Source organism: Musca autumnalis, unplaced genomic scaffold, assembly GCF_047663935.1.
Source record: "Musca autumnalis isolate F117 unplaced genomic scaffold, ASM4766393v1 scaffold_2, whole genome shotgun sequence".
NCBI classification, from domain to species: Eukaryota; Metazoa; Arthropoda; class Insecta; order Diptera; family Muscidae; genus Musca; species Musca autumnalis.
Window position 1 is genome coordinate 200,083,747 of NW_027411755.1, and position 72,089 is coordinate 200,155,835.

Genomic DNA, 72,089 nt, shown 5'->3' on the forward strand with positions numbered 1-72,089 from the left:
CATTTGATACACATATTGATGGGATTGATAAAACCTACGTTGTCCGCCATTTTGTAGCGGCGGCCATCTTGAATTTATAATGATAATGAATAAACATAATTGTATTGTCACCAAAATCCAAAGTGTATACAAAATTTCAGATTAATCGGTTGACAGGAAGAGGGTGAAATTTGAATTACTAAATTTGACCCAAGAATAATAAATAAAACAAACAGGGTGAGCTAAATAAAACCATTTAAAAACCGCAAGAATTATGGATTATTGTTATGGATGGGTGCTGTCTGCCACTAAGCAATAGGACCAGATGAGTGGACTATGCCGTGTGTATTGTAATCGCAGCTTACCGATGTCCAACTTCCGTACCTTTGCTGTAACTAGGCGATAACCGTACATCGACGCTAGATGAATGCCAGGTGCCCTTATAAAAGTCACCTGCCCAACCTTCTAATAATTGAACAATGGGTGTTCTCTAGACAACAAAGGACCTCTTGAGGTCTTCTATAGAGAACAGAAGACCACTTATTATTAACAGAAGGCCCATGGTTCAATTATTGATTGTACCATGTGTTCCAGAACTACAAGAATCTACTAATTTTTACTATTTTCTTCGATAACATAAAGGGAAAATTGTTATCGTAGTAAAAATTAGTAGATTCTTGCAGGTTCTGGAACAGAGCATTTGATTTTCAATTAATTTATTTTGTCAACTTTGTCAAAACTGTTTTGACACAATAGGAGGACCTCAGGCAAAAATTGTAATCATATGTTTGCTGTGTCCTACCTTGTAATGATTGTACCATGGAGAACACCTTTGCTCTGTTCCAGAACCTGCAACAAGCTACTATTTTTTACTACGATAGCATTTTTTCCTTTATGTTATCGGAAAAAATAGTAAAAATTAGTAGATTCTTGCAGTTCTGGAACAGACAACTTAAGTGTATTTTGCTGTCCAAACAAGGCATGCAGATGTTTTCTGTTGCCCATAGAACCCTTAACGGGTCTTCCATTGTCCATAGAAGGCTTCAAGATGTCCAGATGTTGTCTATAGAACACCTCAATAGGTCTTCTTGATCTATGGAAAACCCTAAGATGTATAGATGACGCCACATGGTCTTTTGTTGTCTATAGAAGACCAGCAGTGCGATTCTCTAATTCATTTTCTGCGTTACCGACAAAAATAGGTAAAATTAAAATCTTTATAATATCGGTTATTAACGATATTATTCGGTATGTTAGCGACCAATAAAAATTTGCCTTAAAGTTCAACTGTTGGGCGTTCGTGCCGAAAAGTTCAATTATTTAAGCGCTCGGCCATGGTGGAATAAGAAGGTGTTACATCAAATCATGTCAAACGTCAAATTTGCTCACAATAATCCATTACTGTGAATTGCTTGTTTACATTTTGTATGGGATTTTATTCACAATAACGCATTTTGACAACTGCATGGTACAATTAGAAAGGTAGATGCCTCAGCCCAGCTGATCGAATCTAAAACGTCAAAAAACTAGGAATTCGCCGTGAAAAATCAAAACACAAAACCATATGATTCGGTAAGTGATAGCATGTCTACACTTTATAGGCAAACACATGCGATAAAAAGAGACAACAAGAGACCATTTGGCGAAAATGTTGACAGTTTACATTACAAAAAAAGTTGCTTTGTTGTAGCAATTCGCCGATGCATCTACCTTTCTTATTGTACCATGGACAACTGGTATGAAGATCAGCTGTTTTTGGCGTTACACCTTTTTATTCCACCTCGCTATGTTGTGTCAACATTTTCTTTATATTATTGGGGAAATTACAACAAAAATAACTTAATTATATTTTCGAAAAGCCTTGACCTCGACCGCGAAAATTCAATGTCGTTTGAAATATATGCCGGCAAACCGATCAACACTGAACTTTGGTATCGGCGTTGAACTGTTGTTGTTGTTTTTCAATTATCAATTCAATTAGTAAGTACACTTCATATTCATACTTACACACTACTATTACAAATTAAAGAATAATTAAAGAAATAATTAGTGAAATATGGCTTAATGTTCGGGGTGGGAAATAATAAGAACCCAGCAAAATGTTTGCCTCCAAAGATGCAGTTAAATCATATGTACAAGTGATCTGGAAGTGCATCAAATTATGCATTTTCACTCATGATTTTTACAAGAGTGTGACTACTGAAAGATGCACTGCATTTTTGACTAACCCTTCGGCACTGCATTTTAACTATCCCTTTGGAATTGCATTTTAACTACGTGTTTTGATGCAGTGCTTTGGATCGAATTTAAAGGCACTCTTCGCAAAGTGTTTTTATGCAGTTCAAAGATGCAATAAAAATGCAAGCCATTACATAATAAAAAGAATTTATTGTTTGTGTAAAACAATAATATGTAATAAGAACATAGATTATGAAATTTGTTCTTTAAATTAGTTTGTTTCGTCCGCTCTTCATTTAATCCAAGCTGAAATGTTATTGCTTCATCTGCTAAAGGGGTTCTTATATTGTCTTTCCATCACCAGTTGAGATTTCGACAAGTACTCCAACAGCACTTCATTAGGAAATTTTCTTTTCGTGAGTTACCGTAAAAATGTTCCCAACATTTGTTGTATTTTTTTATTTTATATACAAATTTTAAAAATTGATGTACACTTTTTCTACCCAGCAAAAAGTTTGCATCCACGGAAGCAGTTAAATCACTGGTGCAAGTGTCACGAAGTGCTTCTTTTTCTATGAATTCCTCAGTGAATTTTACAAGGGAGCGCGCAGAAAGGAAGCACTCCATTTTGCTTCCGCAGCACGCAGTTAGGAAGCACTCCATTTTGCTTCCGCAGCACGCAGCTAGGAAGCACTCCATTTTTACAATTTTTACCACTTTTACAAGTTTTGCGTTCCCGTACACAAAATTTGTATGAAAATTGTTTACGACTTTTACCACTTTGTAAAGTACGGGAACAGGCCATTAATAAGACATTTTAATTTTATTCTTATAGGCCGTTTATATATAACAAGGTTAACCCAGTGGGTCTGGGTTTCAAATGTCATTTCCATTGCATATACTTCAAACAAATCCTCATAAAGAAGGTTAACCCTGCAAAAAACTATAATATAAACGCCGTATTACTTTAATTTCATTTGTTGAATGAAAATTGAATTTTTTATCGTTTATACATAAAAGTGCTTGTTGGATGTAATCCAAATGTGAGGAAAAGGATTGCCTTTTTCATTAGTCCACTGGAAGCGCATCCATGCATGTAATGAAATCCTCACTCCAACTTGCACCACTTCCATTTTTTTTGCTGGGTATCTTTGAAAAAATTCTGTAATTCTAGGTAACTACAAATTGGCTTACTTGCTAGGGATCACTAAGCAAGTGCTTGAAAAATGTATCGAACGAAATGCCTTTTTTACGACTCCCTTGAACTGCATCCGGATGCAATTTAAATGTGAGAAATGGATGTCAATCGTTGGATCGCATCCAAATGCTGTTAAAATGTAAGGAATTGGAGTGCCTTTTTCACGACGCCGATTGAACTGCATCCAGATGCTGTTAAAATGTTAGGAAAGTATGTCACGACTCCGTTTGAACTGCATCAAAACATGCCGTGAAAGAACTAGTCTACATTGGACTACTTGCAATTTATTTTGCTGGGAAATATTATGACCATAACTTACTGGCAATGTATTTACAACAAAAAATATACAATCATGTAAACACCGTACCTACTAGGCTTTGGAACCTATTATCAGAGTAGCTGAAATTTCTTACTGATATTGGTAGTCGATTCCATAATCTCGCAACGGTAACAACATACGATCTTTCAAAAAGAGAACAGCAAATAGTAGGTATAACAATTTGTGGATTCCTTACCCCGTTTGCACTTAACCGGATTTAATAAACTTACCGGGGTTTCAAATGTCAATTTAATAGCGAAAACGTCAAAAAATTTCTCTTAGAGAAGGTTAACCCGCAAAAAGCTCTAATGCAAACACCGTTTAATATCACAAGTACAAATTATTTGAGACGTTCAATTCATAGCTCTGTTCCAGAACTAAAAAGTTTTTACAATTTTTACCACTTTTACACATTTTGCGTTCCCGTACACAAATGGCCTGTTCCAGAACCTGCAAGAAGCTACTACTTTTTACTACGATAACATTTTTTCCTTTATGTTATCGGAAAAAATAGTAAAAATTAGTAGATTCTTGCAGTTCTGGAACAGACCAAAAATTTATATGAAAATCGTTTACGACTTTTACAACTTTTACGACTTTTACCACTTTATAAAGTACGGGAACAGGCCATATGTGAGACGTTTGAGTTTACTTCGGCGTAAAAAAGTCAAACGCTGCATTTAGTCCACCATACATCGTATAACTATCGATATTTCTAACGATAAGTAAAAAATCGATTTTAGATCCCTGACTTTGCTTTGACATAGAATTTTTTTGCTAAGTTACTTATTTTGTGGTGTTTCGTGGTCGTACTTGTTCCTCGCTCGCAAATCAAATTTTAATCAAAAGTAAGTAAAAAAGAAAGTTGAGATAAATTGTTAATAAACCACACCAACAAATATAAACTGCTTTCAATAAAACAATAAATGAAAAGTGTCAACAATTGATATGAAAAAAACATTACTTAAATGAAAAATTAAACAAGAAAAGAAAATTATAAAAGAAGTGATTTCATAACCTAAAATTATTTCAATTGACAAGAAAAAGAAGAGAAAAATGTGACGACGGTGATGTATATAACATGGTAGTGGTGGTGACAAATATGTATATAAGCCAGCCGAGTGTGTATATGGGAGAAGAAAATTGGTAAATGGAGGAAAACTGGGCAATAATAATGATGATGATGATGATGTTGTTGGGGAGAGGTATTTCTTCATGTATTTGTTAGTGGCAAAAATAAAATTTTCTTTTTCTTTAATATAGGATAGAGTCTGTCTGCACAGTCATCTTGAATGGGGAAATATTGGTGGTGTGTGTTATTAGAGTATCTGGTGTTTATTGTAGACCGGTCTATTTGTCTAAGCCATACGAATTTAGGTTTTATCTTTTAATGGAAACATAGCAGATAACCAACAGTCAGCCAGTCAGCCCCCCACCAATATCTTTATCTAGTGAGTGAGTTGACGGAACACTGTTAAACATGCGTTTGCCGGTCAATCACATTGTTCAACTAGCTCGTTTGCTTGCTTTTTTGCAGTAACAGCAGGCAGAGTATTTAACCGGTGCTGCGCTGCCATAGCAATTGAAAATGTATCGTCTGTGTATGGTGTTTGCGCCAATTACGTAACATACCTTTTTCACTTTTCATCAGAAAATTACAAAAAAAGGAAAATTGCAATATCTTTCTGATTAATTACCAAAGAATTTGTTTAGCTGTAAATTAGAGCAATTGTTAAGATGTTGGTATTAGAAGTTATGACATTAAGGCAAACAACTTCCAGAACGTTCCTTTCTTACCACCCCATTTTCCAGAGTCTGCAGCAAAATCATGTGAATTTGGTAGAATATCACACCTTGTACAGCATTTAAATTGTTTTTTTGCCGTTTCCCTCTCTTATTGTTACCTACCTATCTTTAGTGTTGTATAAATAATAGATTTAAATTTGTTTGTTTTCCTTTTTATCACTCTTTTATCAGGCCCATTATTAATATTAACATACACTTCAAAGTGTTATTATTGTGTGGCATAGCTGGAAATTTGTGTCAGTCATATATCTAGTTTGCCCTAGAAGAACATTGTTCACTGCCATGTAATGGTGGATAATAGGCTAGCGTTCAATTTAAAACATTTGGGTCTATTAATTGCAATTTATTTCCAGATGTGTGTGAAATATTTTTCGGTGCTTTCAGACACCACAGATACCCATCTAGCGTGCGTACACATATATGACACTTTGCATTATGTAATTTCAATTTTATCTTTGAGATACCTTCTTCACTAACCATGACTAATATGCGAAATGGAGAATGTTCTTTTGCTTCATAAATGCATATTTGTTTATGACAAATATTGTTACATAATAATGAAATTGTTTATATTTTACCTAATTAGTAGTCTCCCTTTATTTGAGGTAATTAATTGTTTTTGTTTGATTTTTGATAGATTTTGTGTTGCTGAAAGACGGCATGGAACTTACATTTACTTTAGTGACTCCACTCGTAGTGTTGTATATAGTTACCCTAGTTATTACTTGATGTGCTGCTCACAAAATTTTTTTCGGTGGCAAAATCCAGGTCCTCAACTGACCAGTTTAGGCCAGACAAGAGCAAAACATATGCTCTGTTCCAGAACCTGCAAGAGTCTACTATTTTTTACTACGATAACATTTTTTCCTTTATGTTATCTCGACAAATATTAAAAATTAGTAGATTCTTGCAGTTCTGGAACAGACCAATGGATAGGAATATTACATGTTTTTCATGGAATTTATTTTTGATTCAAAATTGATTATCCTCTTTCAATCTAATAATATCCTCATGTTTATTTTCTTGCCAAAAACCTTCATAAGTTTACCACCAACTGTATTGCTATGGATTTTTTGAGCCTTGCTGTTGTAGCAGTGTGTTGTTTCATCGTCATTGCTCTGTTTCAAAGAATTTTTCCAAAGGCTTATATTTCCTTTACCGACCCACCGCAGAAAATTACTAAAATTTTACTACAGGTAGTGCTTTTCATACCGATTCCAACAATGCATTACATTTGTTGCGGAAATGTATACTTCTCGAGATATAGGCCTCCAAATTTCCGAAAATTTCATTGTTTACTTGGAAAAAATTTATGATTTAAAAGAAAATTTTGTTCGCGTTCCTGTCCATAGGAAAAAGTCTTAAATCCCTGGCCGAAGGCCTGCTACTTAAGAAAACTTAGATTTAAAGGATTTTTTTGTATTTTTTCCTGCGATGGGTCGGTATAGGAAATTTGTTCCTTTTCAAGAAGTTCCTATAAACTATTTTTTTAAAACGAAAACATTTTTCTAAATATTTAAATATCAAATCCATGTGGGGTACCTGAACTGAACTTGCCCCCCTTGGTTGCATCTGAAACTATCTTAAGGCCTTTTTATATCCTCAGCCCTTAGGCTAAATAGAGTATATACACTTCCATACGACTAAAATGTCCGTTATCGAAATAATGGTTTTAGACTGCATGTATGTTTGGAATGCGTTTCAGACAATTTAGAGTCAATTTAGCAATGTCCGTTTGTCTGGAGCGCACGATGACTATCGAACGGTTCAACCGATTTGTCTCAAAATTTTGTTCTCGTATTATTTTGTACAAACTTAGATCAAGCTCGAAGATGGCAATATCGGTCCAAACCCTCGTGTACCTCCCCAATAAAAGTTCACAAATTTTCGTTAAAATCGAATTGTTCCATATTTTGTACATCGTAATATTTCTACCTTGGGGGGCCACCGTGGTGCAATGGTTAGCACGTCCGCCTTGCACTCAGAAGGTCTGCGGTTCGAATCCCAGGCCAAGCAACATCAAATTTTCAACGGTGGCAAAATTCCCCCTCAGTAATGCTGGCGACATTTCCTGAGTATTTAAGCCATGAAAAACTTCTCTACAAGTGGTGTCGTAAGATACGCCGTTCGGACTCGGCAATAAAAAGTAGGTCCCATATCATTGAGCCAATATGAATCGGCGTGCACTCATTGATATGAGAGAAGTCTCCCTTGTCCCATCAGGGATGTTTGTGGAACAATTATTATTATATTATATAATATTTCTACCAGATTCAAATATGGACAATATCGGTTCACCCCTTTGGGTTCCTTCCACACAAAATTTCGGAAAAGTGCAGTTTAGTGCAGTGTTGTTCCAGATTTTGCATCGTAATATTTCTACGAATCTTAGATAATGTTCGAATATGGTGCTTATCGGTCAATTCCTTCCGGTACCTCCACAAAAACTAAAAAATTTCTAACCGAGCAACCGATTTGATCCAATCTTTAGATTTCGTAAAATTATGTCCAAATTTGGTTTAAGTTCGAAAACGGCTTGTTGTTGTAGCAGCATGAAACCTACGAAGAAGCATAGGTTTGATGCTGGGTTGGCAGCCGCTGATCGAAACACTTTAGTTTAGGGTCAATCCGGTACGTAAGAACCCGATGTCGAGGGATTGTCGAAAATGTGTCATATCGGTCCACACATTAGAGTAGCGCCCTCACAAAAGTTCAACTTTTTTGTTTATGTTCAGTTTAAGGTCGGTTTGGGGTCCTTCCAAAAATTAACTATATCATTCCAATCCTTAGGGTACCACCTCCGCAATATTTTGAGCTTTAATCTAAATCCACATTTTTGTAGGCAAGTTCATGCGTCCAAAAAGAACTACAAAATGCTGTAGTTAGACCAATGATAGTGACGACCCACGCTTGGTAGAACGTGTGTTGCCCCTTAACTAAACTTGCTCCCATGGTTACATTTGAGCTTAAGGTTGTTTTGGACCCGGTCAAGGACAAATCTAAGTCCCTATTGGCCTCTTTGAGGACACTGCTAAGATCTTAAAAACCCCACCCCTATTGGCCTCTTTGAGGACACAGCAAATATCTTTGGCATAATTCGAATGTATGGACTGGATTCGGATCGATCATAAAAAAATTTCGATTTAAACGAAAATTTTGTTCGCGTTAGCCAAGATTTGTTCCTGTCTATAGGAGAAAGTTTTAAAGCCTTGGCCGAAGGCCGTCTATATATGAAACAATTTCGATTTGAATTAAACTTATCCAAGGGATTTTTTGAAATTTCGGAGCCTATATATCGGGAAGTATGGACTTCCTGCCCATGATACATTTATTGGCGTGATCAGCACTGCAAGCCCTACCTGTGTCCAATCCAGTCCAAACATTCAACCTGCTACATATCTTTAAAAACCACGCCTTTTGGCTTCTTTGAGGACACTGCTAAGTCCTTGAAAAAACCACGCCTATGGGCTTCTTTGAGGACACTGCTATGTCCTTGAAAAAACCACGCCTATTGGCTTCTTTGAGGACACTGCTAAGTCCTTGAAAAAATCACGCCTATTGGTTTCTTTGAGGACACTGCTAAGTCCTTGAAAAAACCACGCCTTTTGGCTTCTTTGAGGACACTGCTAAGTCCTTGAAAAAACCACGCCTTTTGGCTTCTTTGAGGACACTGCTAAGTCCTTGAAAAAACCACGCCTATTGGCTTCTTTGAGGACACTGCTAAGTCCTTGAAAAAACCACGCCTTTTGGCTTCTTTGAGGACACTGCTAAGTCCTTGAAAAAACCACGCCTATTGGCTTCTTTGAGGACACTGCTATGTCCTTGAAAAAACCACGCCTATTGGCTCCTTTGAGGACACTGTTAAGTCCTTGAAAAAACCACGCCTATTGGCTTCTTTGAGGACACTGTTAAGTCCTTGAAAAAACCACGCCTATTGGCTTCTTTGAGGACACTGCTAAGTCCTTGAAAAACCCACGCCTATTGGCTTCTTTGAGGACACTGCTAAGACCTTTAAAACCCACGCCTATTGGATTTTTAAAAACCCACGCCTATTGGCCTCTTTGAGGACACTGCTATGATCTTAAAACCCCACGCCTATTGGCCTCTTTGAGGACACTGCTAAGATCTTTAAAAACCCACTCCAATTAGTCTCTTTAAGGACACTTCTAAGATCTAGAAAAACACACGCATATTGGCCTCTTTAAGGACACTGCTATGATCTTAAAAAAGCCACGCCTATTGGCCCTATTTGAGGACAGTGCTATGAACTTTAAAAACCCACGATGGGATTAATGGTTATTCTTCCTCCAGATGCCACTGAAGGAAATTACTTCCGTTCCATATGTGGTCCATATTTTCCCCAAGAGGCTGCAATTTTACTTTTGAAATTCCAAAAAATGATTTTCAATCAAACTATACATCCGCGGTGTTTGTCTCCACATATTAGGATATCCTTCCCATAAAGGTACTGACCAATTTAAGATATTTTGAACACCAGGGTGCCACCTTGGTGCAATGGTATGCACACCGCCTTGCACACTAAAGGTCGTGGGATCGATTCCCGGCCAGGCAACATCAAAAATTTCAACGGTGGCAAAATACCCCTCAGTAATGTTGGCGACATTTCTTGAGTATTTCAGTAATGTGAAACTTCTCTACAAGTAGTGTCTTAGGTCACGCCGTTCGGACTCGGCAATAAACAGTAGGTTGCTTATCATTGAGCTAATATGAATCGGGGTGCACTCATTGGTATGAGAGAAGTCTCCCTTGTCCCGTATGGGATGTTTGTGGAACAATTATTATGTGGGATTTCGAATCTGGGATGAATTATTTACTTCCTTCTCATTTATTTCAGGTGTAAAAATGTTGAACAATTTTACCTACGCCACTAGGAAGGGAAACTCAGTCGTAATAGCAGAGATCTGTATACCTCTGATACTAAACATAATTTAAGTCGTCCATTTTTCGGAAAGTATGGACATCTCCCCTCAAGAGGTGTGTTATTGTAATTAGGATAATAAGCATAATAGGATAATATTGTAATTACGATAATTGGAAAAAAATTAGACACCGATATACCCCAATCGTCATCGTAGGAGGGGTCCCGAAATAGTATTTTTTTGTATATTTTACTTGCAAAAGTTTTTATCCATTGGCTCCCTCTGCTGATGTGGTGTCGAGAGGCTTTTCGGGCTACGTTCCTGATTGGCACAATATTAAAAATACTTTTTCGGTAATGCAAGGCAAAAGTTTAAACCGTTCTAAAATACTCCTCCAATTTAAGGTCATTTTTTTTTAGCAATTATGTATATCAGTAAATAAATAATTCTATTTGTATATATGTATATATGTAACTTCATTCCACAGGCATTTGTCTAAATAGTGAAATTTTTTAATAATAAGGGAATTCCTCGCCGATGTTGTAATCATTGTTCATTATCCTATTCTGACAAACTGCCCTAGTAATAACTTGCCATGTGACGTCATTATGGGGTAAAATCAATATCCAGCAAACAACTGACATTCTATTTTCAACGCCAAAAATATTCGGGGGGTATTGTTTTTTTTTTTTTTTTTTTTTTTTTTTTTTTGTTTCACTGCTGTTTCCTACTTGTATTGTTGTTGCAATGCAGCACAGCTGTTGTCTGTCATTGGCTCTGTACGGGGTGAAAACAATTTGATAATTTCTACTACTAACCCCCCAAAGAAAGGAAAAAGAAAACAACAACAAAAGCCAATAACAACGAACGGAAAAGTGTGACTAAAGAAAAACCAATGTGAATATTGAAAGCAGCCACACACACAAAACTTTTCAAATATAATTTACTTTTCTGGTGTGGCAGCCCAGTTGTTAAGCAAAAGAGCTAGGGAGAGGGTGTCATCCAAAAACTAGAAAAGGAAAGGCTGTGCTGTGCTACCACCAACAAAAAAAGGAAGAAGAAAATAAAAAAAACCTGCAACATACTACTATAAGAAAAGTGAAAGTATTTTAAAAAGTACGTCATACTGAACAGTTGCTAAATTATATTTTTATACTATAACAATTGCATTTTGGTGTATTTATGTCAATAACTACTTGTGTGTGTAGACCTTACAAGTTTTTCCTTCGCTCATCCTTGAAATGTGACATGTCCAAAGTTGTGTAATACTTATTGAATTTCCATAAAGAGAAAATACAGACAATTATGACCAGCAATCAAGATAATTCTAAAAAACAAGAAAAACTTTCAGGACCATTGCGTGTTTTGGCCACATTTTATTTTCAACCATCGTGGCTATTTCCAACAAATGGAAATAAAACGAGAAAGTTAAAAAAAGATTTATTGATTTATAGCCACGACAATGATGATGAGGCAAGTGTTTCTTCCGATTTTCCTCCTGATCAAACTAAAAAAAAAACTTCTATTAAATATGATTTTATTTAAATGATGTGGAAGTGAAAGTTTGTTTTCTTAGGTCAAAAAAGCTTGTTTTTAAACAAATTTCCTTTGTTTCTTTGTTATATTACATCACCATCTGCTAAAGAAGGTTTTTATAAATATTTTCCTTAGCTATTGTCTGTGTTTTTTGGTTTTTCATTTTTTTTTTTCTTGTCTTTATTATATTCTGCTGCTTGGCGTATGAAGTGAAGGAAAGAATATGATTTTCTACTCGCTGTTGTTGTTGTTTTTTTATTCTGCTCATGTAGAACATAACTTAAAACAATAACAACAAATTTAAAATAATAAGACGTATTAAAGGTTGATGTTATTGTAGCATATCTTTTTTTTTCTTTATCTATGTGGCGCACATTATTTCCTCTTGAAATCATCTTCAATGCATTCATGTACCTATTTAATTTTGTTGCCAACACTGCACCACCAAATGGGTTTGTTTTTGTCATACTTACAATTTTTTCTTCTTCTTTTGTTAATGGCTAAAAGTTGAAAATTTGTATTGTTGTTATTATTGTTGTGTCCATCCATGTCTGGCATTATGTTGTCATTTATAATTTTATATTTTACGGTTTACATTCAATGTAATATTTCCAAGTGCTGATTTATTTGCATATAATCACATTCATACATAAATATGTATGTATTTTTACAAATGCCTATGTGGTATTTTTTATTCAGAGGCCAAATGTTCTTCATGTAATACTTGAGTTCGAAAAAGAACGGTCAAAAATATCCAACATGTGGTGTGTTTGGAATGTTAAAAATGTCTATGTTGTTTTGTGGAAGTGGAATTAAAAACACGTGTCTACCTGTATTCAGTGATATACTGTTCGCATTGGAGGCCTTTTAATGTAATCAACGGAAAAGGGGAAAATAAAAAGGTTTATAGACAAGATCAATTCAAATCTGGTCAATATCCCGTTTGCATTTAACCGGATTTAATAAACCCACTGGATTTCAAATGCCAATTCCATGGCGCAAACGTTAAATAAATCCTCTAAAGAAGGTTAACCCGGCAAAAAGCTCTAATGCAAACGCCGTTTAAGTTGGCGAAATGTAGTCGATACGACAGTGAATATGCTGACATTCGTTATGTTTTGTCCACCACTTGTATTGTTTGAAAATTATAACCAGAATTAGCTTTTGTTGTCCTGATCATCTTGGTGATCTAAATTTTCTGAAATTCGACAAATTTTTAGAACATTTCCATCTTCTAACTTGGTTAGTTCAATGTCCTTTTCGTCCTTTATTTCAAGAACCGCATTGAAAGTTCCACAGGATGACATTTTTCAGCTTCGGAATGTTCTGCAAAAATGTCGCTCAGAAAATTTTATGTACTTCTCTCATTGACAACTAATCGATTTTGTCGCGTTTTCATGGTAATTTTTGACATTTACCCTGTTTTGTATTATGTTTTTTGTATTTTCGTTACAGAACATACAAAAACAAAAAACACAGTTTTTTCTGAACAAACAGGGGTAAATGTCAAAAATGTCTATGAAAACGCGACAAAATCGATTAGTTGTCAATGAGAGAAGTACATAAAATTTTCTGAGCGACATTTTTGCAGAACATTTCAAAGCTGAACCAGTAAGGAAAGGATCAAAGTCGGGCGGGGCCGACTATATGATACCCTACACCACTGTGAATATGTAAAATATAAATCGGAGCTATATCCAGATCTAAACCGATTTTGATATAATTTGGCACATTTATTTCCAGACCGAATTCAGTCACACATTCCAAATTTCATCGAAATCGGAAATATATAGCGTGTTTGGTACAGAAAATACGTGAAATCGGCCGAAAATATATATGGGAGCTATATCCAAATCTGAACCGATTTCGATATAACTTGGCACATTTATTTTTAGACCAAATTCAGTCACACATTCCAAATTTCATCGAAATCGGACATATATAGCGTGTGTGGTACAGAAAATACGTGAAATCGGCCGAAAATATATATGGGAGCTATATCCAAATCTGACCCGATTTCTATATAATTTACCACACTTATTTGTAGACCGAATTCAGTCACACATTCAAAATTTCATCAAAATTGGACGTATATAGCGTGTTTGGCGCAGCAAATACGTGAAATCGGGCGAAAATATATATGGGAGCTATATCCAAATCTGAACCGATTTTCACCAAAAGCAATAGCGTTCTTCCTATGGCTAAAAAAAATTGTAGTCCCCAATTTTCAGCTGAATCGGACAAAAAATGCGATCTGTACGTTGCGAACAAAAATACATGGACTGGCGGACAGACAGACAGACGGACGGACATGCATAAATCGACTCAGAAAGTGATTATATGTATATCCCCAAAAGGAACTATGGGTCTATTTCGTTTCCTTTTGTATGTTACGTACAAATGCACAAAGACATAATACCCCTTACCACTGTGTGGTGTTAGGTATAAAAACGTCATCTTGTGGTAATTTTATAGCGGCTCTTAAAATAAAGGACGAAAAGGACATTGATGGAAGCGAGTTGGAAGGTCGAAGTGCTCTACGAAAATAATCCTCATTCGATTTGACTGAAGACATGTCATCTCAAAAAAAATCTAAAACAACAGTGAACAAAGATATAACGCTAATTCCTGATGCCTTACAGGGTCTCTAGCAAAAACTTCATAACGCCATAACGCGGAAGTTCGGCTCACGGCGAATCTGTCCTTCGGGGTTCTTAATATACTCACCAAGGACATCCATCCCCAATAGGAATTATCTCTTCAACAAAATGTGTGTTCACAGTGTAATTAAAAAAAAATAGGTTCAGTGTTCTATTTATAAATGCACTAAATATTAGAAAATAATTGGAATGTTCAAAATTTTGTTAAAACCAGTTTGGGCCATTTCTTTAATATGTTCCTACAACTTTTACAGCTGGGTTGTGATGCTAATTAAAACTACATATTTTTTCTGGTGGGTATTTAGACCCCAAGTATGTTTAGACAAAACCGGTTCAGACAATTTGGAGTCAATTTACCCCTGTCCATGCGTCAGTCTGGCTGTCTGAAGAGCACGATAAATCTCGAACGGATAAACTGTTTTAGTCCAAACTTTTGAACTCTTAACATTTTGTCCAAATATAGTTTAAGTTCGAAGAAATGCCATATTGGGTCCACTCCTTCAGGTATATCCCACATAAGTCTTCAATTTTTATAACCTCAGCATTTATGCTAATGAGGGTATATACACTTTCATACGGGCAAAATGTGCCTCATCGAAATAATGATTTTAGACCCCAAGTATGTTTGGACGAAATGTGTTTCAGACAATTTGGAGTCGATTGAGCAATGTCTGTCTGTCTGTCTGGCTGGCTGGAGCGCACGATAACTCTCGAACGGATCAACCGATTCGGCCCAAAATTAGGCTTTCGTAATATTTTGTCAAAACTTTGATTTTTGTTGTAGCAACTTGTATTCACTGCCCCCCATACGACGGTACAAGTTTCATCAGGGGCAGGACCATACTTCCTGAGAAAATAGCCTAAAAGGTACAAAAACCCCTGTGACCCCGTGTGTAGTTGTTGAAGCCCAATATAATTCTCGAACGAATCAACCGATTTGGTCCAAAATTTGGCTTTCGCAATATTTCGTGAAACTTAGTTTAAGTTCGAAGATGGGTAATATCGGTCCACTCCTTCCGGTACCTCTCCCACAAAAACATTTCGGAAATGGTCGGAAAATTTGTGCGCACGATAACTCTTAATGGAAGTAACCGATTTGGTCCATACTTTGCACGTCGTGAAATTTCTACCAGACTTAGATGAGGTTCCAATATGGACTCAATCGGTCCACTCTTTCGGGTACCTGCCCCACAAAATTTCGGAAATGTTCAGTTTAGGACCTGCTCTCGAATCGCTTTGATTTTTGTTGTAGCAACTTGTATTCACTTCCTCCCATATGACGGTACAAGTTTCATCAGGGGCAAGTCCACACTTCCTGAGAAAATAGCCTGAAAGTTGCATAAAACCCCTATGACACCGTCTGAGGTAGTTGGAGCACAATATAACTCTCGAACGGATCTGCCGATACGGTTCAAAATTTGGCCTTAGTAATATGTTGTGCAAACTTAATTTATGTTCGAAGATAAGCCATATAGGTCCACTCCTTCAGTTACCTCCCCCACAAAAATTCAAAAATGTTCGGAAAAATTATTCGTACGGTAACTCTTGAAGGGAATGACCGAATTGGTCTATACTTTACACATCCTATTATATCTACCAGATATAGATCATGTTCAAATATGGACTATATTTGTTAACTCCATCCGGTACCTCCCACACAAAATTTCGGATAAGTTCACTTTAAGACCTTCTATCGAATCACTTTGATTTTTGTTGAAGCAACTTGCATTCGCTGCCTAAATTACGATGGTAAAATTTTTTTCAGGGGCAAGTCCATACTTCTTGAGCAAACAGCCCGAAGGTTGTAAAAACCTCCTATGGCATCATATATAGTGGCTGGAGATCCACTTCCATAATGGTCAATGTCGATCCATTCCTTTAAGTATCTCATCCGCAAAACTTTTGATCTTTAGTCCTAATCAACATTTTTATCGGTTCATACATCCAAAAATACAATTTTTAAAACCCCCTAAATACATAGGTTTTTTGGGAAAAATTGTTTCAAAATACACAGGCTGATGGTGTATTTCTGTCGGCAAAGCTGACTGATACTTTTTTACTTGTTAATGATATGTTCCATAATCTTAGAAATAGCAGGTAAAATAGAAATGGGTGTCCTAACTTATATAGGGTGTTTTTTTAAGCCCGATAGAACTTGAAAATAACACAAAAAATTAAATTGTAATCAAATTTTTTTTTTATTCGAAAGATCAGTACGTGACATTAACATTTGAAAATGATTTCGGGCACCGCGGCTGTTCTTGACGAAGTGCATTCTGGACGTCCAATTTTTGGCCACTTTTTCGAGCACTGCTGGCCGTATGTCACGAATTACACGAACAATGCTGGCCTCCAAGGTATCAATTGTTGCTGGTTTATCAGCATAAACCAGTGACTTCACGTAGCCCAACAGGAAATAATCGAGAGGTGTCAAATCGCACGACCTTGGAGGCCAATTGACAGGTCCACTTCTCGAAATCAACTTATCGCCAAATTTTGATTTCAATAAGTCGATGGTTGCGTTCGCCGTATGGCACGTAGCGCCATCCTGTTGAAACCACATCTCCTCCGGATCAATGTCATCCATATTTTCAAACAAAAAATCATTGATCATGGTGCGGTAACGATCTCCATTGACCGTAACGCGAGCTCCGGCCTCATTTTTGAAGAAATAAGGTCCGATGATGCCACTAGCGTGAAAACCGCACCATACGGTGCATTTTTCTGGATGTAATGGAGTCTGTAGGGTCTCTTGTGGATTGGTCTCACTCCATATGCGGCAGATTATGTACGCCATACAAATGACGAAGTCGTCTATAAGTTGCGCGAATCGACGACTGATTTTCAAAGTAAATTTGGATAATTTCGTAGCGTTGTTCAAGTGTGAGTCTATTCATGATGATTTGTCAGAGTATACTGAAACAAATAAAAAAAAAGTTTCATCAAAATTTAATTTTTTGTGTTACTTTTTACAATTTAAAGTTCTATCTAGCTTAAAAAACACCCTTTATGATCGCTAGTAGACATCGAGTTTCTTGCAGAAAATTCTACCTCAGTGCCATCTTCAATTTTGGATTCATCTGTATAAATTGCAAAGCTTTGAGGAAGTAGTCTTCCATTGGTCTAGTCACTCCTAGTAGGAACAAAGATCTTAGCCGCGCTGTTGTTGGAAAAACTTCAATCGGCTTAAGTTTCGTTTAGGGGCACCTCTCTGATAGGGGTAACATTTTTACCATAGGTAGTCCTTGGGACCCTGATCACAACAATATATAGCTTTCCCGGGGTATGTCCATACTTCCCGACATATAAGTCTTGGCATTTCTGAAATGTCTTACTTTAACATCAGCACTTTGTTTATGGGCACATCTCTAGCATCGGACTAAAATGATTACCATAGGTAGTTCTTGGGACCCTAATCACAACTATATAAAGCTTTCCCGGAGGAAGTCCAAACCTCCGGATATATGGATCTTGACTTTTTTGCTTTTACCACATTACTAATTAACCTATATATCGATTGTGATCAGGGTCCCTAGGACTACCTATGTTAAAAATGTCAGCCCGATCCGAGGGGTGCCCATAAACGAGACTTGTTTCCTTATTTATATAGTTATGGTCGGAGCGTATATCTCTATCGAAAAAAGCAAATGATTATTTAGCAAAACCTCTTGCATATTTTGCTTTTGAAGAGACATTTTACTGCTTAGCAAAGACCGATTTAAGACTTCCAACGGCTTCAAGGCATCTTTTTTTTCCTTCTTCTATGACTCATTTTATTACTAAATGTTAATTTGTGGTCAATGAAATGCGTTTTTTTGCCAAACCATTATTTATATATTTCTCTATTGTGAGAGTGTGTGAAATCTCTAAAAACCGGTCATTTCACTACGGCCAAACGGCCGACTAACCGATCGATCAATGACCTATACTTTTAGCGGCGTTGCTTTTTCTTTCTCTCCTATATTTGGCTAACAAAAATACACAAATATCAGAAATGTGTTTCACTGTAATTGGCCAAAAAAGAAAAACAACAATTTCCTACTTTCTATTCTCGTGAGTCTGGTATCTGTCTTGCCGGTCGGTCTGCTCTTAAAGTGTGTCGCATATATTTTCTTATCTCAATACGTACACTATTTATGTGTGTAGAGCACATTGTATAAATGTGCGTCATTAGTTTAGTTACGTGTAATTGTCAAAGTTAATTTGTCAGAACCCCCAAAATAGATTAAAACAAAAGCATACAATAAATTATCTTATCAAATTTAAAAAGTAAAAACTGATTTTTCATAACATATTTAATACAGGTGGGGAAGAGGAATTTATATAATCTATGGGGAATTATGTATGTTGAAATAATATAAATGGTTGTTGCATCAGATTATGCGGAAAGAAGTAATTACCTTAAAAATGTTTGATGTTTGACAAGTAAAAACTTTTTTTGAAAAGGGACTATGATATCAAAGAGATAACAGGAAGTTAGATTAATATGGAAAAACTACACACATTAGGTGGACAAATATTTTAGGTCATAATAAAACTTGGATTTTTAAAGGTCTGAACACCACTATCATAAATCATGTTAACAACTTTTTAAATTGTTTATTTGCGTTGGACCTTTTTATCTTCACTATATCCATATTTTCAGCCAACTAATGAACTTTATCTATTTTCTTTTTGTTTCTAGATGGCTCCTCCATCATTCTCCGATTTGGGTAAACAAGCCCGTGACATCTTCGGCAAAGGTTATCACTTCGGTTTGTGGAAATTGGACTGCAAAACCAAAACTCCATCTGGCATTGAATTCAGCACAGCCGGTCAATCTAACCAAGAATCTGGCAAGGTTTTCGGTTCATTGGAGACCAAATACAAAGTTAACGATTATGGTTTGACTTTGACCGAAAAGTGGAACACAGACAACACCCTCTTCACTGAGGTTGCTGTACAAGACAAATTGCTCGAGGGCTTGAAATTGGCCTTCGAAGGTACCTTCGCTCCACAAACTGGCAACAAGACTGGCAAATTCAAGGTTGCCTACGGCCATGAAAATGTTAAAATCGATTCCGATGTCAATGTTGATTTGAGCGGTCCCTTGATCAATGCCTCCGCTGTTTTGGGTTATGAAGGTTGGTTGGCTGGTTACCAGACTGCCTTCGATACCCAACACGCCAAATTGACCACCAACAACTTTGCTTTGGGTTACACCACAAAGGACTTTGTCTTGCATACAGCTGTGTAAGTAAACAGATAAACAACAACAAAATAAACATGATATTAATTTTATTTCCTCCCCTTCTTTACAGCAATGATGGCCAAGAATTCAGTGGTTCCATCTTCCAAAAGTGTTCCGACAAATTGGATGTTGGTGTACAATTGTCATGGACCTCTGGCAGCAACAACACCAAATTCGGTTTGGGCGGCAAATACCAATTGGACAAGGATGCTGCTTTGCGCGCCAAGGTCAACAATGCCTGCCAAGTTGGTTTGGGTTACCAACAAAAGTTGCGTGACGGTATCACCCTCACCCTCTCCACTTTGATCGATGGCAAGAACTTCAATGCTGGCGGTCACAAGATCGGTGTTGCTTTGGAATTGGAAGCCTAAGCCGCCAATTGTCCATAAGATCTTTTTTTAAATTGTACTAACACTACCAAATAAATATAACAACAACAACAACAAACTTTCACAAAACAACCGAAGTATGTAAAAAAACAACATCATCTCAGCAAAAAACAAGAGCAACAAATTACACTTATAAATTATAATAATGTTAAAAAATTAAAAGCCGACAAATTATTTAAACAACAACATCATGATGAGAGAGAACAAAGTTTCAGTTCATTTTGAAACAACATTCTAATATAGAAAACAAAAAAAAAAAAAAACAAGAAGAAAAGAAAACAACAAATAAATAAATGCTAAAAACCATTGTTAACCATTTGGTTTAAGCCAGTTAAAACAAACAACTATCCCAAAAAAAGGAACAACACGTTTTTTTAGTTTTTAGTAGTCTATTAATAATAACGCCCCCCACTTTCCTTTCTAACCAAAAACATCGAGAGTATGTTTTTGCTCCCATTCCTCCCACTCTGATGAAAATCTTCTACTACTCTATTAAAAACTGCCCAGCCAGAAAATTAAATATATTTATTTACTATTTTAAATCATTTAAGCTGTTGTAATAACAGTTATTTCAAACAAACAAAAATATATATAATTTGCAGAGCAAAGTGTCGCCTCTGTGCATTTAATTGATTCTGTGACGTCTTTTGTTGGGAAATGTTTATTTGTTTTGCTTCGACGGAAATTTGTTATTGGTTTCAATTGCGAAATATGGGGATAGATGGTAGTTAGGAATGCACCTTCAAGAGTCAGCAATGTCATTCTGCAAGTACATAGGTATGTGGCAATTTTTGAGTGTCCAAAGCGAATATTTTCAGTAGGTTAGGTTAAGGATGTGCAGGCATCTAATTGAATAGTGACCGCTTCACTCGAAGACCGTTGGTCCTAGTTTTGAATATGATGATGAGAATATTCCATGGTTATTGCTGGTTGAATTGAGAATGTTGTTTGTACGAGGACAGAAAGAGAGTAAAAAAGAAATTGAGTGGTTGTAGGGGTTATTCTGAATGAAAACTCCCCGTGTGTTTTCTCTGTTAAGATAATACGGCAGAGAGACCATATTAACAGGGATTTGTTTTGCCAGGCCATGATGGTGAGAGTATCTATTTCGTATCTATGTCACCACATAATCTAAAGTAGTCGACGCCACTGTCATTCCATCTTGAAGTTAGAAATCTAACACTACCCGTAATACCTAACTTATCGAATGAGAAAAGGCCAGTTAGCTTTGGATATCCAGGTTACAAAAGCCATCTGCGCTGCGCCTTCTCAATATATATATATATATATTTTTCAATAACGTGAATTTATTAAGAATGCTTTTCAATAAACGTGCATTTTTTAAAAATATTTTTAAGGACATGGATTTTTAAAAAAACTCCAAGGTCGTCGATTTTTACACAATATTTTTTTAAGGGCGTATATTTTTAAGAATATTTTTTCAAGGATGTTGATCTTTTTAAGAATATTTTTGGTTGAGTAACACTGTGAACCGAAATTTTGGGGGTATAAAATTCCTATTGGAGATGAAAGCCCTTGGTGAGTATATACAGAACCCCGAAGGACATATTCGCCGTGAGTCGAACTTTCGCGATATGGCGTGATGAATATTTTGCTGGAGACACTAAAAACCATCTGGAATCAGCGTTATATCATTGTTCGCTGTTCTTTAAGCTTATATTTAAGATGACATGTCTTCAGTCAAATCGAATGAGGATTATTTTCGTAGAGCACTTCGATCTTCTAACTCGTTTCCTTCAATGTCCTTTTCGTCCTTTATTTTAAGAGCCGCTATAAAAGTACCACAAGATGACGTTTTTCAGCTTCGAAATGTTCTGCACAAATGTCGGCCAGAAAATTTTAGGTACGGCTCTCATTGACAACAAATCGATTTTGTAGCGTTTTCGTGGCCCTTTTGCGCATTTACCCTGTTTTTGTTCAGAAAAAGACTATATTTTGTTTTTTGTATGTATATTCGTTACAGAACATACAAAAACACAAAACACAGTTTTTTTCTGAACAAACAGGGGTAAATGCACAAAACGACCACGAAAACGCGACAAAATCGATTTGTTATCAATAAGAGCCGTACCTAAAATTTTCTGGCCGACATTTGTGCAGAACATTTCGAAGCTGAAAAAGTCATCTTGTGGTACTTTTATAGCAGCTCTTAAAATAAAGGACGAAAAGGACATTGAAGGAAGCTAGTTAGAAGATCGAAGTGCTCTACGAAAATAATCCTCATTCGATTTGACTGAAGACATGCCATCTTAAATATAAGCTTAAAGAACAGCGAACAATGATATAACGCTGATTCCAGATGGTTTTTAGTGTCTCCAGCAAAATATTTATCACGCCATATCGCGAAAGTTCGACTCACGGCGAATATGTCCTTCGGGGTTCTGTATATACTCACCAAGGGCTTTCATTTCCAATAGGAATTTTCCACCCCCCAGACTTTGAGCTCCATTTTGTTGCACAGTGTAATTAATAAGTCTGTCTGGTTACTTTCCCAGCAAAAATTTTCCAGCAAGAACTTTCTCAGAGAGTAAGGGGTTTTTGTTCTCTTTTGCTAGAAAATTGTAAAAAGTAAACAGACACCTTCCCAGCAAAAACCAGCAAGCAATCAGCTGGCTTGCCAAAACAGACAATTTGTCCGCCAATAAAGGAAGCAAACACGTTGTATTTTATTAAAAATAAAAAAGAAAATGAAACAAAAAAGTATTTTTCCACTTTACAAATTTGTTTTCCATTAAACAATACAATTAGACTATGGTATTTCCACAATAAAATGGTTTTAAATTTTCACAACATAAATCAACAACAAATTAAAAACATATGATTAATTGTTTCAGGAAGAAGAAGAGCTTGCAAGTGCTTGCTAGAAGAAATTTGTCCAGCAAGAATTTGCAAGCTCTCAGTGAAAGAACTGTCAAAATGTCTCTCTCGAATCGCTCTCTTTTGCTGGTTTTTTGTGTTAACAGACGACTTCCAGCAACAATTGGTACAAATTGTTAAAAATTTTAGGGTAACCAGGGGGGTTACTCTGTATTGCGATGCGAAAGCAAATGCGATGCGAAAGTTGAATGCGTTAAGAGTACAATTTGGTACTCTGTATCACAAACGCAAACGCTTTCGCAAAATAAACCGAAAATATGGCAACGCTGGATGTACAATGTAAACAATAACGAAGAATGAGAAAAAGAAATGTCAAAAAATTGTAAATAAAAACATTTTAAAAAAATGTTTGTTCGATACGTGCGTTTTTAAAACTTCTTAATCGTTTATAACAAAAAAATAGTTATGGATTCGGTGGAGGAACGGAGAACAAATTTTTTCGTCTCAATAATGATGCGGTTATGTACATTTACACAACAAATGTATTGCAAAAACCAACATTTGAAAATTTTCATTTTAATTGTTCGTTTATAGCAACAAATTATTTAAAAGCTATACGGTTTCTTGTGCAAATCTCTTGCTATTGGTCCTCAAAACAATATTCTATTTAAATATAAAAAAAGGTTTTTACGATTTTTAAAAAATACAGTGAAAAATAAGCATTGCCTAATACTTTGGGTGACAAATAAAGAATTTGGAACAAGTGTCGTTTAGAAGCACCTCTCGGATGTGTCTGAAATTTTTACCATAGGTAGCCCTTGGTACCCTGATTATAACGATATTTAATTTTCAAGAGCCAAGTCTATACTTCCCGAGATATGGGTCTTAACTTTTTTACTTGTATCACCATTATTACTAAAACCTATGAAATATGAGACTCGACGAAGAGTACTTTCCAATGCGGCAAATAATTAATAATTGTAATTTGATTTTTTTTAATAATAATTTATTAAATTATTATATGTCAACATTTTAACAACATTTCCCTAAAAGAATAAACAATTCGTTTCCTTTGCGTTTGATATTTTGTTAACGCAAGATATTTGCGCTTATCGCACGATTTTGACATACGCTTTCGTATTACAGAGTGCGGTGATACCAGATTTGCGAAAATTAGATGCGAAAGGAGATGCGAAAACGCATTAGAGAGTACCAATTACTTGATTCGGTACAATTTTTCTTACGCATCGCAATACAGAGTAACCCCCCAGACACAGCTAATCTATGGTTGAAAGACACTTCGTTTCTTAATTTGCAGATCCGTTATCCGGATATTTGCGATCATACAATAATTTATGTGTTAAAATACCACCCTCGTTGGAGACTGAGGGTCCTGTATTTTGTTCGTTGTTCATATTGTATGATTTTCAGGGTAGACTGACTTCAGTAGTTTCCTTCTGAAGGGTTTACAGTTTTCCGTCTAGTTTCAGCCGCTCCTGTGTTGGTCCGCGAGACGTATTTGATTTCCTCTTACCACCCACATCTGGGTGCTTTCAGTTGAAATCTTCCAGAATATCCAAAGGTTGAAGATCCACGATCACGTTCAATGAAGTCTGGGTGTGCATTTGATAGCTTCGGTGATCTGTAGTGCGATTCTCTAACTCATTTTTTGAGTTACCGACAATTGTCAGTAAAATTAAAATGCTTATAATTACGGTAATTAACGATGTTTGTCGGTAAGTTAGTCCATATTTACATATATTAAGCAATTTTCCTTGCGGCAATTGTCAGTTTGAAGAAGAGAGAGGTGAGGCATATGGTAACCCTTTGCCTCTCAACGCCCTCTCTTACCCAAAAACAGACAATTGCCGCAAGGAAAATTGCCTAATGTAAATGTGGACTTAACGACGAATAAATAGTAGCTGTGTTCCAGAACCTGCAAAATAGTACTATTTAGTACTATTTTTACAATTTTTTGATAAAATGCGTTCCCGTACGACAAAAACTGGCAAAATGTTCTGTTCTCTTTAAACAAAAATGGCTCGGAATGGCTTTCTCTTCAACTATTTTCTACTACACAAATTTGGCTGTGTAAAAAATAGTAAATTGGTCAAAGGCGATATTTGACATTTTTTGAAAGAACGAAAAATAAAAAGTCAAAAAGAAACATCAATAAAAAATAAATTAAAAACAAATTAAATAGAAATAAAGCAGTCAACCAACATAAAATTAAGATATTTCGGCAATAGTCGTTAAATCGTTTTATAAAAATGCGTGGTAAAGAATAACAAAATGTCGCGAAGCTCATAATTATTAAATAATTTCAATCTTACAGTTCAACTACGGCAATTGTGACCAAGGATTTTCACATTTATATGTAAAAAAAAATATACAAATATATCCTCAAGTACGGCGATTATCGGCGAACGTCCGCTACAAGAACTTGATTTATATTGTCCTCAAACGTTCAACAATATCCTCGTTGGAACAATTGCTTGGTATACAGAAGCCTAATGTCTTCTTCCAAAGGCTAATTGTTAGCTTTCACACTAACATCACAGTATGGAAAGGATAGATCAGTCGATATTTCTCTGGAGAACTGAACATAGGTCGAAGCAACAAAAATGAGGTTTTTACACAGGCGAAATATCCACATATGTATGTGGGCGTATTACACACAGATGTTAAATTCAATCCAATCAAGGGCATATCCAAGCACTACACTATGTGGCCCGCATGGGTAAGATGTTCCATCGATGTTTATGCCAAGGGCGAAGAATGTAGCTGGATAATGTAGTTGATCCTGTTGGTTTGAATGTTGAATTGAATGCAACGTTGAGATGTTGCAGATGATGGTTTTTAATCCGACTAGTTAAAAAGCCTACGGTAAATAAATGATCAAATGAGTTCCTAAACTTCAATCTTTTGCCTGATTTCCTTGCTATTTCAATAAATCTTTAGAGGAATTAACATAATTTTTATTGTTGTTTTCATGGTAAAAGTCAATATAATTTATATGGGTCTACGCCAAATTGTTTAGAGGGAATTGATGCTTTTATTAGAATATGATTTCTTATGTTTGTTGTTGTCCCAAGGGCGATTCGATATACAGTCGAAATCGCTTATAACGTCGCTCAAGGGACCGACGGAATTCGTCGCTATAACCGATATGTCGTTATAAGCGATAGGGCTATAAAGGGCCCCAGAGATTTGGGACTTTTGGATATGGTCGTTATAAACGACGACGTTATAAGCGATTTTGACTGTAACTATGGCTGAGGATTATCACCCGCCTTTAGTGAAAAATTTAGACCTCCACTCTTTCGATAATTTCTAAATGAACATAAGAGACATGCATCAGATGATGTACATAACATTCGATATAAAAAGGAAATAAATTCAAAATCACAATTCGGTACTATTTATTTTTATTTATTTCTATATGACGTTTGACATTTTTATTCTTGACGTATTTTATTAACTTTACTACATTTTCCGTTCCTGTACTTTTTGAACAAATATGTGTTCAGAGAGCAAATTTGTCAGTTTTCTCTTTTACTATTTTTGCCATTAAAAAAGTTCTGGAACGAAGCTAGTAGTCGTAAAGTTCTACCGATAGCAAGAGTGTTGTCAACTTTTATTTGAACTTTTCATTTATAATTTTGCGTTTTAATTTTACCGATTTTTGTCGGTAACTCAAAAAATGTGTTAGAGAATCGCACTACTGAATTGACGCAGACCTGACAACTGACGTTTCAGTCAGCCAGATTGTCCTTTTGACCACTATTACGAGGGTAAATGTTATAAATAGCCCAACAGCTATAAGCTGGTCACACAATATTTATTCAATATTCGTGGATATTTTAGACATTTCGATTTGCAGAATCGAAATGGTATATAATCGGAGTGCCGTTGATGATATACAATAGTTTTGCTTCGCAAAAGCCCCTTTTTTGAATAATATTTTTAAAATCCATTTTCAATTTCATTAAAACATTCACAAAAATTAGAGATATACGATTTCGATTTAGGGCAAAATGAGTCGAATCATTTTCCATCACATACCGGATTATATTATTTATTAAATAAAAGTTGATTTTTAAACAAATATTTTTCAATAAACGAGGATTTTTTAGAAAATATTTTTCAATAAACGTAGATACAAACAAAATTTTTTCAATAATCGTGAATAAAAGTGGTTTTTTTTTAAGAAAAATTTTTTTTTGAAAAAATGGATTTTTTAAAAAATATTTTTCAAAAAGGTGGATTTGTTAAAAAATATTTCTCAATAAACGTGGATTTTTGAAACAAATATTTTTCTTTACACGTTAATTGTATTTAAAAAATATTTTTCAATACGCGTTATTTTTTTTTAAAAAATATTTTTCAATACGCGTTATTTTTTTTTAAAAAATATTTTTCAATAAACGTCGATTTAAAAAAAAAAATTCAATAAACTTGGATTTTTTAAAAAATATTTTTCAATAAACGTGGATCTTTAAAAAATATTTTTCAATAAACGTGGATCTTTAAAAAATATTTTTCAATAAACGTGGATCTTTAAAAAATATTTTTCAATAAGCGTGGATTCTTTTAAAATTTCTTTCAATAAACGTGGATTTGTTAAAAAATATTTTTTTTGTTTATTTTGGCTTAACGTCAATTGAAAAAAAAAATATTTGTTTGTTATATTTTCTTCTTTATTTTTATTTTCCAATATTTCGACTGTATTCTACAGTCATCTTCAGGGAATATTTTTTGAGAAAAGCAACAGCTTTGTTACACCGACTAAACTTAGCGCAGTCGGTGTAACAAAGCTGTTGCTTTTCTCATCAAATATTCCCTGAAGATGACTGTAGAATACAGTCGAAATATTGGAAAATAAAAATAAAGAAGAAAATAAAACAAATAATTTTTTCAATTGACCTTAAGCCAAAATAAACCAACCAAAAATAAATACACAACAGGTCAACAATAACAACAACACAAAATATTTTTTTTTAAACGTGGGTTTTTTTTAATAAACTTGTTTTTTTTAAAAAATATTTTTCAATAAACGTGGATTTTTTTAAAAAAATATTTTTCAATAAACGTGGATTTTTTTAAAAAAATATTTTTAAATAAACGTGAACTTTTTTAAAAAATTATTTTTCAATAAACGTGGATTTTTTTAAAAAAATATTTTTCAATAAACGTGGCTTTTTCAATAAACGTGGATTTTTTAAAAAATATTTTTCAATAAACGTGGTTGTTTTACAAAATATTTTTCAATAAACGTGGATTTTTTACAAAATATTTTTCAATAAACGTGGATTTTTCAATAAACGTGGATTTTTTTAAAAAATATTTTTCAATAAACGTGGATTTTTTTTTTAAAAATATTTTTCAATAAACGTGGATTTTTTAAAAAATATTTTTCAATAAACGTAGATTTAAAAAAAAATATTTTTCAATAAACCTGGATTTTTTAAAAAAATATTTTTCAATAAACCTGGATTTTTTAAAAAAATATTTTTCAATAAACCTGGATTTTTTAAAAAAATATTTTTCAATAAACGTGGATTTTTTAAAAAATATTTTTCATTAAACATAGATTTTTTTAAAAAATATTTTTCAATTAACGTGGATTTTTAAAAAACATTTTTCAATAAACTAACAAATATTTTTCAATTAACGTGGATTTTTAAAAAACATTTTTCAATAAACAAACAAATATTTTTCAATTAACGTGGATTTTTAAAAAATATTTTTCAATAAACGTAGATTTAAAAAAAAATATTTTTCAATAAACCTGGATTTTTTAAAAAAATATTTTTCAATAAACCTGGATTTTTTAAAAAAATATTTTTCAATAAATGTGGATTTTTTAAAAAATATTTTTCATTAAACATAGATTTTTTTAAAAAATATTTTTCAATTAACGTGGATTTTTAAAAAATATTTTTCAATTAACGTGGATTTTTAAAAAACATTTTTCAATAAACAAACAAAAATTTTTCAATTAACGTGGATTTTTAAAAACTATTTTTCAATAAACAAACAAAATTTTTTCAATAATCGTGAATATAAAGTAGAATTTTTAAGATTTTTAGGATTTTTTTAAAAAAATATTTTTTAAAAAAATATATTTTAATAAACGTGGATTTTTTTAAAACAAAAATATTTTTCAATAAGCGTGGATTTTTTTTAAAATTATTTTTCAATAAACGTGATTTTTTAAAAAAAAATATTTTTCAATAAACGTGAATTTTTTTAAAAAAAAATTTTTTCAAAAATCCAAGTTTAAAAAAAAATATTTTTCAATAAACGTGGATTTTTTAAAAATTATTTTTCAATAATCGTGGATTTTTCTATAAACGTGGATTTTTTTAAAAAATATTTTTCAATAATCGTGGATTTTTTAAAAAATATTTTTCAATAAACGTGGATTTTTTAAAGAATATTTTTCAATTAACGTGGATTTTTAAAAAATATTTTTCAATAAACGTGGATTTTTTAAAAAATATTTTTCAATAAACGTGGATTTTTTAAAGAATATTTTTCAATTAACGTGGATTTTTAAAAAATATTTTTCAATTAACGTGGATTTTTAAAAAATATTTTTCAATTAACGTGGATTTTTAAAAAATATTTTTCAATTAACGTGGATTTTTAAAAAATATTTTTCAATTAACGTGGATTTTTAAAAAATATTTTTCAATTAACGTGGATTTTTAAAAAATATTTTTCAATAAACGTGGATTTTTAAAAAATATTTTTCAATTAACGTGGATTTTTAAAAAATATTTTTCAATAAACGTGGATTTTTAAAAAATATTTTTGAATAAACGTGGATTTTTAAAAAATATTTTTCAGTAAACAAACAAAAATTTTTCAATTAACGTGGATTTTTAAAAAATATTTTTCAATTAACGTGGATTTTTAAAAAAATATTTTTCAATAAACAAACAAAATTTTTTCAATAATCGTGAATATAAAGTGGAATTTTTAAGATTTTTAGGATTTTTTTTAAAAAATATTTTTTAATAAACTTGCATTTTTTAAAAAAATATATTTTAATAAACGTGGATTTTTTTAAACAAACATAATTTTCAATAAGCGTGGATTTTTTAAAAAATATTTTTCAATAAACGTGAATTTTTTAAAAAATATTTTTCAATAAACGTGAATTTTTTAAAAAATATTTTTCAATAAACGTGAATTTTTTGAAAAATATTGTTTAAAAAATCCTAGTTTATTGATTTGCAGTTTTAATCAATTATTTAAAGAACGAAAATGCAAAAGCACGGTAAAAACCTCCAAATCGTCATGATTTACCTAATTTACTAGAAAAAGTGCCAGACGAACACAAGGATTATGTCAAGGATATTTGCCTGAAAATGTTGCAACATCAAGCATATGGACAGCCGTGAGTAACAAAAAGAATCCATTGGAACACTTTCCATTACATTTTGTGATTATCCTTTTAGTTACTAATGGACTACACGAGATTTCGAAATGGGTGCACCCCTGGGAAGAGGTAAATTTGGTCGTGTCTATTTGGCACGTGAACGACACACACATTTCATGGTAGCCATGAAGGTTCTATTCAATCATTAACGCAAATCGAGGTATGAGTGTAATAGAAATATATATTAAACTAGGGGACCCGGCGAACTTCGTCTCGCTATTAAGGAATAAAATTTCATACAAACACTCAATTTTCGATTTTTCCAATTTTCCGACTTTTCCAGAGAGATTTTCCAAAATTTTCTTCCGTAAAGACCTTCTCCTCGAAAATACGAATCAATGACAAAAAATTTTACAGAAATCGGCCTAGCCGTTCTCATTTTATGAATTACTATACATTTTTTACACCATTTTTATATATATAGATAATTAAGGGGTCGATTATGGATAGGAACTCAACTGTAATTGCGTTGCCAGAAGAGAAAATCATGCAATCAAAATGATTAAAGAGACGGAAATGTTTGTCAAATTCAATCAATATCAGTGTTTTGAATCTTCAGCTATTACTTTTATTGTAAAAAAGTATAACTTTTAATGCGGAAATAGAAAATGTTATTACTAAATTTGCTGTGGGCAACGCAACTGGAGTTGGGTTGCTATCCGTAATCGACCCCTAAGTAGATTTGAAAAAGGAGAATGCAATGTTTAGAATAAAGATATTTATTTTTCCAATAATAAAATAATAAAACATAGAAGAATACTTATAGATATAACAAAGATGATGACAATCCACAACAAAAGGCCGAGGATGCACACAAGTATACATGAAGGAAAATCAACATGACTACTGCAAAACTTCCTTCACTTACAATACATGAATATTGGAATTGATAAAATATGTGAACAAAAAATTTAAACTAAACTAATTACATGCTAACGAAATGCATGTTGGTTATTGTTGCAATGCCTTTTAATTATCCTTGTTGCTTCTCCATTTCCAGCAATTGTTTATTACGCTTTTCCATACATTTCTTTACCCATGGATGTTGCATGACATCTACCAAAGTTATACGGGAACTACCAGATTTTCGCAACAAGTTTGCTATAACATCTTTGGCACCCACCGATAAATACGGTGGATAGTGTATGGCCAAACGACGAATTTTATCGTAGGTCATATCGGTATCACTTGATTCGAATGGTGGACCACCAGTCAAGAATTCATAACATAAAATACCCAGACACCATTGATCAACAGAATCGTCATAGGTGTGGCCCTCAACCATTTCGGGTGGTAAGTAATCCAATGTGCCACAAAGGGTTTTGCGTCTGAAAAATTATATCAACTGTTATTAATTTTTTTCTTGTAATCAACCCAAAAAAGAACCTACTTGTTTGATATGGTATGTGCCGACCAACCAAAATCGGCCAACTTAACATCATCGGCCGCAGTTAGTAAAATATTTTCCGGTTTCAAATCACGATGTATAACATTATTCAAGTGGCAATAGTGCAGGGCATCTGCCACTTGGTATGTATACTTGGCAGCTCGTGGTTCATCGAAACGACAATTTGGTGAACGCCGTAATATCTTAAACAATTCACCCTGTGATGCCAGCTCCAAAGCCAAATAAATTCTTGAATCATCATGAAACCATGTGAGCAAACGCAAAATATGTGGATGTTTGAGACGCGATTGAATTTCAATTTCTCTCAACACCTGCCGCTGAACATTGCCTTTTTGCAACTCAGCCTTGAATAGAACCTTCATGGCTACCATGAAATGTGTGTGTCGTTCACGTGCCAAATAGACACGACCAAATTTACCTCTTCCCAGGGGTGCACCCATTTCGAAATCTCGTGTAGTCCATTCGTAACTAAAAGGATAATCACAAAATGTAATGGAAAGTGTTCCAAAGGATTCTTTTTGTAACTCACGGCTGTCCATATGCTTGATGTTGCAACATTTTCAGGCAAATATCCTTGACATAATCCTTGTGTTCGTCTGGCACTTTTTCTAGTAAATTAGGTAAATCATGACGATTTGGAGGCTTTTTACCGTGCTTTTGCATTTTTGTCCTTTAAATAATTGATTAAAACTGCAAAAATTAACAAAATTTCCTGCGTTTACTCTTCGACAAATGCCGCCAAACAATTTTCGTTCTTTAAATAATTGATTAAAACTGCAAAAATTAACAAAATTTCCTGTGTTTACTCTTCGACAAATGCCGCCAAACAATTACAAATACGTTGAGCGTCGTTTGAAAATGTCATATCTAGTTTTTTGGTTATCGGTTATCGACAATAACCAATAACCTTCCTCTACCGCTAAATGTCAACGTACGACGCCGATGTCAGACATAAATTAAATCAAAGACATAAATACAACTAATGTTTGGTTTACATTCGGCGTCTTTTCGTGATTTCGAAGGCGTTTCGTGATTTCGCGCGGAATCACGCAAAAATTATCATGATTTCGCATACAAAACTGAAATCATCTCATTTCGTGATTTCAGCGAAATCATAGTACACATGATATACAACCCTGTTATTGCCGGAAAAAGTACCAAAAGTTGCAACACTTTTCACGTATCACAATAAACAAGGTAGATGGTCAATTGATGCAACAAAAAATTTTAGTATCAAAATTTGTAAATAATGTGAAAAAATATTAAATTACTTTGTTGCAATGCTATTTTTCATTGTGTTTCCGTACTTTTTTAATGGTAATGTTAGAAAAAAGAGCGAATTGTCAAAAATTGCTTCCCCATACAAATTTCTTAAAAAATACGGGAACGGAAAAATAATGGAAATTACAAAAACTCCAGCATAAATGTCAAAATAAACGTATCAGCTATCATATTAGATGCCAATGAACATGCATGCTGCTAGTTTCTACTAAGCAAAAATTGTATGGCAGAAAACAGGAGAAGAGGGTGTTATTCGGCGCTATTTTTGTTTAAAGAGAAGTGCAAGTCTTGCTAGATTTCGGAGTACGGGAACGCATTTTTAACACTAAACGGGAAAACTATTGCAAGTACTAATATTGTGCAACGATGCCTCAACGATAAAATCATGTTTAATTTTTTCATTTGTTAGTACTATACACAATTAATACGATATATAGATAATTTTCCAAATAAAGTTGTAAAGTTCTATATTGTCGTATAGTTTTTGATTATTTATTCAATTTACAACAACTTCTGTTGAAAATTCATGTTCGATCAGCTGCCCATATGCATCTACCTTGATCATTGTGATATGTTTGAAATCAACAAAAAAATAAGTGTAAACACCGGGGTGTATTTCAGGATTTCGTGAAATCCAGTGGATTTTGGAGCGCAAGTGTAAACTTGGCATAAGACTAGACAAAATGCAAGCAACAAAAAAATGTTTACGAAACTTTGTATAGAAACATTACGCTTAACAGTTTGCAGTTAATTCAAAATCGCAACCAAGGAGGAACATTTCATGTAATGGTATCAGAAACGAAATTTATGAATTCAAGGATCTATTCAAGAATAATTCTATGTCAATTAAATAGGTAAATTCGGTTAAATACGTAAAAATGTATAAAAGAAAAAAATGTTATATCACCATATCGTGATATAACATTATGTTAAATTCAAAAGCCATTCACTGAAGAATGATAGCAAAAAAAATGTCTTATCTTGTTGTATTTATGTCTTTGATTAAATAAAGTACTTTTTAATGTCATGTTCACACGAGCGTTTCAATTACGTTGTTCGCCTGTCGAACGACGTACACGAATTAACCCGTTTCCACGACACCATTCGTAATTAACAGAAACATAAACAAAATTTCCCTCATTTTTGTTTCCTTGTTTTCACGAAAATTTGAACCGAAAACACATAAAATATACATTAAATGAATAGGAAAAGCAATAGACTTTCCTTCAAATGTATCTTCTATATTTAACTACACACATTTCATTCATTTTTTCCATAAATTCTGAATAATTTTGTATTTTCAATATATTTTTATATGTTTCTATTTTCAAAATTAAAGAGAGAGAGAGAGAGACAAGTCAAAACAATTTGTTTCCTTTCAAACATTTGTTTCCTTTTTATCTGATTTTTTACGCGATTTTGAACTATGGACAAGCAATGTGTGTGGAATTAAGAAGGAATCACAACCATCTTCCTTCTGCATCTGTATTAAATGTTTAGTTCATTAATATTCATTCATCTATTTCCTTTTTTCTAAAAATGTTTGTGTTTTCAACAAATTTTTCAATTTTGAATTTAGACATGTCATAATTATTTTTTTCGATAAATTCTCTCATTTGTTAGGGATGGGACATACTTATTCGTCGTTCAGAGAGTATTTCTAATCGAACAAGGTAGAAAAATCGTCGTTCGTCCATAGAATTTTGTGTGGGGATATAAGTAATTTAATCGTAATTATGGGTCGAACAACGAATAGAGAACGAACGACGTACCGTGGAAACGGGCTATAAGTCCGTGTCATGGTACAATTACCAGGTAGATGCATCAGCAAACAACTACAACAAAAACGAGTTCAGTACTGTGAAATGTCAAAAATGTTTTCCAAAAATAATGCGATTCACACATTTTTTAAACAAAATTTTGTTTGGCAGTTATTAATAAACACATTATAACAAAAATCCTTCAAAAATTCACAGTTTTTCTTTTAAATTTTTGTTTTTTTAATTTTGTGTGTTTCAATTACAACAACTTTTTTGACAGCTCACAGTACATCAGCTGGGCTGATGCGGGTACCTGTATGATTGTGCCATGGTCCGTGTTTATACAGGGAAAGTTGACGGGAAAGAAAATTGAGTTTATGTTTTGTTTCGTTTTTCTTCGTATACAACCTGAAGTTGGCTGCAGATTTGTTTTTGCATTTTGTTTCATTTTATTTTCTCTGTCGAGAAACAAACAACAGCGAAGACAATTGAAAAAAAAAAAAACCTTTTGGAGGAAAAACTATTTTTAAGCAAAAACAATTCGAAATAAGTTGAAATATCAAAATTAAAATGCAAGGGTTCCTTAAATAATTAATTGTTTATAACTCACGTTCATTTTTTACTTTTTATTACAATTTTGCCTTGGCTTTGTTTTTGAACGGCGCAATAAGAAAATGAGTGTGAAGGAGAATAAGAAAAATTATAAAATTGACACAAACATGATTTCCGTGTCTAAACAACAAGGAAATTTTAAAAGAAATTGAGAAGAAAAAATTTGTTTCCAGTTTGAATGTCTAAATACGGTCTAGGAGGCTCTGGCATTCCTTTATAATTTGACATTTATGAAGCAAGCAAAACAAGCGACGATTGATTCTGTTCTGGTCTTTATGGTCTGTTCGAGAACTGCAAGAATCTACTAAATTCTACTATTTTTTCCGATAACATAATGGAAAAATTTGCTCTGTTCCAGAACCTGCAAGAAGCTACTATTTTTTACTACGATAACATTTTTTCCTTTATGTTATCGGAAAAAATAGTAAAAATTAGTAGATTCTTGTAGTTCTGGAACAGAGCAATTGTTATCGTAGTAAAAATTAGTAGCTTCTTGCTGGTACTGGAAAAACATAGGGGGTTATCATGAACGGCAATTCCCCGTGAATTTTTCACTTTCTCCCTTAACTTGCAACGGCGGAAAAACAAAACTCACGGGGAAATTTCATTCATGATAACCCCCATAAATACATTTTGAAATTCCTCTAAAATAGAATAAATTTGAATCAAAATGCAAGGCATTCAGAACTGACTTAGGTTATTGTTGAGCTGTATTCGACATACATACATATATGCTCTGTTCCAGAACCTGCAAGAAGCTTCTACTTTTTACTACGATAACATTTTTTCCTTTATGTTATCGAAAAAAATAGTTGCTCTGTTCCAGAACCTGCAAGAAGCTACTACTTTTTACTACGATAACATATTTTCCTTTATGTTATCGAAAAAAATAGTAAAAATTAGTAGATTCTTGCAGTACTGGAACAGACCAAGTAAAAAGAAGTAGATTCTTGCAGTACTGAAACCATGGCAGAACTACCAGGTAGTGGTATCACACCAGCTGATCGAATATGAAAAGTCAAATCCCTTTATAAAAAAATATTTTTGTTGTAATTTCCCCAACAACATAAAGAAAGTTTTGACATAACATAGTCCCAATTTACATTAGGCGAGTTTACTTGCGGCAATTGTCAGTTTGTAGGTGAGAGAGGGGGCTGAGAGGCAAAGGGTTACCATATGCCTCACCTCTCTCTCCATCAAACTGACAATTGCCGCAAGTAAACTCGCCTAATGTAAATTGGGACATATTCAAAATTTTACGATGCCACTACCTGGGTAATTGTGCCATGACTGAAACAGACCAATAGCCAAAGCTTATTTTAACCAAAGACATAAATACAACAAGATAAGACTTTCTTTTGCTATCATTCTTCAGTGAATGGCTTTTGAATTTAACATAATGTTATGTTACGATATGGTGATATAACATTTTTTTCTTTTATACATTTTTACGTATTTAACCGAATTTACCGATCCAATTGACATGGAATTATTTTTGAATAGATCCTTGAATATATAAATTTCGTTTCTGATACCATTACATGAAATGTTCCTCCTTGGTTGCGATTTTGAATTAACTGCAACCTGTTAAGGGTAATGTTTCTATACATAGTTTCGTAAACATTTTTTTGTTGCATGCATTTTGTCAGGTCTTTATTACTTTATGTCTTTGTTTTAACCTTAATAAGTCCCAATTTACATTAGGCGAGTTTACTTGCGGCAATTGTCAGTTTGTCGGTGAGAGAGGGTGTTGAGAGGCAAAGGGTTACCATATGCCTCACCTCTCTCTTCAAAAAACTGACAATTGCCGCAAGTAAACTCGCCTAATGTAAATTGGGAATATGAATAGACTTGAAAATTTAAATCTACATAAAATCACATGGTATGTATTTGAACTTAAGAACAACTCTTAAAAGCAAAAGACAAAGATTTTCTTCAGATAAGATTAGATAGAACCCTTCAATTTATTATAAGCAGACCTTAATTTGAAATTCCCCCAAAAACAAAATACACACACGTAATTTTTTAATGTAAAAATTCGAATTATTCGTACTTTTAACTTTCGTTTCACGTTTCGCGTGTTCCTTTTTAGTAGTATATTATAACTGTTCAATATCAAAAACCAAAAATTATAAATATCTTTAGAAAAAAGTAGGGGTATTAGCATTAAATGTTGTTGTTAGTGTTTTGAGCATCTTAGATTTTATTGAAAGCAGCAATATCGACGCTCTGTACGAAATCTTCAAGTTTCTCTATTTCCTCGGTGAGCCAGTCAATGGAAACTTTATCGTCTTCAACAACACAGCTAATACTCAATTTCTTAATGCCAAAGGCAACTGGTACCAACTTAGAAGCACCCCACAATAGGCCATCAGTGGTGATCTTTCTAATTTCGGTTTCCATTACACCGAGATCAGTCTCATCATCCCAGGGTTTGACATCCAAAACCAAGCTGGATTTGGCAATAAGGGCAGGTTTCTTCTCCTTCTTTTTGGCGTAGGCAGCCAAACGTTCTTCTCTGATGCGTGCAGCTTCCTCGGATTCTTCTTCACTGTCTGAGGCAAACAAATCAACACCATCATCATCATCCGACTTCTTAGATTCCTCAGCAGCGGCAGCCGGCTTGCTTGGTGCAGCACTGCTTGACTTGTTGCATAATGTTGCCTCCAAAGCCTTAATTCGTTTCTGTGAGTCCAAGCACAAGTCATTCAAGCTGGCAACCAAACTCTTCAATTTGGCATTCTCTTCTTCGACTTGAGCCAAACGATTCAAAATGTCCGATTGAATTTGACACGAACCAGCATCGGAAATGCCACCCATCTTTTCCAATGAGATTTTAATTTGTTCTCTGGCTTTGGCAATTTCCGAAACCAAGATATTCGTTTGTGGACTTACATTGGACGCAGCAGAACATGATCCCTTGTTCAGGATCTCGTAGTACTGACGTTCTGCATTGGCAAAACGGGTTTTATCCCAGAATTTTTCTTGACTCAAACAGGAGGAGGCCATTATTTTCGCAAAATGTCGTCGCACTATCTCTTTGTCCAATCGAAACACACACGCAAGCAATCTGCAACCAACGTGCTACAATCACAGAACGAAGTCGGCTTTTGCGTTCGGCGAATAGGGATCTAAAAACGATTGGGTAAATAATCGATATATATTTTTGCACTATTGAATGTTATCGATAAATTGTGAAACGAGTGGGAATGAAATACGAAACGTTGATATTTTTGAACTTATGCAAAGTTTATATAATGCGATTTTAGGACTGACTAATTAACCCTGCGTTTACACATGACAGGACAGTTGAGTTCATGTATTGATTGTCAAAAACCCAAAACTTGCCTGTGTGACGTAGGCGTCCAGACAACTGCAAAAACAGTTGTAAAATTATGAATTAAAATCATCGATTCCGTTTTGTTTTCCGTTCGCACATTTTGTTTTTGTACATATTCTTTTGTTTTCAGCACATTTTAATTATCATCTCACTTCTTTTTCACAAAAATGTCAAAAATTTGTTAAGCCGACTGTCTGTGAAAAAGTGATGGACAGTTGGAAGACAACCGACAAATGAATGCATTGGTTTGTTCCAGAACTCCAAGAATCTACTAATTTTTACTATTTTTTCCGATAACGTAAAGGGAAAAATGTTATCGTAGTAAAAAATAGTAGCTTCTTGCAGGTTCTGGAACAGAGCATATGTGTTAGTCAATCAGAGTTGTATTTGAAGACAGACTGTCTGGTGTAAACGCCTAGTTAAAAACGACAAAGATTGTTTTCACGTACAATTTTGAGCATAACTTGAATACTCTACCAGCTGGCGGAAAAATCTGAAATGTTTACCAAAGGTAGATCTTTACGTTCTGATTACAAAAATGTAAAGTTTGTTTGGGGGAAGTCCATACTTCACGAGATATGCGACTGAAGTTCCGAAAATTCCGTTGTTAAGTAAGAAAAAATTTTAAATTAAAAAATGTTGTTTCCGTGCCCTAATTTGGCTCCTGTCCATAGGATAAAGTCTTACAGCCTGTTTCACTATGTCGAACGAAAATGAAAACGAAAGAAAAACCACTTAACTCGTGTATGATTTTCAAATTTTGTAGTTGTTTCGAAGCAAAAACATAGTCAATATTACCTTGAAAAGCAAAGTTTAGGCGTATTTCGTTCGCAATCTTTTTCTTTCGACATAGTGAAACAGGCCCTTAAATCCCGGGCCAAAGGCCGGCTACTTAGAAAAAACTTAAAATTTAAAGAAAAATTTCAGATTTTAGCCCTGTTCCTTTACGTGCAAGAATCTTCAAGTTTTACCACACCATTTACCACACTATTGGCCTTTTGAAAATGGTAAAACCGACAAAAGTGGTAAAAGTTGTAAACTGCTCCCATATGAATTGTATTGTGTCTGAAGTAAAGGAACGCTTCTCGAGTAAAAAGTGGTAAAAATTGAAGATTCTTGCACGTAAAGGAACAGAGCTTATAAGTCAACGTTCTTACCAATAGTAAGTTTACATTTACGAAATCCACTCGATTTCAAATGTCAATTCCATTGCTTAAACGTCAAATGAAATCCAATGGATTTCGGATGAGTTTACATTTGACGTATACGCAAAGGCATGGTACAATAAAGGAGAGGTAGGCCAGGTATGAAAATCACTGAGAAATGCCACCCTGCAGCCATGGCTTAGAACGTCAAATGGCATGGTACAATAATAATGGTAGATGTACCTGCATAGCTATCCCATATTACAAAAACATATGGAACTTAGAGCTTCACTTTTTATATGTTAAAAGTGACATATAGTGTAAAAACATTTCTTTAGCTAGGCTCCAGAATATTCTTGTTGGTAAAGTGTTCCAAAAATAGCAAAAGTTCTTCCCAAACTTATGACAGTGAAAAAATGTCATTCACTTATTTTCTACTTGACAAGTTTGGCTAATCTGACATCGTGATTGCTGGCATCCAATTTGCAGATAAATGTCAGCAGAATTTTTACAAAAATTTTAATTTTTACATTCCCGTACTTTTGGAACAAATTTAAATTAATATCAATATTTGATAAAACTTACATTCGTAAGTTTTGCTAAAAAAAAATCAACAATTTTATGTTGCCACGCGAATACACATTTTTTGTCCTTGTTTTCAATTTTAAGATATAGTGTTAGTCCCAATTTACATTAGGCGAGTTTACTTGCGGCAATTGTGAGTTTGATGGAGAGAGAGGTGAGGCATATGGTAACCCTTTGCCTCTCAACACCCTCTCTCACCAACAAACTGACAATTGCCGCAAGTAAACTCGCCTAATGTAATTTGGGACTTACAGCAGAAGTTTTTAGGTGGAACAATTCAGCGATACATCTACCTTTATGATTGCATAATGACAAAAACAGTACAAAATGTCAACCCTGCTTTTGACAGATTAGGCCATAAAAAGAAAAAAATTGTAATCAGCTGTGAGCTGTGGCCTACCTTTACTTTATTCTACCATGCGCAAAGGAATTGACAGTTGAAATCGAGTGAATGTTAACCAAGCATAATATAATTTCATTAAAGAAATGCCAATGAAATTTTGCGTTCATAGATCAAGATCCATATAATAGTACGGTTAACCCACTTCAAGAGGAGGTCTTCTGCTGTCTTCCGAGGAGTTCTGTTGTACATAGAAAATTTGTTGTCTATAGAATATTCCAAGAGGCCTACTGTCGTTTATAGAAGACCTCAGGAGGAGCTGTGTTGTTTGTAGAATACCTTATAAGGTCTTCGTTTGTGCATAGAAGACCTCAAGAGTTATTTTGTTACTTTTATAAGACTCATGGTAGAATTATAAAAGGTAACCCCGTGCTAACAGCTGATTAAAATTTTTTTCAAAATATTTATTTTGAAGTACGTTCATTGTCAAATTGAATTTGACACGCAATGTTTCTGTATGTGTATACATGCAAATGTATTTATTCAAAAATGTCAATTTAACATAAAAATTTTAACAATATTTTTGAATTTCCTTTCTTCCTGGTTCTCAAAAAGCGAAAGGAACAAATAATATATCAATAAATGACTGACAATTATGCAGATTATCCTCCGTGATGTTGATGGAGCTGTAAACATTAGTCGGGGTATGCATGAAGGAACTTTCGGGAAAACGTTAAACTGTTTTACTACAAGAAGCTTATAACTGTCTTTCGTCGCGAACCATTAATCCGTGTCGATTAAATGGTGCGGTTAGTGTAAAATCAATAAAGAGCAGTTCCGTACGGTTTACGGTTTTTCTGTTGTTCTAATCAAGGACTTACGTGATTCTGCTTACACAAAGAATAATTTTTGAAAGGACTGGATGAACTGATTTCGCAAAACAAAGAAAGTGGCTTTATGTTTTGAAACATTTTTATTAATTAATAAAATTAAAACAAAACAACTAAAAATAAGATTTTTGTATCTTTCCAAAGGCGTGGTGAGAATTTGTGTATCCTCCACAAGACAATAAACGTTGACGGTGAGGTGATGGTAAGGACTTCGGAAACCATACAACCTTCAAAGCTTGTTATTGCCTCTGCAGTCGTTGTTGCGGCATATTTTGTTGTTGAGCGATTGAGTAGTTGGCACTTGATATGGTGGTTTATATTCAGAAATGAAATTCATCTGTGATTCTGCTTATTTCGCTGCTTATCGTCTATCGTGGCCTCGTTGGAAAATTTTAATCCTAAAGGGTTGTTTACACCATCTATCAATGTCGTGTGAGATGTCAAATTTTCTACCTGCGAATGTTGTACACATAGTGTGACCACTATGAAAATTTTCATCTATCAAAATGATTTGGCAACTCATATGTAAATTTTTCATTTAGGGAGCGCTCTATTTGATACGGCATTCTTGTACGTAAACATAAATTTATCAGCTGTTTTCTGGCATTCTCAAAAAAAAAAAAAGAAAAACAAAATCTTTTAAAAAAGAAAATGGAAAGTTATTTATATTTAAATATTTAAATATTTAAATATTTATTTTAAACAAAGAGTGTTTATAATGTAATTTTCAGGTCGATTGGTCGAAAGAAGCTGTCTTGGAAATGATTGCTTTGTGGCAAAAACATAAATGCCTCTATAACCCCAAAAACCTATTCTACCACAACAAACATGCTAGATATTCATTTTCCTTTAACCAAAATTAAAATTTGCGCAAATTTGCAACTCAACAATAAATGTAAACAATGAAAAAAACAGCTGTTTTTGTATTTATAGGTTATGTCATACGAAAATAACACTTGTAGGTATGAACGCACAAATTGAAAGTTGTATGGATGACGTCAATTTTGACAAACATAGAGAATGTCGAATGGGTGAAAGAAATGACAGCTCATATGACATTGATAGATGGTGTAAACAGCCCTTAAGCGCATCATATTGGTTACCGTGAAGTTTTCGATTTCTTCCCTAGTTTGATTTCCGGACCAATGGTAGCTTTTGCCAACAAGCAAATTATTCTGAGCCACAAAGAATCATCATCATCTATCATTTTATGTCCCTTCACCCTATTACATCGGTGTCCGCGGAAATATTTAGAGGTTTTCTTTGGTTAGAAATGTTGATTAATCGACTGAAAGATTAGGCAACAAAAATGAAAAAATGAATTGATTTGATTGTTCACAGAAAATATCTATGCATTTCAAAAAATAATCAAACTTGTTTTGTTTTTGTTATGAAATGTCATGCCGTATTATTGTTGTTCTGTATTTGACACGCTCCCGTACAGACATACAGGGTTGTATTTACCCAAAATTGACAGATGCGACTACCTTTTATCATTCTACCATGATAAGACTTCAAGAGTTCTTTTTTAATCTCAAGAAGACCCCAAGAGGCCTTCTTTTGACTATAGAAGACACCAAAAATTCGTTTGTATTCTATAGAAGATTTCACAAGGTTTTCTGTTGTCCATAGAAGACCTCAGTTTTCAATAGGGGACCGCAAGAAGTCTTCTTTTGTTCATAAAATGTCTTCTGTTGCTTGCACAAGATTTCCAGAGGTCTTCTTTTATCTGTCACATTGAGAATACCTAAAATTTCAACCATTAAAATTTCAATAAAAATCATGACTTTTTTAATTTTGGATGAATTTAAAAAGCATACTATTCATTTTATTACTTTACAATAACGCCTGAACATTTTTGAGCCATAAAATCTAAGTGCTTAACCTTATGTTTGGTTTACATTCGGCGTCTTTTCGTGATTTCGAAGGCGTTTCGTGATTTCGCGCGGAATCATGCAAAATTTATCATGATTTCGCATACAAAAATGAAATCATCTCATTTCGTGATTTCAGCGAAATCAACATCGAAATCACAGTACACATGATATACAACCTTGCTTTTGCCTAAACAAGTACCAAAAGTTGCAACACTTTTCACGTATCACAATAAACAAGGTAGATGTGCGAATTGCTGAAACAACAAATTTTAGTATCAAAATTTGTAAACAACGTGAAAAATATTAAATAACTTTCTTACAATGCTATTTTTCATTGTGTTCCCGTACTTTTTAATGGTAATTTTAGGAAAATAGATCTAATTGTAAAAAAATTTCTCCCCCATACAAATTTCCTAAAAATACGGAAACGGGAAATTACGGAAATTGCAAAAACTCCAGCAAAAATGTCAAAATTAACGTATCAGCTATAATATTAGATACCAATGAACATATGAACATGCTTGCTGCTAGTTTCTAATAGGCTAAAATTGTATGGCAGAAAACAGGAGAAGAGGGTGTTATTCGGCGCTATTTTTGTTTAAAGAGAAGTGCATGTCTTGCTAGATTTCGGAGTACGGGAACGCATTTTTAGCACTAAACGGGACAACTACTGCATGTACTAATATTTTGTAGGTTCTGAGCACAACTTTTATCTATCAAAATTTATTATTATGATGTCTCAACTATAAAATCATTATTTATTTTTTTTTTATTTTTTGGTACTATACACAATTGATATGATATATAGATAATTTTACGATAATTTTTTAAATAAAGTTGTAAAGTTCTGTATTGTCGAATATTTTTGATGTTTAATTCAATTTACAACAACTTGTTTTGAAAATTCATGTTCAATCAGCTGCGCATATGCATCTACCTTGATCATTGTGATATGTTTGAAATCAACAAAAAATAAGTGTAAACACCGGGGTGTATTTCAGGATTTCGTGAAATCCAATGGATTTTGGAGCGCAAGTGTAAACTTGGCATTACTATAAAATTAGTGGTGTATGTACATTTTACCATCAGTTTATCGCTTTTGATACCTGTTTTACTGTTACCTGCCGTTGCTTATATACCAGTATTTAAAATAATATTAATATCGGTCCTAAAGTTGACAGATGTCAAGATAACATAGGTAGTTTGTGTTAGATATCATAAAAATATTACATAAAATTTCCTATTGACTTTGTATTTAATTCGTGCTAGGTAACAAAACAAAGTGAAAGTGAACCGATGCTGACTAGGGATACACAGTGAAATGCAATAATCGGTTTTTCGATTATTCGGTTTTCGTGAAAAACTTAAAACTCGATTTTTGGTTGGTCGATTATTTGAGAGTGTCCTAAAAGTCGACTTTCGATTAATCGTTAACCGCCGAAAACCGATTATAATCGAATATAATCGACCATTTTCGTTGATGCGATCCGTGATGGTTATATGTATACAAAAAAGTACCGATGATTACGCGGTTTTAGCCCACCCAATAGTCAACTACGACTAATAGTCCATCACGATTAGTACTCGACTACGAATAATAATAGACTACGACTAATGGTTGACTACGAATAATAGTTGACTCCGTCTTCCGAAAGTCGACTAAGAATAATCGATTATTCGGTTTTCGCACAGTCAATAGTCGACTACGACTTTTGGAAATTTTACGGTTAATAATCGATTAATCGATTAACCGAAATCGATTTTACGTATCCCTAATGCTGACAGTTACTGTTCAGTGGCCGAGAGATTCATTTCGTCATTCGTTTTCAGCAAGCAAAGTACTTCGTGGTGCGTGTTATTTCACGAGAAAAAAATAAAAGCAAAATAAATTTGCAGAGATCATCAACAGTTAAAAAAATCTTTTAAAATATTATAAACAAAGAACTAATAAAAACATTTTACATAAAAATATTTGTGACAGTTGGCAATTGAAAGTAAAAAACTGGTTGAAAAAAGCAAAGGAAAAAATAAGGCAAGTATTTCGTGTGTATGTATGTATATATGAGAGAGGTGGGGGTATTATAGAAAAAACAAAATGGCGGATTGTTAAGGAATGAAGCCTGAGCCACAATGATGAAAAATGATTTTGTAATCGTGATTTTCTATATATTTTTTTATTTTAGAATACGCATTTCAACAAAGAATCCATTGAAAGGTAAGTTTTTAGCAGAAAAAGGGGTTAATCTTTGGGTATTGCTGGTGTGTTTTTTCTGGAGAGCAACAAAATTTCGTCCCCCTGTCTTTGTTCACTGCCCTTTGGTGTGTTTGAGAAGAAACAATTTTCCACGCTTCGAAGAAATCAGGAGTTATTTAACCCATTGTAATAAAAACAATGTCGGAAGCTATGGCAGCACCTTTAATTCCCCAACTTCAAGAGATGCAGCAACAAAATGCTAATGGCAATTCTGCCAACCACCAACAGCAGCATCAACAATGGGCCAATTACAATGCTTGGTATCAAAGTTATGGCGATGCCAGTGCTTATCAACGTTATTATCAATATTATATGCGTTACAATATGCAGCAACAGCAGCAACAACAAAATCAAGGAGCTGGTGGAGCTGCATCAAACATAGCCCCATCAAATGCTCCTCCAGGTTTTAGCAATGCTGTTTTACCTAATGGTCAAGATTTGCCACCATTGCCATCTGGTCCCCCACCACCACCAAAAATGGGTGCGGGAAATCAACAACAAAAGAATTTTGGTGGCATTAAATTCAATCTTAATCAACAAAATCGTTTGGCTAATGCCCCCAATCCCTTGCAACAGCAACAACAAAATGTAGCCAACAATTTCAATGAGGGGGGAAATAACCCCAACAACAACATCAATGGTGCTGCTGGTGGTAAGAAGAAACGTAAGCGTAACAAGAATAAACAAAATCAACTGCAGCAGCAACAACAACAACAGCAGCAGCAACAGTTAATGCAGCAACAACAACGGGCTTTTTATGATGAAGTCAATAATGGTGGCCAACAACAACAACCAATGGAAACAAATTCCGGAGAAGGGACCTTCATGAACATGGCATTACCTCCACCACCACCAATTATATCCAATGTTGACTTGAGCAAGCCACCACCACCAATTGCCAATGCCATGCATCAAAATGTAGATAATACTGCAGCCGCTGCTGCTACCATAGCTCAACAAGCCAATGCCGCAATGGCTGTTGCATCCACTACCAATAGTACATTTAAAAAGCCCAATGCATTCCACAATCCCAATGATGCTTGGCCAGAGTCATTAAATAATTATGTGGCCCGCTGTTATGCCAAATGTAATACCGACTTGGATAAGGATCAAATTGATATTTGTCTAAAGGGTAAAATTATTGCTGCTGCCAATCGTAATGAATTGTGGACACGCGACTGGGATAATGAACCAATACCCAGTGTATATAGTGAACGCAATAATATCAATATTAAAATGCAAAAGCCAATGCAACAACAGCAGCAACATCAGCAGATGCATAATCATCACAATCAACGTAATCCCTTCCAAAAGAATCACCAAGCATCGCCCGGCTCAAGTATACCAATGGATCATTTGAAGAATAAACCAGGCGGCGGTGTTGGTATTAATGCAGCTGCTGGATTATCGCGTAATCTAAATGCCCGTTTGGGTCAACGCAACTCATTTAGTGGCAGCAATGGCAAATTGAAAAATTCCCGCAGTCGGTCGCGGTAAGTACATTTCAAAGTATATATTTTTTGCATTATAATATAAGTAACTTTTTTGATGGGGTATAAGAAGAAGAAGCAGTAGCAAAAAGTAACTCACTAAAGCAGTCCAGTCAATAAGGGATGAAAATAAATCTACATGAGCCCTCCTTAAATTTTTCCCATAATAAGAATTGTTTAAAATGATTTATTGGGAGCGGAACTATTATGTCGGGTTTGGGTTACAACAAAATTAACGAGCAGTGTTAATTTCGTATAGCTCAAAAGAACATTTCGGATTTAAGTTAAATTTAGGAGCACTAACCGAATTATTATAAAATGTCTGTCAGCGGTAGTTTGTGTAGTGCTGATTACGATGGTACACAAATTTTGTGAAGGAGTCCATGTGGGACATCAAAGAGAAAAATTTTGCTTTCTAGTTCCTTAAATTCCTAAACCATCTGTCGAAACCCAACAATTATAATGGCCGAATTCCGTATTGTCAGTTGCTTTGTATTCGTGCATGAAACTAGGGGTTCTTAAATCGAGTTCCATACTAGAGTAATTTTATGCAACTGCAGTAGTGGGGAAATCGATTTAAGAACCCCTAGTTTCATGCTCGAATACAAAGCAACTGACAATACGGAAGTCGCCCAATTTGTAAAAATCTGATGTCGGTTAAAAATTCTGCTTAAAATCCCGTACAGCGAAACTCACACAATGGTGGTTAATGTCCTCGGCGCTACATTAGATATCTTACCTGAAGTAGTCATGTTAAACTTCTCGTACTACGTTAGAAGAGCGCCACAAGGCGATAATAAGTATGGTACATATTATTGAGATAAAATAGAAGTGGGCTGTGTGTTGATATGAAATAAATTCACCATCGTCCCCTCTGGAATATAAGTGAGAAATGGCTTTTGGGTCCCCTAAACTCTGAACTCATTGAAATTCAATCCTTCCAAAGTCAGAATAAGGTCATAAAACGTATTTCTTTACTAAGTGACGCACTACTTTATGTCTCTTCACGAGTTAAAGAATTAAATCCCATGCGGAAGAGAGTAACTTAAGAAAACAAAAGCTAGTGAAGCCTCTAGACTAAATTTATTCCCGAAGATTAGTACCATCCGAAACCAGTTCACAAAACAGAACTTCATTTTATTCTTTCAAATGTTATTGAGGTTTTAAAGAGTTTGATAACTCAATAAAAGTACTTTGCTTTGGAAGGGGAAAATCTGAAAAATTCTAACTTCTCCCACCTTCATTTTCTGCTGATCTTTAAATAATCAATTTCCATTACTTAGATGTAAGACAAATTTAAGCTTATTCATAATAATTAACGTCAATTTCATTTTTTGTTTTTTTTTTTTCACATAAACAGTTCTCCCTCGAAATATCGTCACAAACGTTCATCGCGTTCGCGATCCCCCTCTTCGTCACCATCTCGTCCACGTAAAATGCGCCGTTCATCGTCATCATCTAGTTCTTCTTCTGATTTTATACCATTGTCCTCTTCCAATTCATCCTATTCTAGTAGTAAAAAACAACAAAAGAAAAATAAAAAATCTGAATCCACCAGCAATGGTGGTTTATCTTCATCGTCGGGTAAATCAAAAATTCCTTTCTATTCGCAATCGTCAATTGGTGGCGCTGTAGATGATGATTCGGCACGTCTTCAACAACGAGCTGCTCGTTTCTCCCAAGCCAGTAACAGTAAACAGGTGGTTGCAATTGCAAGTTCACCATTTGGTGGCAATGCTGGCTCCACATTATCTTCTTCGTCTAAGGGCAACAATAATAGAAATTCGAAAAAATTCAATCATTCGCGTTCATACATCGATGATAGTGAGGGTGGAGAAAATGGTTTGGATTTAATGGATTTGCATATTGTGGGTACATGCCATGATTTGGAAAAATCCTTTTTACGTCTAACTAAGGCTCCGTTGCCATGTGAGGTGAGGCCATTGGAAGTTTTGGTACACTCTTTGGAAAATGTGAAACAAAAGTGGCGTGCAAATCAGGATTATTTCTATGCTTGTGATCAGCTGAAGTCTATTAGACAGGATCTAACGGTAAGTACAACGATTATTACATCATTAAAGTATATTTGTATAATTTTTTTTTACATTTGTTTAGGTTCAAGGTATACGTGACAAATTCACTGTTGAAGTATATGAGACACATGCCCGCATTGCCATGGAAAAGGGTGATCACGAGGAGTTCAATCAATGCCAAACTCAATTGAAGATGTTGTACAGTGAGGTGGGATCCAGTGCCAATACCTTGGAATTTACATCATATCGTATACTGTACTATATTTTCACAAAGAATACCTTAGGTAAGTTTATAATTAGACTTATTTTTATATTTAGAAATGAAGACACAGTCATAGCCATTGCAGCTGTGACTTTATTAAAAAAATATTCAATGGAAAACACACATTATGAGCATTAAATTTTCCGAAGAAATAGCAATGGTTATTGTTGTAGCATCCCTGCTGGCGGATCGAGACTTTGTGTAGTTTTGAAGGTCTTTTCTACGCAGTGATTTTTGTATGGTGCTGTTGGTTAATGCTAGAAGAGTAGGGCTGATACAAGAACGAACTATGAACTCATTGAAAAGAGTCTCTGAACGTTCAGCGCAATCATGAATAAAAATACAGTGCGGAATTTGGCGAGAGCATTCCATAATTAAGTGATTGTAGTAGCTTTCAACGTTTTAGAGTACTGATTTTAAAATAATTTCTCTTTTTAAACTTATTTTCCGTGCGGAAAATTTGGTGCGAAATATTCATGATTGCCCTGATTAAACATAACAATTTGTTTTTAATTAATTTATTATTGTTTTATTTATTTAAATTTTCAAGATTAGTGTTATTACAATATTTTTCAATTTCTTTTTTATTTTAGATACCACTACTGTATTACGCTCGATCACACAAGCACAACGGGAGAATCCTGCTATAGCTCATGCCTTGGAATTCCGTTCCGCCTGGGCTATGGGAAATTACTGCAAACTGTTCCGTTTATATAAAACGGCACCACTTATGGCTGGACACTTGATTGATTGGTTTTTGGAAAGAGAGCGCAAGTCTGCACTCAGAACAATTTTAAAGGCGTAAGTGGAATATATTAACAATTTTGAAATTTAAATATAAATTATTGCCTAAATCTTGATTTGGAGAGCACAATGAAAACAGAAGAAAAAACCATGCTCAAATTTTCATAACTCGAGTAAAGGAGAAAGAGAATTGGATTTGCCTTTTTTCTTTGGTATTCATTTCGGATTCGACATAAAGGCCACGACACATAAGCCGCTCGGCATTCTTACCTTATTCATTTCTGGTAAAGAAATAAAGAAATGTCAGAACCACTTTTAATTTAGGTCGAACTTGGTCTTTGGTCTTTTACCAGAAATGAATTAAGCAAGAAAGCCGAGCGGCTTATGTACCCAGGCCTTAAAAGAGAATGTCTTTACAAACGTACACAATTAATTAAATGTCTAATAATTTAATTCTTTATCATTTCATTTCAGTTATCGTCCCAACATCACACTTGATTACATTACCGATGTATTGGCATTTGAATCACGTGAAAAATGCAAAGAATGGTTAAGTGGTTTTAGTTTGCCATTTGTAGGTGCAGATGGATCACAAATAGATTGCAAAATTGCTTCTACCATAGCAATATGAATACGTCAAACCCCTCCAATAAACATCAGACAAATGATGGTCCTCTAAGGGGGATACATTGTTTGTTGATGATGTTGTGTTATTTCCAAGATAAAGAAAACTAAAACCTCCAAAACTACAACAAACAGAAAGAAGAGTTAACTGTTTTTGTGTTCTAAAACATAAAACCGATTTTTTTCCTAATACAAGGAGATTGGTTTCTTGTAGACTCTAGAAGACGGTTATACTCTTCATCTTTTGTATACAGCAGAAAACAAAAACAATTTTGTACAGGACAAGGAAATCAACAGCAAATGCAACATCCACACATAAATATGCGCTGCGCTCTCAACCGTAACCAAAAACTAAAATCAATCAAATCAAACCGCCGAAAATTCAGTTTTCAAGACAACAATCAAAATGAAAAGAAAAAAAAAATATTGTTTCAAAATCTGGTGGGCCCCCAAAACAAATGAACAATTTAATTTGTGTTTTTGTTTGACCCAATACCAACCAATTAACACATACACAGAAAGACGTTTAAACCAAAGTCCCAATGAATTCTACATAGTGCTATAAAATTCGACGATTTTTAAGACCCACAGTGTTGAGAATTAGGGCAATTTCCATCCAATGAACTTTCTTTAGTGTAATGAAAAAGATATACAATTGTGTCCTGACAAATGCTAGTCTCTTCAAAGACATTCTAAGCAAAGTTTTCATTGAAAACTTTACCAATACCAATTCTCTCTGAAATCCACGTTTATAGTAGTAATGTTTAAAGAATTTTTGGACATTCCAGTACAATTTACTGCTACGTATACGTTCGGTGCCATTTGATATATGTATCTCTGAAATAATGTGCGCGTTCGGGCTATGTAAATATAAAAAATTCTTTGTAAATATTGTTTCGTTGAAAAAAGAGAAATCAACATTATTCAAGATAATAATTAAAGAAAATGATCGTGTCACTCAACAAAAAAACCTTGAAGAACGACAGCAAATACATGGAGTCTTGGATCAAATCATAATGGAATAATACGTCGAAAAAACATGGTCTAAAAAGAACAAAAAAATGTTTAAAATTGGGCCATTGCGTTATCGAGTCAAAAAATCAAAGCACAACTTTGGCATTTCTAAATCCATTCAAAATCAATGTTTTTCATCCAGAATTCATCAGACCAATGGGCCGTTGTGTTCTCGGTTCCAAAATCATGTAGTGGATGAATAAATCGCTTTCAATTGTCAGGTCTTGATGCATCTCTAAGCCCAACTTTGGCGTTTTTAAATCCATTCAAAATCAACGTGTGTCATGCAAAATTTATCAACGCAACGATGATAGCCAGATTATTGGAATGCCATATAAAACGTTTATAAATTGTAATGAGCAGATTAAAATCAGTGTTTGGATATGGGGATTTCGAGATTATTCGTTTTTTAATTTCAAAAAATACATTCAATCTACATCATTGAGAAGAGGAGATGTTAAGATACAAAGCGACAAGATCCCAAAACACATCGGAAAAATATAGCAACTTAAAAGCATATTTTTTAGATAAGAGCAATCGCCAAGTTAAACTCCGAAGTATGAAGGAATTGCTTTCATTGTCGTACAGAACTCAATTTTCAATCTCTGTTTCTGCCGTACAAGCGTGTTGGATGCTGAATTGGACAAGAGGGAAAGGAGTGCCTGAATTCGTTGCGCATAAGATTATGAAGATGCATGACTGTTAACGCAGAAGAAGATATGAAATCTCTGCTTTCGAAATCTGAGGCGAACCGAGAAAGTGAAGCAAAATGTTCTCATCGTCGAAATGAATCATGCCATTGAAGGCGGTATAAAAAAGTTATCTGCCTCTCTCAACAAAATGGAGTTCCTACCTTTTTGCCCCATACATTTGATGAGCACATGTACAACAAAAGGACAACTCAAATGCCAACATGAACATGGTACAGCAAAACCTTCAAGATGTAAGCAGTAGTGTTTCGCATCTGAAAGACGATTGATACATCATGAAATGAAAGGATACACAGGACTATACAAATGCAATAAAAATAGCAGTGTAGTCGTAGTAGAACAGTATAATCGTCGAAATGATATCGATTCTACAGAATTTGTACCACAACACAGCCATATGTTGCAAAACGGATATTCGTTCTTCCAAGATTTGTTTCCATTAGTCAACACTGAAGTATGAGAAGTTCTAAGGATGACAAAGAACTCGACTCGCAAAGCATATCTTCTAGGATGAAATAAGCTCAACAAAATCATACATCGAAGGACCAAATTCGAATATCATAACAAAGTATGTTCCGCAAATATTTCGTTATTGGTCCCAGATGTGCTTCTCTCCGTCTGCGATGTATAAATGGTAAAGCTGGAAGAGATTTTTGAACACATCGCTTGGAGTAGCTGAGAAATAATGTCAAAGAATGTCTCCCTAATATTATTATGTTTTTTTGGTCCAACATGTGTATTTTCGCTCCCTCCGTTGACCATCATATTGCAACAAGTCAAGATATTTTACAGGATTAATCATTTTTCCCAAGTATTGTACATCGAAGGACCAAGTTTAAAAAAGGATACCAAAACATTTGCTAGAAACATTAAATTGATTTATTCGATAATTATTTTCCCTTTGAAATGTCCTCAAAGATGGTTTACTGCAAAAAAATTGAACGACGAAGGACCAATATTTGAACTTGCAAAAAATAATGTCTCGACATATCTGGAGTTTCCCTAGTCTAAGTCGTACATATATTCTAGCTAAAAGGAAACAATTTGTACACATATAGGCTGATATTCGGATGAAGTCATTAAAAAAAAATCTGTAATGCGCCGAAACCCAATGCACCATTACAAATCCCTTGTTTCATAAATTTTGCGGCATACCGGAATAACATTCTCAAGAAACAAGAGAAATAAAAAAAAGACAATTCCTCCTTGTATGATTCTTGCTGCTGTACCATGAAAACACCATAACATTGATGTGCTACTTTGTCGCGCTATTCAAATGGGAATTCAAAGGCTGATACAATTTCTTAGACCTAACCTCATAAAACCACCAGATGAATAAGATGGAAGAAACTAATAAAATACAACAAAAAAGTCATAGCCGTCATAGAAACCCAAACGATTAGCAAATCAACCAGAAATCTATTCGAGAAATACATCAAATATAACAGTTTTCTAAGATATCAATTGGTTTAGTGGTCAAATCTAAATTACAAAAAAAAAAAAAAAAAAAAAAAAAAAACTATTTCAAATACTCAATGCAAGGGACACCAAGCCATTTCGTTGCGAAGCATGCAAGCATGTGCTTTCAAAATTTCAAACAAAAACTATACAACAACCAAAAAAAAAAAAAAGAGAAATTTTTATAAAGAAGTGCCATAAACAATGAACATGAATTTAAAAAAAACCTTGGAAAATTGCCCCTCAAAAAGCCCAAATACCACCAAGATTTCTTCAATCAATTCTGCAATTAAAAAAAAAACAATTTTACCCCTTTTCCCACCATTATTAGGAACTGCAATTTAGATGGCAGCATTGCAAAATTATTCTTTTTTTGTTATTTATTTCATTCACCCACCTTTCCTGTCCTTTTGTAACACCTACAGCCCCCCTTATAGTTGTCTTTTTTTGTTTTTATTTTATTTATTTTAAATGTTTTCAAAATGTGTGTCAAACATTTTTTCTTTTTAAAATATTTTTTTTGTTAAGAAAAAAAACAAACAAAAATTATTGTATTTTTTTAAATATGTAAAAACAAAAACAACACACATGTTATTTTTAAAACAAAATCAACACATAATGATGTTTACAGCTATCTTTGGAGAATAAGAAACTAATAATTTTGTTTTTTTCTCTGAGTTCAACAACATCGAATGCCACCAACAACAACATCCACACTCAAGTCTCAAGGATTGTCAACAAGCTCAACAACATATGAAATATGTCAACCTTCTACCGCATAACTACTTATCTTCAATATGGTCATCATCAACCAGCCATCCATAAAAACCAAACAACCTCTGCAATGGAAAACAGCAACAACAATACTTATGTTTTTAATTCTGCAAGCATCACAGCATCAATCCGTCAGCCGTAAGCATGTAAAAATAAACTATTATATAAAACTGTTATCATTTTCCTCTCCGTCTATATAATTATTAAAAATTCAGAGGAGCTCAAAGAAATTCCTCCTTGTACAAAAAAAGATCATCAACATATATGTTACACTCCTTCTTTTCATTTCGTTTTTGGTGTTAACAATTAAAAAAATAATAATAATGAATTTATGTAGTATTTATTCTTTTATGTTTTAAAAACAACCACTCTTTTTTCTCATTCATAGCATAAATTTATTATTAATATTTCTAAGTGATCATTCTATCTCTTTAGCCTGTAAGTTCACCCCTTATGTATGATATATAGGTAGTATATAGTTTGTATATTATTATTATTTTATTATTATCTATATTATTATACTTATTGTTAATTATTTTCTAATGTTTAATGGTTAAGTGAGTTGAAAAAAAGATAAAGATGAAGAGGAGTTTAAAAATCATGAAAACCATTTGTAAAACAATGAGCGCGCCATAACAGATGCTGTGTCCTCCTCTATTCAATTGATTGGTGTGCTATGAAGTTTTGCTGCCTTTTATGGTATGGACAGAACACATGCACAAAATATGATATTAAATAAAGAATATAAAAATAAAAAAATATGGAGTTTTTTATTTCAACACAATTGGGAAGCATTAGCAGTCCGTTAAGCGTGGATTTTTAAGATTATTTTTTTGAACATTAGCAGTCCGTTAAGCGTGGATTTTCTAAGATTTTTTAAAGCGTTAACATGGATTTTTAAGATTTTTTTAAGCATAAGTAGTGCCCTACGCTTGGATTTTTTTAAGATTATTTTTTCAAGCATTAGCAGTGGCCTAGGCGTGGATTTCTAAGATTGGTTTTTATGGATTATCAGTGCCCTAGGCGTGGATTTTTAAAGATTAGTTTTTTATGGATTATCAGTACCGTAGGCGTGGATTTTTTAAGATTATTTTTTATGGATTATCAGTATCCTAGGCGTGGATTTTTTAAGATTAGTTTTTTATGGATTACCCTAGGCGTGGATTTTTTAAGATTAGTTTTTTATGGATTACCCTAGGCGTGGATTTTTTAAGATTAGTTTTTTATGGATTACCCTAGGCGTGGATTTTTTAAGATTAGTTTTTTATGGATTACCCTAGGCGTGATTTTTTAAGATTAGTTTTTTATGGATTACCCTAGGCGTGGATTTTTTAAGATTAGTTTTTTATGGATTACCCTAGGCGTGGATTTTTTAAGATTAGTTTTTTATGGATTACCCTAGGCGTGGATTTTTTAAAGATTAGTTTTTTATGGATTACCCTAGGCGTGGATTTTTTAAGATTAGTTTTTTATGGATTACCCTAGGCGTGGATTTTTTAAGATTAGTTTTTTTATGGATTACCCTAGGCGTGGATTTTTAAGATTAGTTTTTTATGGATTACCCTAGGCGTGGATTTTTTATGATTAGTTTTTTATGGATTACCCTAGGCGTGGATTTTTTAAGATTAGTTTTTTATGGATTACCCTAGGCGTGGATTTTTAAAATTAGTTTTTTATTGATTACCTTAGGCGTGGATTTTTTAAGATTAGTTTTTTATGGATTACCCTAGGCGTGGATTTTTTAAGATTAGTTTTTTATGGATTACCTTAGGCGTGGATTTTTTAAAATTTGTTTTTATGGATTACCTTAGGCGTGGATTTTTTAAAATTAGTTTTTTATGGATTACCTTAGGCGTGGATTTTTTAAAATTAGTTTTTTATGGATTACCTTAGGCGTGGATTTTTTAAAATTTGTTTTTTATGGATTACCTTAGGCGTGGATTTTTTAATATTTGTTTTTTATGGATTACCTTAGGCGTGGATTTTTTAAATTAGTTTTTTATGGATTACCTTAGGCGTGGATTTTTTAAAATTAGTTTTTTATGGATTACCTTAGGCGTGGATTTTTTAAAATTTGTTTTTTATGGATTACCTTAGGCGTGGATTTTTTAAAATTTGTTTTTTATGGATTACCTTAGGCGTGGATTTTTTAAAATTTGTTTTTTATGGATTACCTTAGGCGTGGATTTTTTAAAATTTGTTTTTATGGATTACCTTAGGCGTGGATTTTTTAAAATTTGTTTTTTATGGATTACCTTAGGCGTGGATTTTTTAAAATTTGTTTTTTATGGATTACCTTAGGCGTGGATTTTTTAAAATTTGTTTTTTATGGATTACCTTAGGCGTGGATTTTTTAAAATTTGTTTTTTATGGATTACCTTAGGCGTGGATTTTTTAAAATTTGTTTTTTATGGATTACCTTAGGCGTGGATTTTTTAAAATTTGTTTTTTATGGATTACCTTTGGCGTGGATTTTTTAAAATTTGTTTTTTATGGATTACCTTAGGCGTGGATTTTTTAAAATTTGTTTTTTATGGATTACCTTAGGCGTGGATTTTTTAAAATTTGTTTTTTATGGATTACCTTAGGCGTGGATTTTTTAAAATTTGTTTTTTATGGATTACCTTAGGCGTGGATTTTTTAAAATTTGTTTTTTATGGATTACCTTAGGCGTGGATTTTTTAAAATTTGTTTTTTATGGATTACCTTAGGCGTGGATTTTTTAAAATTTGTTTTTTATGGATTACCTTAGGCGTGGATTTTTTAAAATTTGTTTTTTATGGATTACCTTAGGCGTGGATTTTTTAAAATTTGTTTTTTATGGATTACCTTAGGCGTGGATTTTTTAAAATTTGTTTTTTATGGATTACCTTAGGCGTGGATTTTTTAAAATTTGTTTTTTATGGATTACCTTAGGCGTGGATTTTTTAAAATTTGTTTTTTATGGATTACCTTAGGCGTGGATTTTTTAAAATTTGTTTTTTATGGATTACCTTAGGCGTGGATTTTTTAAAATTTGTTTTTTATGGATTACCTTAGGCGTGGATTTTTTAAAATTTGTTTTTTATGGATTACCTTAGGCGTGGATTTTTTAAAATTTGTTTTTTATGGATTACCTTAGGCGTGGATTTTTTAAAATTTGTTTTTTATGGATTACCTTAGGCGTGGATTTTTTAAAATTTGTTTTTTATGGATTACCTTAGGCGTGGATTTTTTAAAATTTGTTTTTTATGGATTACCTTAGGCGTGGATTTTTTAAAATTTGTTTTTTATGGATTACCTTAGGCGTGGATTTTTTAAAATTTGTTTTTTATGGATTACCTTAGGCGTGGATTTTTTAAAATTTGTTTTTTATGGATTACCTTAGGCGTGGATTTTTTAAAATTTGTTTTTTATGGATTACCTTAGGCGTGGATTTTTTAAAATTTGTTTTTTATGGATTACCTTAGGCGTGGATTTTTTAAAATTTGTTTTTTATGGATTACCTTAGGCGTGGATTTTTTAAAATTTGTTTTTTATGGATTACCTTAGGCGTGGATTTTTTAAAATTTGTTTTTTATGGATTACCTTAGGCGTGGATTTTTTAAAATTTGTTTTTTATGGATTACCTTAGGCGTGGATTTTTTAAAATTTGTTTTTTATGGATTACCTTAGGCGTGGATTTTTTAAAATTTGTTTTTTATGGATTACCTTAGGCGTGGATTTTTTAAAATTTGTTTTTTATGGATTACCTTAGGCGTGGATTTTTTAAAATTTGTTTTTTATGGATTACCTTAGGCGTGGATTTTTTAAAATTTGTTTTTTATGGATTACCTTAGGCGTGGATTTTTTAAAATTTGTTTTTTATGGATTACCTTAGGCGTGGATTTTTTAAAATTTGTTTTTTATGGATTACCTTAGGCGTGGATTTTTTAAAATTTGTTTTTTATGGATTACCTTAGGCGTGGATTTTTTAAAATTTGTTTTTATGGATTACCTTAGGCGTGGATTTTTTAAAATTTGTTTTTTATGGATTACCTTAGGCGTGGATTTTTTAAAATTTGTTTTTTATGGATTACCTTAGGCGTGGATTTTTTAAAATTTGTTTTTTATGGATTACCTTAGGCGTGGATTTTTTAAAATTTGTTTTTTATGGATTACCTTAGGCGTGGATTTTTTAAAATTTGTTTTTTATGGATTACCTTAGGCGTGGATTTTTTAAAATTTGTTTTTTATGGATTACCTTAGGCGTGGATTTTTTAAAATTTGTTTTTTATGGATTACCTTAGGCGTGGATTTTTTAAAATTTGTTTTTTATGGATTACCTTAGGCGTGGATTTTTTAAAATTTGTTTTTTATGGATTACCTTAGGCGTGGATTTTTTAAAATTTGTTTTTTATGGATTACCTTAGGCGTGGATTTTTTAAAATTTGTTTTTTATGGATTACCTTAGGCGTGGATTTTTTAAAATTTGTTTTTTATGGATTACCTTAGGCGTGGATTTTTTAAAATTTGTTTTTTATGGATTACCTTAGGCGTGGATTTTTTAAAATTTGTTTTTTATGGATTACCTTAGGCGTGGATTTTTTAAAATTTGTTTTTTATGGATTACCTTAGGCGTGGATTTTTTAAAATTTGTTTTTTATGGATTACCTTAGGCGTGGATTTTTTAAAATTTGTTTTTTATGGATTACCTTAGGCGTGGATTTTTTAAAATTTGTTTTTTATGGATTACCTTAGGCGTGGATTTTTTAAAATTTGTTTTTTATGGATTACCTTAGGCGTGGATTTTTTAAAATTTGTTTTTTATGGATTACCTTAGGCGTGGATTTTTTAAAATTTGTTTTTTATGGATTACCTTAGGCGTGGATTTTTTAAAATTTGTTTTTTATGGATTACCTTAGGCGTGGATTTTTTAAAATTTGTTTTTTATGGATTACCTTAGGCGTGGATTTTTTAAAATTTGTTTTTTATGGATTACCTTAGGCGTGGATTTTTTAAAATTTGTTTTTTATGGATTACCTTAGGCGTGGATTTTTTAAAATTTGTTTTTTATGGATTACCTTAGGCGTGGATTTTTTAAAATTTGTTTTTTATGGATTACCTTAGGCGTGGATTTTTTAAAATTTGTTTTTTATGGATTACCTTAGGCGTGGATTTTTTAAAATTTGTTTTTTATGGATTACCTTAGGCGTGGATTTTTTAAAATTTGTTTTTTATGGATTACCTTAGGCGTGGATTTTTTAAAATTTGTTTTTTATGGATTACCTTAGGCGTGGATTTTTTAAAATTTGTTTTTTATGGATTACCTTAGGCGTGGATTTTTTAAAATTTGTTTTTTATGGATTACCTTAGGCGTGGATTTTTTAAAATTTGTTTTTTATGGATTACCTTAGGCGTGGATTTTTTAAAATTTGTTTTTTATGGATTACCTTAGGCGTGGATTTTTTAAAATTTGTTTTTTATGGATTACCTTAGGCGTGGATTTTTTAAAATTTGTTTTTTATGGATTACCTTAGGCGTGGATTTTTTAAAATTTGTTTTTTATGGATTACCTTAGGCGTGGATTTTTTAAAATTTGTTTTTTATGGATTACCTTAGGCGTGGATTTTTTAAAATTTGTTTTTTATGGATTACCTTAGGCGTGGATTTTTTAAAATTTGTTTTTTATGGATTACCTTAGGCGTGGATTTTTTAAAATTTGTTTTTTATGGATTACCTTAGGCGTGGATTTTTTAAAATTTGTTTTTTATGGATTACCTTAGGCGTGGATTTTTTAAAATTTGTTTTTTATGGATTACCTTAGGCGTGGATTTTTTAAAATTTGTTTTTTATGGATTACCTTAGGCGTGGATTTTTTAAAATTTGTTTTTTATGGATTACCTTAGGCGTGGATTTTTTAAAATTTGTTTTTTATGGATTACCTTAGGCGTGGATTTTTTAAAATTTGTTTTTTATGGATTACCTTAGGCGTGGATTTTTTAAAATTTGTTTTTTATGGATTACCTTAGGCGTGGATTTTTTAAAATTTGTTTTTTATGGATTACCTTAGGCGTGGATTTTTTAAAATTTGTTTTTTATGGATTACCTTAGGCGTGGATTTTTTAAAATTTGTTTTTTATGGATTACCTTAGGCGTGGATTTTTTAAAATTTGTTTTTTATGGATTACCTTAGGCGTGGATTTTTTAAAATTTGTTTTTTATGGATTACCTTAGGCGTGGATTTTTTAAAATTTGTTTTTTATGGATTACCTTAGGCGTGGATTTTTTAAAATTTGTTTTTTATGGATTACCTTAGGCGTGGATTTTTTAAAATTTGTTTTTTATGGATTACCTTAGGCGTGGATTTTTTAAAATTTGTTTTTTATGGATTACCTTAGGCGTGGATTTTTTAAAATTTGTTTTTTATGGATTACCTTAGGCGTGGATTTTTTAAAATTTGTTTTTTATGGATTACCTTAGGCGTGGATTTTTTAAAATTTGTTTTTTATGGATTACCTTAGGCGTGGATTTTTTAAAATTTGTTTTTTATGGATTACCTTAGGCGTGGATTTTTTAAAATTTGTTTTTTATGGATTACCTTAGGCGTGGATTTTTTAAAATTTGTTTTTTATGGATTACCTTAGGCGTGGATTTTTTAAAATTTGTTTTTTATGGATTACCTTAGGCGTGGATTTTTTAAAATTTGTTTTTTATGGATTACCTTAGGCGTGGATTTTTTAAAATTTGTTTTTTATGGATTACCTTAGGCGTGGATTTTTTAAAATTTGTTTTTTATGGATTACCTTAGGCGTGGATTTTTTAAAATTTGTTTTTTATGGATTACCTTAGGCGTGGATTTTTTAAAATTTGTTTTTTATGGATTACCTTAGGCGTGGATTTTTTAAAATTTGTTTTTTATGGATTACCTTAGGCGTGGATTTTTTAAAATTTGTTTTTTATGGATTACCTTAGGCGTGGATTTTTTAAAATTTGTTTTTTATGGATTACCTTAGGCGTGGATTTTTTAAAATTTGTTTTTTATGGATTACCTTAGGCGTGGATTTTTTAAAATTTGTTTTTTATGGATTACCTTAGGCGTGGATTTTTTAAAATTTGTTTTTTATGGATTACCTTAGGCGTGGATTTTTTAAAATTTGTTTTTTATGGATTACCTTAGGCGTGGATTTTTTAAAATTTGTTTTTTATGGATTACCTTAGGCGTGGATTTTTTAAAATTTGTTTTTTATGGATTACCTTAGGCGTGGATTTTTTAAAATTTGTTTTTTATGGATTACCTTAGGCGTGGATTTTTTAAAATTTGTTTTTTATGGATTACCTTAGGCGTGGATTTTTTAAAATTTGTTTTTTATGGATTACCTTAGGCGTGGATTTTTTAAGATTAGTTTTTTATGGATTACCCTAGGCGTGGATTTTTTAAGATTAGTTTTTTATGGATTACCCTAGGCGTGGATTTTTTAAGATTAGTTTTTTATGGATTACCCTAGGCGTGGATTTTTTAAGATTAGTTTTTTATGGATTACCCTAGGCGTGGATTTTTTAAGATTAGTTTTTTATGGATTACCCTAGGCGTGGATTTTTTAAGATTAGTTTTTTATGGATTACCCTAGGCGTGGATTTTTTAAGATTAGTTTTTTATGGATTACCCTAGGCGTGGATTTTTTAAGATTAGTTTTTTATGGATTACCCTAGGCGTGGATTTTTTAAGATTAGTTTTTTATGGATTACCCTAGGCGTGGATTTTTTAAGATTAGTTTTTTATGGATTACCCTAGGCGTGGATTTTTTAAGATTAGTTTTTTATGGATTACCCTAGGCGTGGATTTTTTAAGATTAGTTTTTTATGGATTACCCTAGGCGTGGATTTTTTAAGATTAGTTTTTTATGGATTACCCTAGGCGTGGATTTTTTAAGATTAGTTTTTTATGGATTACCCTAGGCGTGGATTTTTTAAGATTAGTTTTTTATGGATTACCCTAGGCGTGGATTTTTTAAGATTAGTTTTTTATGGATTACCCTAGGCGTGGATTTTTTAAGATTAGTTTTTTATGGATTACCCTAGGCGTGGATTTTTTAAGATTAGTTTTTTATGGATTACCCTAGGCGTGGATTTTTTAAGATTAGTTTTTTATGGATTACCCTAGGCGTGGATTTTTTAAGATTAGTTTTTTATGGATTACCCTAGGCGTGGATTTTTTAAGATTAGTTTTTTATGGATTACCCTAGGCGTGGATTTTTTAAGATTAGTTTTTTATGGATTACCCTAGGCGTGGATTTTTTAAGATTAGTTTTTTATGGATTACCCTAGGCGTGGATTTTTTAAGATTAGTTTTTTATGGATTACCCTAGGCGTGGATTTTTTAAGATTAGTTTTTTATGGATTACCCTAGGCGTGGATTTTTTAAGATTAGTTTTTTATGGATTACCCTAGGCGTGGATTTTTTAAGATTAGTTTTTTATGGATTACCCTAGGCGTGGATTTTTTAAGATTAGTTTTTTATGGATTACCCTAGGCGTGGATTTTTTAAGATTAGTTTTTTATGGATTACCCTAGGCGTGGATTTTTTAAGATTAGTTTTTTATGGATTACCCTAGGCGTGGATTTTTTAAGATTAGTTTTTTATGGATTACCCTAGGCGTGGATTTTTTAAGATTAGTTTTTTATGGATTACCCTAGGCGTGGATTTTTTAAGATTAGTTTTTTATGGATTACCCTAGGCGTGGATTTTTTAAGATTAGTTTTTTATGGATTACCCTAGGCGTGGATTTTTTAAGATTAGTTTTTTATGGATTACCCTAGGCGTGGATTTTTTAAGATTAGTTTTTTATGGATTACCCTAGGCGTGGATTTTTTAAGATTAGTTTTTTATGGATTACCCTAGGCGTGGATTTTTTAAGATTAGTTTTTTATGGATTACCCTAGGCGTGGATTTTTTAAGATTAGTTTTTTATGGATTACCCTAGGCGTGGATTTTTTAAGATTAGTTTTTTATGGATTACCCTAGGCGTGGATTTTTTAAGATTAGTTTTTTATGGATTACCCTAGGCGTGGATTTTTTAAGATTAGTTTTTTATGGATTACCCTAGGCGTGGATTTTTTAAGATTAGTTTTTTATGGATTACCCTAGGCGTGGATTTTTTAAGATTAGTTTTTTATGGATTACCCTAGGCGTGGATTTTTTAAGATTAGTTTTTTATGGATTACCCTAGGCGTGGATTTTTTAAGATTAGTTTTTTATGGATTACCCTAGGCGTGGATTTTTTAAGATTAGTTTTTTATGGATTACCCTAGGCGTGGATTTTTTAAGATTAGTTTTTTATGGATTACCCTAGGCGTGGATTTTTTAAGATTAGTTTTTTATGGATTACCCTAGGCGTGGATTTTTTAAGATTAGTTTTTTATGGATTACCCTAGGCGTGGATTTTTTAAGATTAGTTTTTTATGGATTACCCTAGGCGTGGATTTTTTAAGATTAGTTTTTTATGGATTACCCTAGGCGTGGATTTTTTAAGATTAGTTTTTTATGGATTACCCTAGGCGTGGATTTTTTAAGATTAGTTTTTTATGGATTACCCTAGGCGTGGATTTTTTAAGATTAGTTTTTTATGGATTACCCTAGGCGTGGATTTTTTAAGATTAGTTTTTTATGGATTACCCTAGGCGTGGATTTTTTAAGATTAGTTTTTTATGGATTACCCTAGGCGTGGATTTTTTAAGATTAGTTTTTTATGGATTACCCTAGGCGTGGATTTTTTAAGATTAGTTTTTTATGGATTACCCTAGGCGTGGATTTTTTAAGATTAGTTTTTTATGGATTACCCTAGGCGTGGATTTTTTAAGATTAGTTTTTTATGGATTACCCTAGGCGTGGATTTTTTAAGATTAGTTTTTTATGGATTACCCTAGGCGTGGATTTTTTAAGATTAGTTTTTTATGGATTACCCTAGGCGTGGATTTTTTAAGATTAGTTTTTTATGGATTACCCTAGGCGTGGATTTTTTAAGATTAGTTTTTTATGGATTACCCTAGGCGTGGATTTTTTAAGATTAGTTTTTTATGGATTACCCTAGGCGTGGATTTTTTAAGATTAGTTTTTTATGGATTACCCTAGGCGTGGATTTTTTAAGATTAGTTTTTTATGGATTACCCTAGGCGTGGATTTTTTAAGATTAGTTTTTTATGGATTACCCTAGGCGTGGATTTTTTAAGATTAGTTTTTTATGGATTACCCTAGGCGTGGATTTTTTAAGATTAGTTTTTTATGGATTACCCTAGGCGTGGATTTTTTAAGATTAGTTTTTTATGGATTACCCTAGGCGTGGATTTTTTAAGATTAGTTTTTTATGGATTACCCTAGGCGTGGATTTTTTAAGATTAGTTTTTTATGGATTACCCTAGGCGTGGATTTTTTAAGATTAGTTTTTTATGGATTACCCTAGGCGTGGATTTTTTAAGATTAGTTTTTTATGGATTACCCTAGGCGTGGATTTTTTAAGATTAGTTTTTTATGGATTACCCTAGGCGTGGATTTTTTAAGATTAGTTTTTTATGGATTACCCTAGGCGTGGATTTTTTAAGATTAGTTTTTTATGGATTACCCTAGGCGTGGATTTTTTAAGATTAGTTTTTTATGGATTACCCTAGGCGTGGATTTTTTAAGATTAGTTTTTTATGGATTACCCTAGGCGTGGATTTTTTAAGATTAGTTTTTTATGGATTACCCTAGGCGTGGATTTTTTAAGATTAGTTTTTTATGGATTACCCTAGGCGTGGATTTTTTAAGATTAGTTTTTTATGGATTACCCTAGGCGTGGATTTTTTAAGATTATTTTTTCAAGCATTAGCAGTGCCCTAGGCGTGGATTTTTTAAGATTATTTTTTCAAGCATTAGCAGTGCCCTAGGCGTGGATTTTTTAAGATTATTTTTTCAAGCATTAGCAGTGCCCTAGGCGTGGATTTTTTAAGATTAGTTTTTTATGGATTGCCCTAGGCGTGGATTTTTTAAGATTAGTTTTTTTATGGATTACCCTAGGCGTGGATTTTTTAAGATTAGTTTTTTTATGGATTACCTTAGGCGTCGATTTTTTAAAATTAGTTTTTTATGGATTACGCTGGTACGCACGATAACTCTCGAACGGATGAACAGATTTGGTCCAAAATTTGCCCTTCCTAATGTTTTGTGCAAACTTAGTTTAAGTTCGAAGATGGCTCATATCGGTCCATTCCCTCATTTACCTCCCCCACAAAAGTTCGAAAATGATCGGAAAAATTGTGCGAACAATAACTCTTAAAGGTATTAAACGATTTAGTCCATACTTTGCACATCGTGGAATTTCTGCCAGAATTAGATAAGGTTCCAATATGGACTCAATCGGTCCTTTCCTTTGGGTACCTCCCACACAAAATTTCGGAAAAGTTTAGTTTAGGACCTGCTCTCGAATCGCTTTTATGTTTGTTGTAACAACTTGTATTCACTGTCCCCAATATGACGATATAAGTTTCAGCAGGGGCAAGTCCATACTTCCTGAGAAAATAGCCTGAAAGGTGCAAAAAAGCCCTATGACACCGTGTGTATTGGTTGGAGCGCAAGATAACTCCTTTGTCCTCTCCTTCGGGTAGCTCCTACACAAAGTTTCGGATAAGTTCACTTTAAGACCTGTTCTCGAATCACTTTCATTTCTGTTGGAGCAACTTGCATTCGCTGCCTCAATTACGACGGTAAAAGTTTTTACAGGGGCAAGTCCATACTTCTTGAGAAAACAGCCCGAAAGGTGTAAAAAACACCTATGACACCATATATAGTGGCTGGAGAGCTCGAACCGAATACTGCGTTCGTCCACAAGTTGAATATCGTAATATTTTTTCGAATATTAGATGAAATTCAAAGGTGTTGCTTATAGTTCCACTCCTTCCGGTACCTCTACCACAAAAGTTAGAAAATATTTGCTAAAATGGTACGCGCGATATTTCATAAACGTAGCAACCGATTTGGCCCAAACTTTAAATCTCTAAATATTTTGTCCAAACGTAGTTTATGTTCAAATGTGTGCCCTATCGGTCCAATCCTTGGGGTACCACCCACATAAATGTTCAATATTTTTGTGTGGTTAATGGACTGTTCGAGAATCCTTTGGAAATTTTTACCTAAGATTTTTCTAGTGGCTCGACGATTTCATTTAGAAACAACAAAAACTTCGGTTGAAACATTCAACTTTTTCAATTTTGTTGAGCGGTGTAATCCATAAAAAATAATCTTAAGAAATCCACGCCTAGGACACTGATAAATACGTCGTTCACTCGACCTAGGACCTCATTGCTTGGCTGGTCTTTGAAAATGACATTTAAGAAGAGGGTCTGTTGAGCGATTTCTTGTGCCAATTATTTTGTGTTCGGTTTTTTAATATTTAACTGTTTCCGACCTCGCCTTTTGAAGCTTTTGGTTGAAAGCTCATTTCATTCACAATGGCTAAATACGTTTAGTCGCCACTTCTTCAAAAGTGAGCTTAATTCCCACATTTAAAGTCCCCAACTAAAATTTCACCAATATTTTAAGGATATTTTATACATGCGTGTCCTATAATTGTTGGATGCTTGTGGAACGTCAACTAAAGGACCAACACACCATCCACACACACTTTGTTTTGGGAATTTTTTTGCCTGGTAATGAATGGTGTGTGGTGCTCTGCCTCTGTTTACGCACGCACCTGTATGAATGAATAGTAGTCTGTCAACCAGCCGCCTGGTTGGCTGTTATGTTGTGCGAAAGAACTAACGAACGAATGAATGAATGGATTCATATCGCATAGATGGATGGATGGTGGGATGTGACTGGATGTGTGTTGGAGGATGGTTAAAAAGAAGACTTACGTTTCTACCAAAACCAAACTAACTAACAACGCAACAAAGCACAGCATAACACAAGACAAGAACAGACGCAGCAGTAGCAGCATTCGGAAGAACTTTTCGGGTATTTAAGGATGTTGCATTTGTGGCAATACAACAGTTGCTGCGCGACATTCACACGTGAAGGATCTCTCTCGTTACGGATAAAACATTTGCTTCGGGTGTTTTTAGGTGAATAGAAAGTGAATTTTGAATTAACAAAGAAAAAAAGAAAACATATGATAATGATGAAAGAAATCATAAGTGAAGGATAAATTTAAAGAATATTTTAAACATGAAAATAAAATGAAAATACATATCTAAAAATTAAATAAAATTGAATATAAAAAATTGTGATGCTGTAATAAAAAAGAAACAAAAGAGAAATTATTAAAAAAAAAAATAGTTATAATAAAAAGTTTTAAGTGAATGATGAGTGAAAAAATCTAAACGTTTAATAAAAAGGTTGGCCAATTTTATTTTAAAACAAAATATAAAAATTATATATTAAAATTAATTTTGATGCAATTAAGTCAGTTTAAAAAAATATTTAAATATTGAAAAATTTAAACAAAAATTAGCTACCTATGTGAATTAAAAAAAATATCTTAGGGGCAATATTAGTTTCAATATTTTTAATGTTTATTATTAGGGATGTCATTACATGGATTTTGCTATTATTTGAAATGAGAAGAAACGTTACCGCTAAATATTAGTTTCTTTTTCTATCAAAGTTTTTCTAACAGTTTTCAAATACTTTTGACAGAAGAGCAAGAATTACTTGATTTTGTCATCAGTCTATGATTGTAAAGAATCAAAATCGATCAGACGCTTTTGCCGACAGAAATATACCCAAGCTTATGATAGCAAAAAAACTGGGGTCCCAAGCGTGGATTTTTAATATTAATTTTTTATGGATTACCAGTGTCTCAGAAGCGGATTTTTAAATTTTTCTTTTCAAGGATTGTCAGTGCCGTATTTGTGGATTTTTTTAAAGGGATTTTCAGTGCCCTAGGCTTAGATTTTTTTAATTTTTCAAGGATTTTCAGTGGATTTTTTAAATTAATTTAATTTGTTTACGGATTGTCACTATATGAGGCTCTGATTTTGAAGGAATAATTTTGTAAGTAATATTTTGATTTTATAAGGTTATTTATTTTAAGTATTATCAGTGCTTTAGGCGTGTTTTTTGTAAGGATTATCGGTTCCCTAGGCGTGCATTTTAAAGTCAATTTTTTATGGTTATCAGTGCCTTGACGTGGATTTTTATAATCAATCTTTAAGTATTATTAGTATTCCAGACGTGAATTTCTACGTTAATATTTTAAGGATTATCAGAGCCATAGGTAGGTGTTGGTTAGATTAATTTTTTAAAGATTACCACTGCCTGAGTCTTGGATTTTTAAGCTATTTTTTTAAGGATTATCACTATCTGAGGCAGGGATTTTTAAGAGTTATTTTTTTAAGTATTATCTTGGATTTATAATGTTAATTTTTAAGGATTGATTGCGTGCCCTATGCGTGCATGTTTTAATCTTCATTTTTAAGGGTTATCAGTGCCTTAGACATAAGTTTTTAAACTTAATTTTTTTAAGGATTATCAGTGCCCTGGGCCTGGATTTTTAAAGTAATATTTTTAGGAATATCAGTACTCTAAAAATATCTTTTAAAATCCACTTTTAATATTCGGAGAGGTTTGAAAAAAATATTTTTAAAAAACGAACTTTAATATTCTGAAAGGTTTTGAAAAAAATAGTTTAAAAAATGCGTTTTATTGTCGTAAATAAAAAAAATCACATTTAATCTCCGAAAAGGTTTTGAAAAAATATCTTTAAAAATCGTTTAATATTCGGAAAGATTTTGAAAAAAATTTCTATACCAAACTCACGCTTAATATTCGGAAAAAATTTTGAAAGAATATCTTTAAAAAATACACGTTTAATATTCGGAAAGATTTTGAAAAAAATATCTATACCAAATCCACGTTAAATCTTCGGAAAGATTTAAAAAAAATGTTTTTAAAAAATCTACACTTAATATACGGATGTTGAAATAAAAATTCACGTTTAAAAAATATTTTAAAAAAATACTGGTTTCACATTCGGAAAGTGTTTAAAAAAATATCTTAAAAACGCGTTTTATTGTCGTAAATATTTAAATCAATTTTCGTAAATATATTGAAATATTGTAATATTTTGAAATAATAATATTAAAAACAAATAAATAAAAAAATTTATCTTTAAAAATCCACGGTTAATATTCGGAAAAAATATTAAAAAAAATTACGTTTAATATCGGAAAAGGTTTTGGAAAAAAATGTCTCTAAAAAATCTACATTTAATATACGCAAAGATGTTGAAAAAATATCTTTAAAAATTCACGTTTAATAATCGGAAAGGTTTGAAAAAATATTTTGAAAAAATCCACGTTCAATATTCGCAAAGGTTTTGAAAAAAAAAAACTTAAAAAACGCATTTTATTATCGTAAATATTTGAAGTAATTGTCGTATATTGAAATGTTGTTTGTCGTAAATATTTTGAAATAATATTTAAAAAATGTTTCTTTAGAAAATCCACGTTTACTATTCGAGAAAAATAAATTTTTAGAAAATCCACGTTTAATATTCGAGAAAAATGCATTTTTAGAAAATCCACGTTTAATATTTGAGAAAAATAAATTTTTAGAAAATCCACGTTTAATATTCGAGAAAAATAAATTTTTAGAAAATCCACGTTTAATATTCGAGAAAAATAAATTTTTAGAAAATCAACGTTTAATATTCGAGAAAAATACATTTTTAGAAAAATCCACGTTTAATATTCGAGAAAAATAAATCTTTAAAAAATCTGCGTTTAATATTCGGAGAGATTTTGAAAAGAATTCTATAAAAAATCCAATTAAAAAATGGGAAAGAATTTAAAAAAAATTGTTAAAAATCCAGGTTTAATCCTTTCATAAATTGGGAAAGATTTTTTAAATTCACGTTTTACATAAGAAAGATTTGAAAAAATATCTTCAAAAAATGTCCGTTTAATATTGGGGAATAAAAAAAATTTTATTAAAAAAATCTCTAAAAAATTCGCATCAAAATTTTTACAGGATTTAAAAAAATATCTTTAAACATCTAAGTTTTATACTCGGAAAGTATTTTAAGAAAATATATTTAAAAAGCCATTTTTTATATTCGGAAAGATTTTGAAGAAAATATCTTTAAAAAATCCATGGTTAGTATTCGCAAAGATTTTGTAAAAATAGCTTTAAAAGCTCCACGTTTAGTATTCGTAAAGATTTTAAAAAAATATCTTTAAAAAATACACGTTTTACTGTCGTTAAGATTTAAAAAAATGACTTTAAAAATCCAGCTTTAATATTGACAAAGATGTTTAAAAAAATATTCGAAAATGTTTTTCGGGTTTTAAAAAAAATCTTTGAAAAAATCCAGGAAAAAAATTGTAAAATATCTTTAAACAAGTAAGAACAGACTATAGTCGGACGGGGCCGACCATGTGATACCCTATACCACTATCCCTGTGCACTAGCTTTCCGGGCTAGCTGTTATAAGATGTGCATTAGAAATTTTACCAATTTTCACACAAAAGTTTTGATCAATTTAACCCGCTAAATATTATCCGATCATACCGTTGACTTGCACGCTACTTCTTCATCTCAAACCAAAACTACGTTTAAAATTTCGCGTCGATCGGACTATTATTGCGACCTACAGAGCGGCTACAAAATCGAGCAAAAATTTTGTTTTTGGTCCATTTCATCCCTTTAACATTTCACGATCATCGCCAAAAACTAATCAGTTCTATTCTGGTCCAAACCCGACCTCCATACTAAATTTCGTGACAATCGGTCCATAATTGCGGCCTCTAGCTTGATTACAATTTTTAATGGACGGACAGACGGACGGACGGACGGACACACATCGCTAAATCGCTTTATCTCGTCGAGATATGAAGTTTGGTATACCACATGAGGGGTCTACGACGAATATTTCGCGGCGTTACATGAATTTTTGGGAAAACAAACTTATTATACCCTTTTCCACATTGTGGTATAGGGTATAAAAATCCACGTTTAATATTCGGAAAGGTTTTAACAAAATATCTTTAAAAAATCCATGTTTAATATTCTGAAAGGTTTTAACAAAATATCTT

The 72,089-nt window shown here is 33.1% G+C and overlaps 4 protein-coding genes and 1 pseudogene across 5 annotated transcripts in view; 3 read left to right on the forward strand and 2 right to left on the reverse strand.

Moving 5' to 3' along the window:
* The first annotated feature begins 4,383 nt into the window (after positions 1–4,383).
* LOC141395130 (voltage-dependent anion-selective channel) lies at positions 4,384–20,804 on the forward strand. The gene is made up of 3 exons (XM_073970596.1): positions 4,384–4,522; positions 19,241–19,788; positions 19,857–20,804. Exons 2-3 carry the CDS (start codon positions 19,241–19,243, stop codon positions 20,155–20,157), a joined length of 849 nt encoding a protein of 282 aa, XP_073826697.1. The 5' UTR covers positions 4,384–4,522; the 3' UTR covers positions 20,158–20,804.
* A 10,362-nt stretch (positions 20,805–31,166) lies between these two features.
* Positions 31,167–32,698, reverse strand: aurB (aurora kinase B). Its single transcript, XM_073966273.1, has 3 exons — positions 32,401–32,698; positions 31,854–32,339; positions 31,167–31,791 (listed from the first exon to the last, which is right to left on the reverse strand). Exons 1-3 carry the CDS (start codon positions 32,532–32,534, stop codon positions 31,437–31,439), a joined length of 975 nt encoding a protein of 324 aa, XP_073822374.1. The 5' UTR covers positions 32,535–32,698; the 3' UTR covers positions 31,167–31,436.
* A 4,755-nt stretch (positions 32,699–37,453) lies between these two features.
* Positions 37,454–38,639, reverse strand: LOC141395131 (elongation factor 1-delta pseudogene; annotated as a pseudogene).
* A 6,842-nt stretch (positions 38,640–45,481) lies between these two features.
* Positions 45,482–51,459, forward strand: LOC141395132 (uncharacterized). Its single transcript, XM_073970597.1, has 6 exons — positions 45,482–45,733; positions 45,885–47,448; positions 48,806–49,496; positions 49,561–49,762; positions 50,334–50,541; positions 50,959–51,459. Exons 2-6 carry the CDS (start codon positions 46,094–46,096, stop codon positions 51,113–51,115), a joined length of 2,613 nt encoding a protein of 870 aa, XP_073826698.1. The 5' UTR covers positions 45,482–45,733; positions 45,885–46,093; the 3' UTR covers positions 51,116–51,459.
* Positions 51,460–67,761: 16,302 nt separating this feature from the next.
* The window catches only part of Nos (Nitric oxide synthase), a 437,755-nt gene continuing 433,427 nt past the window's right edge, over positions 67,762–72,089 (forward strand). Inside the window, exon 1 of one of the 2 annotated variants that reach the window (XM_073970603.1) lies at positions 67,762–68,390. The gene's annotated coding sequence lies outside the window, so the exon portion shown is untranslated. The remainder of the gene's footprint in view (positions 68,391–72,089) is intronic. The other variant, XM_073970600.1, reaches the window with a different exon arrangement.

What these genes read in the sequence shown, in the direction of transcription:
- LOC141395130 (XM_073970596.1), top strand. Translation starts at nt 19,241, where the DNA reads ATGGCTCCTCCATCATTCTCCGATTTGGGTAAACAAGCCCGTGACATC. An exon ending in TTTGTCTTGCATACAGCTGT is followed by an intron (nt 19,789 to 19,856) that starts GTAAGTAAACAG and finishes CCTTCTTTACAG; the next exon opens with CAATGATGGCCAAGAATTCA.
- aurB (XM_073966273.1), bottom strand. Translation starts at nt 32,534, where the DNA reads ATGCAAAAGCACGGTAAAAAGCCTCCAAATCGTCATGATTTACCTAAT. An exon ending in CATCAAGCATATGGACAGCC is followed by an intron (nt 32,340 to 32,400) that starts GTGAGTTACAAA and finishes TTATCCTTTTAG; the next exon opens with TTACGAATGGACTACACGAG. An exon ending in GCACATACCATATCAAACAA is followed by an intron (nt 31,792 to 31,853) that starts GTAGGTTCTTTT and finishes ATAATTTTTCAG; the next exon opens with ACGCAAAACCCTTTGTGGCA.
- LOC141395132 (XM_073970597.1), top strand. Translation starts at nt 46,094, where the DNA reads ATGTCGGAAGCTATGGCAGCACCTTTAATTCCCCAACTTCAAGAGATG. An exon ending in AATTCCCGCAGTCGGTCGCG is followed by an intron (nt 47,449 to 48,805) that starts GTAAGTACATTT and finishes TCACATAAACAG; the next exon opens with TTCTCCCTCGAAATATCGTC. An exon ending in TTTCACAAAGAATACCTTAG is followed by an intron (nt 49,763 to 50,333) that starts GTAAGTTTATAA and finishes TTTTTATTTTAG; the next exon opens with ATACCACTACTGTATTACGC.